The sequence below is a fragment of the Condylostylus longicornis genome, unplaced genomic scaffold, assembly GCF_029603195.1.
Source record: "Condylostylus longicornis isolate FDR11 unplaced genomic scaffold, ASM2960319v2 ptg000038l, whole genome shotgun sequence".
NCBI classification, from domain to species: domain Eukaryota; kingdom Metazoa; phylum Arthropoda; class Insecta; order Diptera; family Dolichopodidae; genus Condylostylus; species Condylostylus longicornis.
In genome coordinates, this window is record NW_026578007.1 from 1,532,444 (window position 1) to 1,604,532 (window position 72,089).

At 27.4% G+C, this 72,089-nt stretch overlaps 5 protein-coding genes across 7 annotated transcripts; 4 read left to right on the plus strand and 1 right to left on the minus strand.

Moving 5' to 3' along the window:
- Positions 1 to 5,578: 5,578 nt before the first annotated feature.
- On the plus strand, positions 5,579 to 6,510 carry LOC129609227 (uncharacterized). The gene is made up of 3 exons (XM_055521160.1): positions 5,579 to 5,840; positions 5,900 to 5,989; positions 6,071 to 6,510. Exons 1-3 carry the CDS (start codon positions 5,618 to 5,620, stop codon positions 6,508 to 6,510), a joined length of 753 nt encoding a protein of 250 aa, XP_055377135.1. The 5' UTR covers positions 5,579 to 5,617.
- A 337-nt stretch (positions 6,511 to 6,847) lies between these two features.
- On the minus strand, positions 6,848 to 8,031 carry LOC129609207 (putative nuclease HARBI1). Its single transcript, XM_055521132.1, has 3 exons — positions 7,342 to 8,031; positions 7,189 to 7,285; positions 6,848 to 7,133 (listed from the first exon to the last, which is right to left on the minus strand). The coding sequence occupies exons 1-3, from the start codon at positions 7,908 to 7,910 to the stop codon at positions 7,104 to 7,106; spliced, it is 696 nt and encodes a 231-aa protein (XP_055377107.1). The 5' UTR covers positions 7,911 to 8,031; the 3' UTR covers positions 6,848 to 7,103.
- A 380-nt stretch (positions 8,032 to 8,411) lies between these two features.
- LOC129608964 (uncharacterized) lies at positions 8,412 to 10,942 on the plus strand. The gene has a single exon (XM_055520770.1). The coding sequence runs from the start codon at positions 8,959 to 8,961 to the stop codon at positions 10,636 to 10,638; it is 1,680 nt and encodes a 559-aa protein (XP_055376745.1). The 5' UTR covers positions 8,412 to 8,958; the 3' UTR covers positions 10,639 to 10,942.
- A 3,745-nt stretch (positions 10,943 to 14,687) lies between these two features.
- Positions 14,688 to 16,143, plus strand: LOC129609193 (nucleic acid dioxygenase ALKBH1). 3 transcript variants are annotated; one of them, XM_055521113.1, is made up of 4 exons: positions 14,688 to 14,882; positions 14,964 to 15,502; positions 15,564 to 15,742; positions 15,807 to 16,143. In XM_055521113.1, exons 1-4 carry the CDS (start codon positions 14,793 to 14,795, stop codon positions 16,022 to 16,024), a joined length of 1,026 nt encoding a protein of 341 aa, XP_055377088.1. In that variant the 5' UTR covers positions 14,688 to 14,792; the 3' UTR covers positions 16,025 to 16,143. The 3 variants fall into 3 exon arrangements, with proteins under 3 accessions (XP_055377088.1, XP_055377090.1, XP_055377089.1); XM_055521115.1 differs by having other exon boundaries at positions 14,748 to 14,886; XM_055521114.1 differs by having other exon boundaries at positions 14,756 to 14,907.
- A 26,434-nt stretch (positions 16,144 to 42,577) lies between these two features.
- LOC129609175 (mannan-binding lectin serine protease 1-like) lies at positions 42,578 to 44,762 on the plus strand. Its single transcript, XM_055521093.1, has 3 exons — positions 42,578 to 43,339; positions 43,398 to 43,982; positions 44,114 to 44,762. Exons 1-3 carry the CDS (start codon positions 42,585 to 42,587, stop codon positions 44,688 to 44,690), a joined length of 1,917 nt encoding a protein of 638 aa, XP_055377068.1. The 5' UTR covers positions 42,578 to 42,584; the 3' UTR covers positions 44,691 to 44,762.
- Positions 44,763 to 72,089: the final 27,327 nt, after the last annotated feature.

Genomic DNA, 72,089 nt, shown 5'->3' on the forward strand with positions numbered 1-72,089 from the left:
ATGCTATACCGAATATATGTTTTCTCGAACAGTGCCCTAGTATAACTTTAGTTAATAAAATAGTTAAAATAAATATGTATTTCAAATTAAACTGCTATACATTTCCAATATTTTTAAAGATTTGATTAAATTATTTTTGAATTATTATTTTATTATCAGCATAATTAAAATGGTCTTACAAAATTAGTACAAAGCTTCAGTTCAACAAAAGTCTCATTAAATTTCAAAAATTAGTGTGTATCACCAGTATCAATAAAAGCACAAAAATTAACAGATTTAGAAATTAAACGTCTATTTAGTTGCTTTGTATTCGAAAATAAAATGTTCATGTATGTACACGTATGCAGATGCACACTAGACTAGAAAATAATCAATAAATTATAAGAAAAACATATTTCAATAAAGAGATTGGAAGGAAATCAGAAGAGATAGATTCAGAAAAATTTTTGTTATCTATTTTTGTCATAATTTTGGAATTTACGATCAAATTGGTTTAGAAAAATATTTTGAGAATAACTTGAGACAACAATCATTTTTGTCATCAGCAGTTGGATAAATATTAGAGACATCTAGTATTTAAAAGACTACAGTAATGTAAATTTGTATACATTTTGACGTATAGATGTCACTTTGAATAGGTACTGAAAATGACTTATAGATTTCGCTGCATGTAAATATTTTTCTTGATATATCTTTTTCCTAATAGATGACTCTGTTCCGTATTCCTTTGAAATTCAAGTATACAAATCTTGATTATAATTTCCTAACTCGAAAATTAAATAAATTAAATAAAATTAAATCAAAATTTGAATCACACAATTTTCACAAACTGATGTCAAAGTGCGTAAAGTATACGTTCTTTTGATTCAAAGGTTTTGATTCCATGTATATGTACATACTTATATTTTATTTTTTATTGAACCCATGAGGTTAATATGGAATAAAAGTCAAAAGGCACTCATAAAATCACTATTAAAAAATTAGTGGAAACTCAGAACAACTGAAAACAAGGTTGACTTAAAATGATGAATTACGGTTGATTACTGCTATTTTTAAAAACACATTACTACATGCACAGCTTAACCCCATTTGCCATCTATAATATTTTAAAGTTTTAATTTAAAATCTTTTTATCAATCTTTTTTCATTACTTTAAAATAACTATGGGGAGGTCCAGCCAACTTAAATGCTTTAATAAATTGCAGGGCTTAGTTAGCTATCGCTCCAGAGCTCCACTGAACGGTTCACAGCACTTTATTTTTGCTTTAAAAAAATACGAGTTTCTTTATTTTTAAGTTTTAAATAAGTAAAAGCGTTTCAGTCGAAGTATAACCTGCACCTCAGTAATCTGGGTTTAAAATTTTTAATTTTTGAAATATCTAGAGTTACCTTTCATTGATATATACCAAGTATTCGAACCTGACAGACCCCTATATAGAAACTACACGGATATGTCTGACCTATAATTGGACATACAACTGTCAAGTTTCAAAAACCTAACATTATTACTTTCCCAAATAATTATAATTAGCTTTCGGAGTTTTTATGGTAGCTACCCGAATCTGTCAAGTCATCTCAGTGGTATATGTAAAACTTCAGGGGCATATGTAACCTGTAATTGGACATACGACTGCCAAATTTTATGAATCTAACTTTATTATTTTTCCAAATATTTAAAATTAACTTGTAGAGTTGTATGACAGCTACCCGAACCAGTGCAGCCATTCCATTAAAATTCTCAGAATATATGTAAACTGTAATTAGACACAGTTTTGGAAATTTTGATATTAATATCTTTATTAGTTTTTGAAATATTTAAAAAATCTCTTTGAGTTGTATGACAGCTACCCGAACCCGTTGTCCGAATTGGCCTAATTACAATAGCAGCCGCCGTTGGCAGAAAAGAAACAACCTGTAAAGATTGGTGTCGATTGCATTATTCGTTTTTGAGTTATCGTGCGATCAGACGGACATGGCCAAATCAACGCAGAATTTTACGCTGAGCAAGAATTTATATACATGTCCATTTCGGAGATGACTCCTTCAAGTGTTTCAAACTCCGTACCAAAGTAAATATACCCATAATGAAGATGCAGGGTATAAAAAGTTATTTAATAATACAAACTACAATTTAAATAAACTGTATTACAAAATGTAAACTATGTTTTTAGAGTCTTACATAAACTTATATACATACATATATGATACCTAAATGTCAAAGTTCAACTAATGATACATACTTTTTTGTTTCAAAATTTTTAAATCAGTACTAAATTTTATATGTATTTGCAAAATGTATTTGCAAATACATATTATTGAAAATGAAATACATTATTTCATACATGGAAAAATTTGATCAATCAATTTAACATAGACTACCAAAATCTGCTGTTCAATTAAAAAATTGAAAAAAATTCTTTTGCAATTTTTAGTTTCAGAAAAATTTTAAATTGTACACAAAACTTAAATCAAGAAAACTTCCATTCAGGGAATGTAGATTTAAGACAGTATATGACATTTTTTTCATCAAATTGAAACAAATAACAGAGGCATCTAGCATATAAAAGACTGAAGTTCTTACAAAATTTGTATAAGTTGCATTTTAGCTCTAAATCTACTCATAGATGTCGCTTATATAGACACTTATGTTTGATAGATATTTCCTTTTGAAACCCAATGATATTCGGAAATCTAATAAAATTTGTCAATTTCAAATTTAATAATTAGAATAATAATAATAATTTATTGTTATTCTAAATTTAACTTAGGTATTTTAGGTAACTTAGATATTTCTTTTTGAAACCCAATGATATTCGGAAATCTGATAAAATTTTTCAATTTCAAATTTAATAATTAGAGTAATAATAATAATTTATTGTTATTCCAAATTTAACTTAGGTATTTTAGGTATATAACAAAGCTTTGTACCGTGAATGTGTTTTTTTTTTTTCACAAAAAAGTTTTTGACAAATCGTGAATTGTACAACTTTGACGTGAAAAAAAATAAAACCTTTTGACAAATTCCATTCATAAATTTCATTAGACAGTTTTTTTCCATTAAATTTTTTTACAATCAATTTCTTCTAATTAAATGCCGCGATGAGTTATGACCTTTGCAGATTTATGCCAAATTTTATAGCTAGTCGAACCGCAGGGTTATATATTGATTGCAAGATCATCGCCTCCCTGATTTAAATATGTCAAATTTAAAGAGTATATAAATGTGTGTTAAATCTAAAAAAATTCCTAAAAGAATATTTTGTTTCTTTTCTTTTTTCTAGTCAACTGTTGTTCGATAAAAATTTAAACGTACCCTGATAAGCAATATAAGAAAATAAAATATTTATTCTATAGATAACTTCATACATTATGGAAACAAAAATTCGCATGAGCACTCTTTAGGCACCCTTATGTCTTAGACAAAAAAATTGGATGTAAAAAATTGATTATTTATAATGTAACACTTTGCAAGAGATGCATCAGAAAATTAAGTTCGTTTTGATGTAGCATTTACACATCGATTTAATTTGATAGGATGGAAATTTGACGAACATCGATGTGTAAACGTCCAATCAAATTAAGTAAAATCGAACAAGAAAAATGGAGTCGTTCCAATTCTTATCAAACGTTTTTGACAGAAATAAAAAAATGAAAATGACGGAAATAAATTTTTCTCGTTATGTGCATTGTGACCAGGTGTTATTTTTTCATCAACTGTTTATTGTGGTCAACATCGTTTAAAAATTATTTTTTATAAAGTATTTGAAAAATTTAAAAATGTCTCAAAAAAAAAATATAGTTGGTGACAATTTAACTCGATTGAGGTATTAAATCTAAAGATTATAAAAATGTTTAAGAAAAGCAAAAACCATATAAGGAATTGGGGTAGGAATTTGGAATAACAAATGAAGAATAAAAGAAGAAAATTAATAGATTAAGGACCACAAACAAACGTGAGTACAAAAAGGTAAGAACTAAGTATAAACAATTATCCGTTTTTGCTTTTTTGAAATTTCGTTTATTTTTTCTTTGCAAATAAATTACTAATACTTTGACAAACGCATAGATATACCTCGATTAAATAAGAAAAAAATTAATTTGACAGCACATTTGATAAAAAAAAGTTCGATATGTAAACAGAATTTCTCATCCAATTTCATTGTTGTCAATTTTTGCTTGCTATTATATTTTATATGAAGTATTTTTTTATAAAAATCAAATATCGAGAAAAATTTACAATAAATTTCAATTTAAATTGATATTTTATTTTCAAAGGCGGGCGAAATTCTTTTAGAAAAAAAATATTTTGTAAGCGAAATAATAACGTGATCGTATTTTCCACAAATATTTCAATTTTTTCCCTTCACACTATAACGTATTCTTAAAAACCAAAATATCGCACAATGTGATCGTATCGAAAAAGCTCTAATTAATTGTATTCACACAACGACTTTGCAGCAGTGGTTGATAGTTTGATACACGTTTTATTCCCAACAAAATTTTTTGACATATGAAACAATGATGCAAAAGTTATCATATAAACATAGGTAATCAATTGCCATTTGCGGTTTTCAGTCTAATAGAATCTTGGCAGTTTGAAATGTAAGTAAATAAGAAAAAATTTATTATGATTGAAGTAATAAGTATCAATTCAACTTTTAAACCGCAATGAATTAAGTATGACTAAATTTTAGAATTTAAAATATTCCTTAAGGTATTTATAGTGCTAGAAGGTCGAGTTCAATTTCAAGCATAAAAGCTTCCGCAAATTCTTTAATGTCAAAATTTTGTTTTCAGTCTGCAAACTGTCTGATGTATAAAACTTTTACGGACAGAAATGTAGTAAGCTTTTTACCCATAATTGACTTTGAATTTTAATTATCCGTAAACGTCAAAAAAAAAAAAATTTTTTTTTAGATTTAAAATAATTTTATACTTACATATTAAAAATTAACAAAAAAAATATTTTTTATATTATTTTTAACGTAATGATAGTCACTCAATACATCAAATTTATTTACTGAATTACTACGTGAGCCTGTCTGCATGTAAAAAAAAAAATCTACAATTTTGACGCTTAATTGACTTTATTTAAAGGTTAAAGAATTTAAACTTTGACTGAAAGTAAAAACGCAGTAGAGTATTCGAAAACTCAGACAACTCAGATTTTGTAAAATTTGACGTTTAAGAATTTAACACTTCTTTCTTTTAACATATACCTCGTTTATATGGCAGCTTCAAGCTTACTTGAAGCCTATTTTATGTACATATAAACACTGCTTGACTTGAAATCGGCTTCACTCAAGTCAATCAAAAAATTTTGCCTACTTGACTTGAAATGTTGAAGTAAAAACACCGCTTGAAAGCTTGAGAGCTTGAAAATGACAGAATTTAATTTTTTGTCCTAAAATGACAGTAGAAATAGAGTGCTTTATGAATTTGAAACTATTAAGTGTCAATACAAATGAAAGGTAAGTTAATTTTTGAACATATGTACATGATATTTTGTATTTTTATTTTGATATTTATTATTATAAACTTATAATTTTTTGTAGAATATGTCGAAAAGAAATATTTGGAGCAATGAAAAAAATATCGCAACAGCGAAATCTACGGAATGGTAGAAAACTGTTTAAAAAATAAAAAAATTGAAAATAAAAGCGCCAAACAAATTGAAATTAGGTGGAAAAATTTAAAATATATGTACATAAACATTAAAAAAGAAAAAAACAAAAGTGGAAATAGTGCTAACGACTTTCTGTTTTTCGAGGAAATGGACGAGCTGATGGGTATGAGACCCTCAATAACAACATTGGAAACAGGAGTAGATACTTCTTGCGGTAGAATTTTGGAGATTACATACAGATATATTAAATACTTATACTATTTGCATTTTCAGATGTAGTAACTCCCTCAACAAATGACTCCTCTAACACAAATATAAACCAAGAAGATTCGGATGAGCTGCAGCCGTTACCAAGTCCAAGTGGTTTGTTTTATATAATACAAATACATATATTAGTGTAAAATATTATGAATATGAAAATTCATTAAATATAATACTTTTCAGGTTTACAAAATAATTCCAAACGTAAACGAAAATCAACATCTGATGGGTTGTTAGAAAAAATTAATAAAATGCAGAAAGATATCAATGAAGATTTTCTGAAGAAACAAAAAGAACTTATAGACTATGAATACAAATTATATTCACAGCAAGAAAAGGAAAGTCACATGCAAATGAAAAGTTTGCTAAAGGAAAGCAGTGATAATTTCTTGTGTGCAATCAAAGATATTTTCAATGATAATCGTAGCATAGATACTATAAATTTAGATAGCAATAAGGAAAATAATAAAAGTGATAATCATAGCGTAGAGACTATAAATTTAATTACAAAAAAGGAAAACATTGAAACGAGTAATTATAATACAGAGACTATAAATTTAAGTGAATATGAGGAAAATATTAAAAATAGTTTAAGTTCATATTTCCAAGGATGGATAGACTAATAAATAATAAGAAATATGTTTTTTTTTTTACAAAATGAATTGATCTTTATTTTTGGTTAGCATTATGTTTTTTTTTTTTTTGGTTTTCAAATTTTAGTGGAAATGTTAAAAAATGCCATGTTTTATTTCATTAAACGTTTTAAAAATATTAACAAAGATGTATTTTTTTATTATTTTATACTTTTCAAAATAGGTAAATTGTTTTTCACGTAATCCTTTATGTGTTCTCGTACAAGTGTACCTTCTAAAGTTGCTTGTCCAACGAAATTCTCCGGCTGCTCGTAAACTATTAGTGAATTACAAGAGCTAGTTTCCTGCCATGCTTGGTTAAAAGACACTTTTCTTTTTTTCTAAAATATTATGCAGCATACAACATGTGGCAACTACTTTAGGCACATAATCCACATTGACATCAATTCTTTTTTGGAGAATTCGCCATCTGCTTTTCAATCTTCCAAAGGCATTTTCTACCACTATTCTCGCCTTGTTTAGATAAACATTAAAAGATTCTTCTTCTTCATTACAGTGGCCTGGAAAATTTTTCAATATCCATGGCAAAAGTGGATACGCAGGATCTCCAATTAAAAACGGCCTTATAATGTTGTTGTCAAAATTTCAACCGGCTAAAATTTATTATAAATTAATTGATAACTAAAATTAATATTTATGAATACGCACTAGATCCAGATTTCCATATTTAGAGTACAGGAAGGAATCCTTCAAAACAGTTGCGTCGTGTGTACATCCTGGATGTTTACATGTTATATCTCGGAACCTACATAGAAAAAAAAATACCTTAATTCGGTTTTACATTGAATGTTACAAACTTACAAATATTTACTATCCACAACTGCTTGTAATATTAAAGATGGCCAACCTTTTCTATTTATGTAGTCTCTATATCCTTCCTGTTTCGGAGTTATTGGAATATGTGTTCCGTCAATTGCTCCTAGCACTTGAGGAATACCAGATTTTTCTTTAAAATTTTTTATTACTTCTTCGGCTTCCTCATTTTCTGGCATATAAATTTCTTCTTTGATATAGGTTAGCATAGCATCACAAAATTCATAAAGACACTTTTTGACAGTGCTTTTATGTACACCAAATTGATTGCCAACAACTCTGTATTCGGCAGAAGAAGCAAGTTTATAAATACTAATTGCAACCTTGCATTTAGTTGATAAGGATTCCCGTACATGAAGTGGATGAGGCTTTAATTTTTCGTCTAATTTTTCACATATAAAATTGAAGGTTTCTTTATCCATTCGGAAGTTTTCAAATATTTCCGAATAATTATCTGAAGCAAAAATGTTATTCCACCAATCTTTCGACCGTGTCTTCATCCATAATTTTCTGCTTCTTTTCTGAGAATTTTGTATAATTTCAATATTTTTCTTCATGTTATCACTATGTATGTCTTTTAAAATTGATATTTATTCTATTTTTTAATCTTCTTAAAAATTTCACTCTATTTCTATTATTTTTTTTTATAAAAACTTTGATTATATTTTCCTGATGGATTTTATAATTTTCCATGCACTTTATTACGAGTTTTTGTTTGTTTTTACAATCCATATTTTCTAATATTAATTACAACTTCTTTTTTTTTGAATTACTTTGTTTTCTATTACTTCAAAGACTGTCAAACTCAAGCTGATTTCAAGCTAAATGTCATTTTCAAGCTTTGAAGCTGACATATTAAAAACGCTGCTTGAGTTTCAAGCTGATTTCAAGTCAAGTACTCAAGCTGCCATATAAACGAGGTAATAGTTCGCCGTTCTTTAAAGTCGTAAAAACGTCAGCCCTGATACGGAATGAAGAAAAGTAAAACATTTTCGTTTTACCAAAAATAGGAATGAAGTGTAGCATTTAGGCAAAGGAAGATAATTTTGCTTAAGTTTCTTGACTTTCATTTCTAAAATATGTACAAAATAAAAGAATAAATCAATAATTTTATAAATTAATAAACAAAGTAATAAAGTAAAAATTAAATTTCAAGAAACAAAAATTGACAATATTAGATCACTCAAAATAAAAGTTACAAGAAAATCACAAAAGTATTTATGCAATTTACTATATGAATGTATATGATTCCCGATCGCAATAAATTTGTTTCAAACATTAACTAAAGTAGAAAAACTAACAGCCGAAGAAGATGGAAGTACTGGATGAGAACACATGCAATCTTTAAACTGATGCAATAGTAAGCTTTTTTTACTCACAATTCACATTTTTACATACTTTTTTTTTTTTTTTTCAAAAATTCCCTAAAAATACTCTTGCCGGAATAAATTTCACTTTAGTTTTTGTTTGACTGCCGGCTAGCTTGTTAGAATTTAAAATAATTTTTTAAGATAATAAATATTTATTTAGCACAAATACAATATTCGTTCAAGGATAATACATAACTTATAAATATAATAAATAAAATTTTATAGTATAAAAAATATGTGTGGCATATTTGCGATATTTTCAAAAACTGGTGGTCCAATAGGATCTAAAAGATATTTCAAAAATTTTCAATCATTACGTGAAATTGCTTACCAACAAAGTGGAAAGCAGCGGAAACATCGTGGTCCAGATGATACTGGATTGGAGTTAATTCAAGATCACGGAGTTTGTTTAGTTCATGAACGACGTGGTATTGTTGGTTTTCGTACTGGTCATCAACCTTTAGTCTCTGCAGATGGGACAGTATTAGTAGTAGCAAATGGTGAAATTTATAATTACTTAGAACAATCAGCAGAAATCGCTAAGAAACGTGGACGTTATGATCCAAAATCCGACTGCAGTGTAATTGTGGAGTTATATGAAGAATATGGTGAAGATTTGTTTGATTATTTAAGTGGTATGTACGCTTTTGCTTTATATGACAAAAAAACGAAAAATGTAATGTTAGCTCGTGATCCTATTGGAATTATTCCATTGTATTATGGATATGATAAAGATGGAAATTTATTTGCTGCAAGTGAAATGAAATGTTTAATTGGTGTATGTGAGAAAATAGAAAATTTTCCACCAGGTATGATGTATTATGGAAAAGCTGACAAAATGGAATTTAAATGTCATTTCAAAGAAAAGTGGATTACAGAAATTCCTAAAGAACCAGCAAATTTGGTAATGTTAAAACAAAAATTAGAATCAGCTGTTAGAACACATTTACATTGTGATGTTGAGTTGGGAGCATTACTATCTGGGGGTGTTGATTCTAGTTTAATAGCATCAATTGCAACGAAAATTATGCGTGAAAAGGATAAAAATTTTAAATTGCGTACTTTTTCAGTTGGACTAGAAGGTGCACCAGATTTCAAATATAGTAAAATGGTAGCAGAACACATACAAAGTGATCATACCGAATTAGTTTTTACTGTTGAAGAAGGCTTAGATTGTATTCGTGATATTATTTATCATTTAGAAACTTATGACATTACAACTGTGCGTTGTAGTATACCAATGTATTTACTAACACGAAGAATAAAATCTGAAAATATTCGTATGATACTATCTGGGGAAGGTGCCGATGAATTATTTGGAGGATATTTGTATTTTTTCAAGGCACCAACAACAGAAGATTTTCATAAAGAGTTAGTCAAACGTGTTTTAAATTTGTATCATTCCGATTGTTTGCGAGCCAATAAAGTGTCTATGGCATGGGCAGTTGAATTACGTGTACCATTTTTAGATAGAGATTTTCTTAATTATGTTATGTCAATACGCCCTGAAGACAAGATTCCTGGAGATTTAAATTGTTATACAGATAAAAAACAACATCGCATTGAAAAATATATTTTAAGAGAAGCATTTAGTGATGAAGATTATTTGCCAAATACAGTATTATGGAGGCAAAAAGAACAATTTTCTGATGGAGTTGGCTATAATTGGATTGATACAATTAAAGAATATGCCGCTAGTCATATAACAGATGAAGAATTTGATATGAGAACAAAATTATATCCAATTAACACACCAGAAACGAAAGAAGCATTCTATTATAGGCAAGTTTTTGAGGAAATGTTCCCAGGAGATTATCCAGCTAAAACAGTTATGAAATGGATACCCAGAACCGATTGGGGATGTTCGTCAGATCCATCTGGTAGGGCACAAGCAAGTCATCAAGCTCATAAGTAACTTAATTTTTATAAAATTCAATTTTAGGTTTAGAATTTTTTTTATATAAAATTTTATACATACGAATTTGTAGTTGAGAATCTTCAAATTAAAATATTAATTTGTATTTCAAATATTTAAAAACATTGCTTTAATACTTACATAGTAGGTAAATGTTATTTATTTTGCCTTTTAAATTCACATATAAAATATACATATAAATTCACATATAAATTTTAGTTAAATGGAAATTTTGGATTTCAAAATAAAATTTATGGAGACATTGATACACTCTCTGCCTACTTTAAAAGAAATTATAATTTAAAAATTTAACAGACTTTTAATTATATTATTAAAATATGGTTTGATTTTGTTATGAATTGAGATTTAAAGATTTTAGATTAAAATTAAATTTACGTTAATGGTTAAGTTAAATGTATATTATGTTTTTTGATAAAACTTTTGTAAGTCATCACATTTTATAACATTTGAATATTAAATTACGAATTATTGAAAGAAATTGTGTTTTGATTATATTATACATATGTATGTACATACATATGTATACATTTAATATAAATTTATTTCTAATTAGCTTATAATTTTAAAAGTTATGTACATATAAACTTATTGAGAAATTCATTCAATATTGTATTTTTTAATTGTTTGTATATGAGAATTTATAAATGATACTTAGTATCTTAAAATAGAATTTACATTTCGTTTTGTTACATAAATAGATAAATTTGAAGGAATTTACACATTTTTCCAAAAATTTAGTCTACTAATACTTCAGAATTCAACCTTCGTTAAATTTTTAAAAACTAGGTCATTTTTTGAAATACAAAATATGACAATATGAAATGCTTTCAATAATTTAAAACATAATTTTATGAGAACTATAATTACTTGTTTATTATTGCTATTTAATACATAAATATGTATATTAAAATTAGTATTTAACTTCTTTTATTATACACGCATACATTTGTATATTTAAATAAAATTATTTGAAGAAATTCTGTTCTAGAGGTACGTACTTCAAACATAGTATGTTTAACATTTTATAAAAAACATAACATAAAAAACCAAAAACAGCTTGACGTGTTTGTGTAAGGTCTTAATTAGTCTTAAAATTTCGCTTTAAGTTTTCTTTAAATGATTCTTAAAACCACAAGAGCATGTTTTTACTGCAGTACAATATTTTCATTCTTAAATTTTACGAATATGCATTATGCATTTAATTATTGTTAATTTAGATTAAATTTTTATATTTCAAGGGCAAGGCTTCAACATAACTTATTTTTCATCAATAGTTAATCGCAGAATTTAATTACAAAGTATGAATGAATAAGTTTTAATCGTAGACATTTTTTAAATGATTGACATAAAAAAATGCCAACAGTAGCAATATTTTTCTTAATATTTTTTTACAATATGAACAAATATGTATAATTAGCTTTTATTTTTTTCACCTTATCAAACAAACTGTAGTATTAAACCTGACAACAGTAAAAAAATGCTATAGTTTATTAACCGCAAACTGAACCAAAAAGAAAAAAATAAGGTTCAGAGTATCTGTATTTTTGTTTTGTTATTTTAATTTTTAAAAAATATTTTAACATTTTAATATGCTTCAAATTAATATGTAGGTGTGTAAGTAAAAATGTAAGTATGGATGGGAGCAGTTGTGGGATATTCATAGTGAAATAAAATTTAAAATTTATTTTAGGAATAAAAGTAAATTTCGAAATCACGTTTTTCGAAATTTCTTATTTCTAAAAATAAACAAAAAAATTTTAAAATTTAATGAGTAACTTTGAAATTTCTTTTATGATTAGTTGCTATAGGAGCTTTTCGATTTACGAGAAACTTATGAAGAAATATGTACGTATTTTCTCGTTAAAAAAAGAAATTCTAAATTTAAAATAAAAAATCTGATGTGGCCAGCACATAACCGACCGTAAAATGCATTTTCTCATTTTGTCAAATTGTGAAAATTTCTTACCGTGTTCTTGAACACTTGTTTCACAATTTTAAGGACACTACTAAACTTTTAGTTATATGTATGTATGTATGTGCGTATGTATCTACAAAGAAGGAATTCAGCTCTAAGAAGGGATTCACTTTATGCTATCCGAATTCTCTAAAAAGTTCCTCAGATAGTTCCGGTAGCAATGAGTAATCAAGTATTAATTTTCAAGAAAATCCCTCAATTACTTTCTAAAATGTAAGAAATGTAAAAACGGCCCCTAGTGAAAGCTCATTTTAGTACATACATACATATGTAGATATGTACATTTTTTAACACCCGCAGTTGAAATATTAAAATTAAAAGATAGTGGTTAATTATTTCTCTATATATAAATAATTATTTCTCCAACTCACCATTCGGTCAGCAACTGACATTTGATTATCTTGAAAAGTTGGTTTCCAGCATCAGACGAAGCTTATACATATATAAACTTTCAAATTAATTTGTTGAATATTTGCTTAAAAATGATCGGAAATATAAAACAAACCTGCAGTAATGATCCAGTTTCCAAGACCTGACAAATCCCTAAAATTGATCAAACTGTGTCATAACCAAAGTAAACTTGAAAAAAAATTTTCATTAAAATCGGTTCAACTGAAGTTGAGATATATGTAACTACATATTACGTAGATCTGCACATGCACACTGAAAGAGAACCCGATTTTGATCTCTCTGAAAATAGTTTATTTCCTTTTCTAATATAGGAGAAGTACATTTTCACCGAAAAATTAGACATGCGAAATTTGATGGCATCACGTTATCCCTCTTATTATGTATATGCAATGCGGTAAGTACAAAAGTAATCATAACATTTTGTTTTAAAATATTTTCATATAAATTTTATACGCGAACGAGACAAAATCAATAGTTAATATCAAGTGGTTATCTATACAAAAGAAAATCATTCTTATAGTAGTAGGTAGATCCATACATCATGCATTGAATTTTATCGGGAAAAATATAACACACATATATGTATGTGTATATACATAACGTTATGCTACTTCTCTTATCTGCGATAACCATTTGAAAATTTTTTTTAATTAACAAATTGAAAAGATAATTTTCGTTAAAGCAAAGCGACTTACGTTATCTGTATATTAATACTAAAAAGCAGATTCAGCTAAAGCGGTTTAAATTTTAAAACATATTTATGTAGTGCTGAAGAACTACCAGTTTGAAAACTTAATTTAAAAATCTTAGTTTTCATTTACTTATGTGCATATAAAAAAAAAATAAATTCTCAAAGTAAAGATGTTAAAAATGAATGACCCAAAGTATGTTGTACATACTTTGTACTAATATATATTAGGTAGCCATACATTGCCAACAAGGTTACACTTACACAATATGACTACAATTAGCTTTCAGACTCTTAATTAAAATCTAAGGTAAGAATTGAGAGCTGGTTGTTTTGGAAGTGGTATAAGTCCATTTTTTCATATATTAAGATATTTAAGGTTTTGCATTTGAATCAATTACAAAATATTGGCCATAATAACGTTTTTTGTTTGTTTTATGTTTAAGCAGAACTCTATTAAAATTGTGAATGTAACTGTGGATAAAGGGGTGTCTATAGTTCATCAAAATCACCATTAACTTAGTCTTTTTAAAAAGTGGACTTATACCACTTTCAAAAAAATCAGTTCAATTGTTAAAACGCAAGATTTGACAAGGTTATGTAATGTTGTTAATACTTTTATAAAGAAAGGTTTAGTAGGTGGTTAAAACTCTGGAAAAATAAGGTATTGACAGATTTTCAAAAAGTTAAAATTGTAATATAATTTAAGGTGATAAAGTCCTGCGAAACCTTGTTAAAAATGTAAGAAAAAACTCACTGTCACATTTCTGTTTCAGAAATATCCTTCATCCACTGTATGCAGAAAAACACATTTTATTATGCAAGACACAACCCAAAATATTCTAAATTTTCTAAAACAAAAATCACAAATGCTGGTAACAATACCTATTTGAAGTATCTACTTTTTTGACATTTGTTTGTTTATTTACAATTCAATTTTGCTAGTAAAAATAAATATGTAGTTCAGATTATTTTTAGAATTAAAAAATATGAAAAAACTAAGTTAATTCAAACGAAATTATTTTATTGCTTCATAATAATTATCTCCATAAACAAAAGATGTTTAAAGAAGTTTTTAAAGCGTATAAGATTAAGTCTTCAACACCAGATTTTTCTGAAGTTTTAGATTTCGATGAAATTTCTGCAGATGCAAGTATTTAAACCAAGAAAAAATGTATTTTACTCTTTTTTGTAACCCATTTTTATTTAAAAATTTTTAAACTATTTTAGGATGATCGTGTTAGGAGCAAAAAGTTGTCAGATTTAAGCGGATGTATGTTAGGAGTAAAACCATTTCGTGAATGGCAATGCTACGAACTCGTAAATCGAGTAGGACTTCTATACATTAAAAATCCATTTACAAATCAAGGACAAAGGTATTGGCTGGCAAGATGTATTCAAGACTATTCAAAAAGTCCAAATGTTGTTAATTTATCAATCAATAACTTTGACAAAATGGAGATTGAAGATTGGTGGAAATCTTTGCAAAATTGTAAAGATATTGATCGAAAGAAAAAATTAAAGAGTGCGATGAGGTGGTCTACTTTAGGATATCATCATGACTGGGACACAAAAGTTTATTCTGAAAAAAAGAAAAATAAATTTCCAACTGATTTAGCGGATCTTTCATCGTATTTTGCGAAAGCATTAGGATTTGGTTCATATTCTGCTGAAGCTGCAATTGTTAATTATTATCCTATTGGTACAACTTTAGCTGGTCATACCGATCATTCTGAGGCAGACCTAGAAGCACCATTATTTTCTTTTAGGTAATTCAATTACTTGGTAACTTATGAATTAATTTCTAAAATACATATTTAATTTTTTCAGCTTTGGCCAAAAGGCGATATTTTTAATTGGTGGCCCTTCAAAAGAAGAAAAGCCAACAGCGTTATTTTTGAAAAGTGGTGATGTAGTAATAATGTCCAAAGAAAGCAGATTATGTTATCATGCAGTTCCTAGAGTTATGAAATGTAATTATGAGCCTTGGAATAGTATAAATTCAAAAGGTAATTTTAAAAGAATATATGTGTTTTGAATTTACATAATATATATGAAATTTTACAATTCCAGAGTGTATTATAGATGATTTTAATTTTAATGGCTCTGAATTATCCAATAGTAAAAGAATCAAATTAGATAATGAAATAGAAAGTGGGTCGATTAATATGAATTTATGGAATCAGTGTTCTGACGAGGAGTTTTGGTCATCTTTTAATTTATACTTAAAAGATTCTAGAATTAATATAAATGTACGACAAGTTTTAAAAGAAGGACAAAGTTCATTATGATAATCGGATTTTTTTATTAAATTATGTTAATTTTGAAAACAAATTTGTTTTTTTTGTTTTTGGTTAAATTTAGATTTCGTCTACATTCAGTTTATAGTAATTGTGGTTGGATTTTTAAATATAAGAGCTTGTGAGATTTCAAATTTCAAGACCTATGATTTATTTATTTAATTAAGACTATAATTATGTTAAATGCGTTTTTATTTTTGTGGAAGTAAAAATAATGTCATACTAAATGAATTTGCAAAATAATATAGCACAATTTTAAATTATTAAAATCCTCTAAGATACAATAATATAATTTCTTTTCATCAGTTTTTAATTATTTAATTATTTAAATAATTAAAATAAATTAAATTTTTTAATTTATTACTTCTTATGTATTTTATTTCGGATTTATAAAATTCTAATTTTATTTACCGATTTTTAACTTATATTTAAAAAATTATTAATTTATATTAAAAAAATTTGTACAATACTATACGTAATTAAAATCTACGTTTATAATATGTATGTAGTGTTGGTGTTTTATGGAACTGTTTTTTTTTGTTAAATTTACTGATCAGTATTGCAATCGTAAGCTTATAGCTGAGAGTGAATGCTAAAAATGTAATAATTGTAAATGTAGGTAGTTTTTTCGACTTAATTCTATTTCGAAATATATTTCCTTCCATAAATTGGGAAATAGCAAAAAATAGAGCTATAAACTCATTATCTTAGTAGGATTTTTTGATTGTAGTTTGCAATTGCTCTCGTTTGTGTATAAAATTTGTTTTAGCATTTTTTGCTATGTTTTTATACCCTGCACTTCGTGAAGGGTATATTAACTTTGGTATGGAGTTTGTAACTACTTGAAGGAGTCATCTGCGGTATGGACATATATATATATTCTTGCTCAGCGTAAAATTCTGCGTCGATTTAGACATTTCCGTCTGTCCGTCCGTCCGTCCGTCCGTCCGTCCGTCCGTCCGATCGCACGATAACTCAAAAACGAATAATGCAATCAACACCAAACTTTCACCAGTTTTTTCTTTTGTGCCAAGGACGAGCCCTATTGTTATTGGACTAATTCAGACAACGGGTTCGGGTAGCTGCCATACAACTCAAAGAGTTTATTTTAAATATTTCAAAAACTAATAAAGCTATAAATATAAAATTTTGTATACATGTGTCCAATTGTATTCTACACATGCTCTAGAAATTATAATGGGATAGCTGCACCGGTTCGGGTGGCTGCCATACAACTCCAACAGCAAATTCTTTATATTCGGCAAAATAATAAAGTCAGATTCATGAAACTTGGCACTCATGTGTCCAATTATAGGTCAAATATACTTCTGAAGTTTTAGAGGAATTGCTTCACAGGTTCGGGTACCTGCCATACAACTCCAGAAACTAATTTTAAATATTTGGGAAAATAATAAAGTTAGATTCATGAAACTTGGCAGTTGGATGTCCGATTATAGATCAGATATATTTGTGAAGTTTTAGAGGAATTGCTTGACAGGTTCGGGTACCTGCCATACAACTCCAGAAGCTAATTTTAAATATTTGGAAAAATAATAAAGTCAGATTCATGAAACTTGGCAGTTTTGTGTCGAGTTATAGGTCAGATATATTTCTGAAGTTTTAGTGGAATTGCTTGACAAGTTCGAGTAGCTCCCATACAAGTCTAAAAGCTTATTTTAAAAATTTGGAAAAATAATAAAGTTAGATTCATGAAACTTGGCAGTTGGATGTCCGATTATAGATCAGATATATTTGAGAAGTTTTGATGGAATTGTTTGACAGGTTCAGGTACTTGCCATACAACTCCAAAAGCTAATTTTAAATATTTGGAAAAATTATAAAGTCAGATTCATGAAATTTGGCAGTCGGATGTCCAATTATAGGTCAGACATATCCGTGAAGTTTCTATAGAATGACTTCACAGGTTCGAGTAATTGCTACACAATAACGAAAGGTGCAGGGTATAATTCAATCGGTTTATACCGACTGAAACGTTTTTACTTGTTATATTGTAATTTTTGAATGAACTTCATGAATTAAACCACAGTCATGGAAAATTATCAACGGATTTCGTAATTTTTTTTAAATCATATTCTACATCATATTCTAAACCCTGCCTATGTCGGTCCCAAGCCCGAATGGAAAAAGGGGAGGGGGAGGAGTACCAACCTCGTTAAAAAACCTTGGTTTAGCTGGCCCGGCTAATAGTACCTTGTTAGGGCTCCTGGCGAGGGTTACACGTAAAATAGAAGATGCAATGGGAAAAACACATGGATTGAATACCCCAGGTGGTAAGCCAATCAGATTGGTAAATCCACCCTCTAATGAGGTCGGTCTCACGGATTCTGGGGGAGACCAACTATTGCTGAATCAACAATCAACGTTTACTTCAATTGCCAGTTTCTCCGGAAGTAATAAGACTCCAAGAACTCCACCAAAAGTCATAAGAACTCCACCAAATGTCGGTGAACAGAATCAAGAAACTGTGCTGCTGCGTAAAAAGCTCGAAGATTTAGAATCAATCATAAAGATGTTGCGTAACGAAAACAAAGAGTTAAAAATGGAAATCATGGCTTTAAAATCAGCCCAACTTGCAAAAAACAACACTCACCGTGCAAGGAATGACTCATCGGATTCAAGTAGTGATCTAACAGGGTTTGAAACAGATGGAAATCAATATACTATGAATACAAGGAAAGCTAAAAAAAGAAAAGCCAAAAACTCTCCAGAACTCAACAAAGATGTACCAACCATTGTTAAGGAAAGTCCTATAATTGTTTCAGGAAATGGTAGTACTAGTAGAAATGAAAATGATAAAAACCACGGGGGTAATACTAATAAAGTCCAAACTAATAATGGAGCTAGTATTACTAGCAGTGAAAGGGATGATCTCCAGCAAATTAGGGAAAGGAAGCCACCTCCTATAAACCTTGTTGGGATCGAAGATTATAATAAAGTTAAAATGTTGCTAGATTCGAATATAAAAAACTATAAAATTACTTCACTAAACCAAAACGTGTGGAAAGTTAACCCAGACACCCCTGAATCCTATAGGCTACTGGTCAAAAAACTTGAAAGTGAAAAGATCGAGTGGTTTACTTACGAGGATAAAAATGAGAGACCGTTTAGAGTTATGGCCAGGGGTCTCCATTGGAGTTGTGAAAGAAATGAAATCATTGAGGATATCACCAGTCAAGGTCTTAAGATTGTAGACGCTGTAAATATAATTAAAAACGAAAGAGTTGTCGACGAAAGGGGAGAACTTATTCTACAGAAAAAGAAATTGCCTCTTTTCATGCTGACTTTTGATAGAAGTGAAAATATAACAAAAATTTACGAAATAAGGTCAATACTAAATCTTATAGTTAAAATTGAACCTGTTAAGAAAACAAGTAAGGCTATAGTTCAGTGTAAGCGATGCCAGGGATTCAATCATTCGGGTAACTTCTGCAAAAAGGATCCAAAATGCGTCAAATGTGGTAACAGCCATCTCTCTAACAACTGCCCACGCAAAAGAGATGTTCCTGCGTCATGCGCCAACTGTGGAGGCAGCCATCCAGCAAACTATAGGGGCTGTAAAATAGCCAAAGACCTACAGAAAAGGAGAGACCTAGCTTCTAGATCAAGGAATCTTCCAAGTGCAAATAGTCTTCCACAAGCTCATACCAGTAATTCTAATAAAAACTCTAACATAAATAATAATGTTAACAAGATTAATCAAGTCATCAATTCTAATCTAAAAGATAAGCGAACTTATGCTCAGGCTGCGAGCACATATCAAAGATATGATACATCCAACATTGAAAACACTCTAATCCTGATCCTCAACAAAATAGACGAACAGAAAAAATCTGAAATAAATATTTATAATAGAATTAGCTCGATAGAAAATAAATTAAACTCTAGAATTAATAAGAAATGACGAAATCAATCAGAATTATGACATGGAATGCTAATGGCCTTTTACACCACATTCACGAACTTGAAATATTTTTACATGACGAAAAAATTGATGTAGGCTTAATATCTGAGACGCACTTTACAAAGGAAAGCTACTTAAATATAAGAGGATTTACGTGTTACCACACCCAGCATCCGGAAAATAAGGCCAAGGGAGGCACTGCAATAATTATTAAGAATAATATTAGTCACTACGAGGTACCTAAAATTGAAGAAAATCACATGCAAGTCTCATCGGTTGCAATAATGTTTAAAAATAAAGAATTCATAGTGTCAGCTATCTACTGTCCTCCTAAATTCAATCTGAAGGTTGAAGACTATAAATGGCTCTTCAGTAAGCTGGGAGCAAACTTTATAATGGGCGGAGATTTAAATGCCAAAAACACAGCATGGGGCTCGAGAGTTAATTCGCCTAAAGGCAAAGCTCTTTACGAAGCGGCGACTACAATGAACTGCGATTTTCACTCATCTGGTAAACCTACGTATTGGCCTGCAGATCAGAATAGAACCCCAGACCTAATAGATTTCTTTATCTCCAGAGGGATTTCTGGGAACTACATGCATGTTAAAGAAAATCTTGACTTAAGCTCAGATCATACTGCTGTGATACTTACCATAAGCGAATCCGTAATTACTAAACAAGAACCACCTAAGCTATGTAATAAATCAACTAATTGGAACAATGTCAGAAATGAGTTACAAGCCAACATCGAATTAAATACTCCTCTGAGAAATGCTCAACAATTAGAAATCGAAGCAAACAAGTTGGTTACTGACATTCAAAATTCTGTCTGGAATAACACTAATCCTCGCATGATAACCAATAGCAATAATAATTTTATATATCCACTAGAAGTAAGGAAACTAATAAAAGAAAAAAGAAAAGCTAGGAAAAGATGGCAGATTACCAGAGCTCCAGTTGATAAAACGAATTTCAATCGCATGTGCAATAAATTGAAAAAGCTTTTAAAACAAATTAAAAATGAAACAGTTGCAAATACATTAAGTAAACTATCTGTAGATAACAAGAACGATTACTCTCTCTGGAAAACAGTCAAGAGTACAAATAAACCAATAAGTCAAGCTCCACCGATAAGGAAATCTGATAACTCATGGGCTATAACTGAAATTCGTAACGAGATCAAGAAAACCAATAACAAGAAGGCTCCAGGGTATGACCTTATCACCGCAAAAATATTAAAAGAACTACCAACTATTGCTGTTAAGAAAATGCTATTCCTGTTCAATGCGGTAATTCGCTTAAAATATTTTCCGGAAATATGGAAAGTTGCAGAAATTATGATGATTCCTAAACCAGGGAAGCCACCTACCGATCTGAAGTCCTATAGACCGATTTCACTCCTGCCAATTATATCCAAGCTGTTGGAAAAAATGCTGTTGGCTCGCATTATGCCGATTATTCAAGAAAGAAACTTAATACCAGCCCACCAGTTTGGATTTAGAACGAGTCACTCTACAATTGATCAAGTTCACAGGATTACTAATGTCATAGAAAAAGCGTTGGAAAATAAGGAAATTTGCTCAGCAGTATTCCTAGATGTGGCGCAGGCCTTTGATAAGGTGTGGCATAAAGGTTTAATATGCAAATTGAATAAGGTACTGCCGAACGAAATGTGTGTGATTCTAGAATCCTATCTTACCGGTAGAACTTTTAGAGTTAAGCACAATAACGAATATTCAGATATTAGAAACATTGAGGCTGGGGTCCCACAAGGTAGTGTGCTGGGTCCTGTGCTATACCTCCTCTTCACAAGAGACATCCCAGAAATAAGTTCAACAATGACAGCCACTTTCGCAGATGACACGGCAATCTTAGCTACGGGAAAGACAATTGAGGAATGTTCAAACAAGCTACAAGTAAACTTAAATTTAGTCAACTCTTGGATGAAAAAATGGCGTATTAAAATTAACGAATCTAAATCCGTTAACGTAAATTTTACAAACAGAACCATTAACCCTGTTAGTATCATGCTTAATGATGAGGCAGTGCCATACGCTAATGAAGCAAAGTATTTAGGAATGACCCTAGATGCTAAATTACGCTGGAAAACCCACGTAAAGAAAAAGAAGGAGGAAATAAATTTGAAACTAAGAAAATTTAACTGGTTAATCGGAAAGAAATCTGAGCTCAACTTACATAATAAGCTCTTAATATATAATCAAATTATTAAACCAATTTGGACTTATGGTATCCAACTTTGGGGATGTACTAAGAAAAGCAATTACCAAATTATACAGACAATCCAGAACAAGGTGCTTCGATGTATTGTAGATGCTCCTTGGTATGTCAGAAACTCCACTATTCACAGAGACTTAAAAATCAACACAGTTGAACAAGAAATAAGGAAATATGCAATTAACCACAACGAAAGAATAACGGCAACACGAAAACATAGAAATGAGGAAAATAATTGAAGATGAAGATAGTAGTGCAACACGTCGCTTAAAAAGAAGAAGACCTTTAGATCTTGCAGCCATAATATAATTATAAAATCCGGGGTTACCGTCGTTGGACGCTCTCCCACTCTCTCTACACGTGAAAAATAAATTGCTAGATAGGTTTAATTAACTTAGTTGCGATATATTAAAAGAGAAATAAAAATATTCTACAATCTACAGGATGACTTCAAATGAAATGTTATAGAGTTTTCAAAGCCTTTTTTGGGATTGTGGTTAAAATAATAATAATTATAAATTATTGTCATATAACTGAAAATTATTTTCTGATTGTTGGGTTCAAGTCATTTTACGCAATGCGGATGCTTTTACAAAAGCAAATTAAACTCAATGCCGTAATAAAATATGTATATAACTGTCTCCTTATTATGATGAAACGCTGTATACTCTGATTGCATAGATACATCATTTATGTGTAGATTGCAGTTAATGTTCTGTTCCTTAGTGTAAACACATTATTTTCGGTACGACAATACGAGTATAATCTTAATATTATATTATAGAATATAATGTAGGAAAAAAAATTTTTACGTGATTTAAGTTTGTTAAACAATGTGCGTCACCTTTATAGATATACATATGTATGTATGCGAGTATCTACACATGTACAATATGGTGTTTTTCACAATATGTTGTTTTGATTTATCAGTAGGTCACACAATATATAAATTTGTACTTCGTCGGCAGAATTCTCAATTGATAAATTAAAAAAAAAATGAAAATGTTGATATAGTTCAGTTATATTTGAACATACATATATTGTAAAAAAATGTAAAAGAAATTCTCTCCTAATATTGTACAGTAGGGACTCCCAGAGAAAGAGCTATGGGATAGTTTAGGGAGCAAGTACAAATTTTGATATATCAATTATTTTTTCTTTATAATTCCAGAAAGTTTAAGATTAAGCTAGATCGCAAATAATATCACAAAGCATTACAAGCTGTACTCGTTATATGAATTGAGAACTGTGAAATGAATTTAAACCGTAATAACTTTGGTTTCTGCCTTGTTAAAAATGTAGCTTCAGCATTTTCTCAGATATGAGTAATTACTATTAGAATAATCTATATTTTATTTAAGTAATTACTATTAGAATATATTTTTGAGAATGGTGTCCCTATAAGTAAACCTGTTTGCGCATAATCCTGCACAAATGTAGTCTGAATGCTTTCTAAAGTTCCTTGAGTTTCATGCTGTAAAAATTTTTTTATAACCGCAATTAAATTGTATTCCAAAGCTTAATGCACCATTTTTACAAAACATACACTATATCAAAAAATTGTACATACACAAAAAAATTGCACATACATTGCAAATATTATGAAAATAAAATAAAATTAATAAAAAGTATGGTTTCCTTTATTTTTATAACTGCTGATAATCGATTTTTCATTGATAACGCCAACTTTTTTATATCTTCAGATGAAATTTTGTTCCATTCTTCGGTTATTTTGCACTTTAGGCTTGCAATACCAGTAATTGGGTGTTGCCGTAATCGTTTATCCAACATATCCCAAATATGCTCAATTGGATTTTGGTCGGGGGATTGCAGAGGATGTGACAAGACCCGTTTCACGTTGTAAAGAAGCCAGTTTCTAACAATATATGACGAATGCTTTGGATCATTATCATGAACCAGTATAAAATCACCAGCAATTCCACTTTTCCTAGCGCTTTTGACCAATTTTTTTTCAAAATATTCAAATATCCCATCTTGTCCATAGTTGATTCCACGAATACCAGTTCTCCCACACGATTTACTCCAAATGCCCCCCAAACCATAACGTTTCCTTGTCCATGTTTGATGGCGGGGGTTAAATTTTTGTTTTCTAAAAGAGTATTGACTTTACACCAAACGAATCATCGGCCATCAGACCCGAAAATGTTAAATTTGGACTCGTCAACAAATATTACTGACTCCCAAAAAGAATCAGGCTGCGAAAATAATTGTTTGGCATACTCTAAACGTTTTTCAACATTCGTTTTAGATAATAAAAGTTTCTTGAGTGGAACACAGCCTTTAAAATCTTTGTCGTGAAGGAAATTACGTATACATTTTGAGGATTTACAGACATGCTTAGGTGACTTTTTAGACAAGCTGCTTTGCGACCTCTACCAGGAGATACTTCAAAAGAAATGTTTGTCTTATAGTTTTTTATAACGCTTTGCATGGTAGCTCTTGGTCTTTCGACGATTTCTGCAATTTCAGCATAACTTTTACCTTGCTCTTTCAGGTTTACCATTAGTTTTCCTACATCTATAAGAACTTTGGATCGGTTACTATTCATTTTAAAGCAAATTATTTTAATATTCTAATATGATGTGTTAGTATATACTATACCGTGCCGCGGTTCAAAATTTATAAAAAAATTCAGTACATTTTTGAATCTAAGAAGACATATAAATTATTAAGTCGCTCATTTGGCGCCTGAAACCTCGCTTAAGTTTAAAAATCTATAAAATTTAACTAAATGGGAAGCAGTGAAAAATAAAATTTTATACTACATATCGCTCTTGCAAAACTAAACTGCCGCTATTTATAATGTATTAAAAAGTTAAGTATTTTTTCAGTTGCTTTAGTTGGATTATTTGAAGCAAATGCATTACACCGTTAAAATCCATATAAATGTCAGTTAATTCTTAAGAACGCTAATTTACTTAATTGACAATTGATCCATTAAGTAAATAATAGTTTAAAACGGATTCAGGCAATATTGCTACCTGGGTGTGATTGCATGTAATAATGCGTGTAATGAATCTGTTAGTATGTACCGGATTTCGGTGTGTCCAGCAAAATATGAATTTTATTGAATCAAACATTGTTATACAATTTATAAATTTCGAAAAATCTTTTGTATGTTCAAATTACGATAATGACGTTTAGGAATATAATGTGTGTAAATATGGTACGTGTTATATAATTACAAATATAGACGAATTATGTAAGTATGTACACAAATAAATTTTAAATACATAATAAAAATAATTATGAATTCAATTTTAAAGCATTAAAAATTATTATATATTATTATGTATGATTTCTGAAATTAAAATAAAATAGTCATTATAGTCTATAAAAGTTATAGTGCTTCATTCAATGCAGACATTTTCAATTATTTATGTTTCATACATATGTACATGCATACATAAATACATTACATTTATACGTACATAAATAATAATTCAGTGCCATTTAATTTTATAATCAAGTATATAGGACTTATAGAGTCAATATTATATATTACTATTATAATAATAAAATACATATAATTTTAAATTTTAAAAATTATAGTATAATAAGCTATATTTACTAAACTAGCATGAAAATTGTCATAATTAAAATATAAACCAAGATAGATAATGTTCTTACACACATAGGATTGCGTCAGTGCACGACAATCATCTACATACATACATATACAGATTATGTGGATAACAAAATATTCGGTATTTGGCATTACAATAAATGTTGTAGTGAAAATGGAGATAACAAGAGAAGACCACTTTTTTAAAACTTAGTTTAATTACAAAAGTTAAACTTATTATACCTAATACCTGATTAACCTTTTGTGGAATGGAATTAAACGTAAATTTTTTAAAGTAGGTGTAGATAAACAGGGTTTTTCGTATAAGGTGGTAAATAATTTTAGGGATGATTCCTTAATCAATTTCCAACAAAAAATTGTATAGGTGGGGGGCTTGCACAAAAAATTGTATAGGTGGGGGGCTTGCAGATTTACTCGTTCTCGCGCTACAGCCTGTTGAAAAAAAAGTATCACATTTTTCCTGCATACAAATAAATTCTTATAACTTCGGAATCATGCGACAGAGCAAAACTATCACTTGCTATGAGAGATAGAGGAAAATGTTAATGGGATAAATTTATTAAAACTATGAGAGATAGAGGAAAATGTTATATGGGATAAATTTTAGATCCCATTGTAGCGTATCGAAAAACAAAATAACAAAAATTTTCGTGAAACTTCGAGAGTTTCTTGAAAAAAAATTCAAAAAAAGAAATAAAAGTTCTGACGAGCTGTATCTCGAAAATTATGGAACGAAAACAAGTATATCTAAACCCCCCACCATATAATTTTGTTGCTGGATATTAATCTAACAATCAACACTGAAATTACTTGCCACTTTATGCGACACACACTGTGAATTTATAGGGTGATTCACCGACAAGTTAGTGTTAAATCGGAACCGTTTCCGAGCTACTGGGATTTTAAGAAAATTTGGCGAAATTTTAACATACTTAAGTTTTTTTGCTTACAACTTCCGTTCTAAGAAAGATGGAAATTTCAAACAAATAGTTTTTGTAAGAGCTTTAACGGGCTTTAAACAAAGATCAGTAGGTTATTTAGTGTTACATTATATTTTGGAAATACAAGTGTTCGAACTTTAAGAATAATCCAATTTTTCTCGTTTTTATTTTTTTACTTTTTTTGTTCTGATAATTTCTCATGAATTTTTTTGAAACTTCGAAAATTCTCATCACAGAATTTTGTCTATGTGCTTAAGCGTTAATTTAGGTCATTAGCCGTTAAAATATCTTTTATGATACAGGAAATATAGCAAATTTAAAAATAATAGCGGTAAACTCGGAAATTTTACTCATTTTCGACCCTCTTCCTGGTGGTATATAGCTCCTAACTTGTTGGTGAATTATCCTTTATATTATATTAATATGTATATTGAAGTGGATATCCCCATTCTCCAAAATAAGCATGTGCATTATAGCAAATTGCTTAGACCCGATTCTCCTCTTTTTAGGGCATCGTTACAGTTCCATAGGGTACAAGTCAACAAAAAAAAAAAAAAATAAAACTCTCAAATATAAAATCAAATAACATGATTTGTATTATTACAGACACATAATAAAGTAACAACACATATGAAATGACCTACTGAATAATAAGTTGAGTTTATCTTGAAAACCTTACTTAAATCTGAAAATGTAGCGATTTTTTGAAAGATCTACTCTCATATCTTCAGCATGAAAATTAATGCCACCAATAATCAGAAACTGCTATAACCTAAAAATACAATTGAAGAACTATAATTAAAAGCCAAGATGGACGAATCAATGTTAGTTAATATTTTATTTAGTTTCAAAAATTTATTGTCATTTATGAAGTGCTGCCAACAGTTTTAAACGTAGAGCTGATTTCTCCAGTTTTTAAATTTTCTGCTTTAGAATAGCGCTGACAGAAGTCGAAATAAGTTTAAGATCTGTCCACATGAACTCAACCATAGTGTTGGTAAATACATAGAATAAAATAACCACAAAGTAATTTTATTTCTCAAAAAGGTTTTTTTTATTATGAAAAATATTAAATTTTCTTTTAAAATAAATTTAACATTAAACTTTTCTTCTAAACGTAATGATTAGTACCAATTAAAATCGAACCTATTTCAGTAATAATTGTTTAAGGATATCTTGAAAAAAAAAATCCTAATCAGTTTGTTTTCCCAAAAAAAAAGCAATTATTATGTATTTATTAATAATAGGACTAAAAATCTATTTAAAAAATGGAAAAATGGTTTTCCGAAAACAAAAAACATAAAAAAAGGAAGGAAGGAATTGAAAAATAATTAATGAAGAATTTCCGCTTCAAAGGCGGGCTGGAAAAATAAATAAAAAGTGAACATTTATTTTTCGTTTCCTAAATTTTTATTTTTTCATTAAAATTTCAAATTGTTTTCTTTTGTTTTAGTTTATTATTTCTTTACTGTTTCTAAGGTGTTGAGGTTGGTTTTTGTTTTTCATTATTTTGTGAAATTGGGACTTTTCTTTTAAGAAAATTTTTTTTCTAATTTTTCTTTTTTATTTTTAATTGGTGCTACTTTTCTTGTTGATTGTCATTTTTCACAAATTTGATTGATTTAATTTAGGTAATATATTTTTTTTTTTAGTTTTTTTTTTATAATTAAATATTTAATTTTCTAACAATATGGCGTAATTTTTCGTAATTGAACAAAAATTTTATGTTAGTTGCTAAATTTGTTTTCCTTATTTTTTTCAAGTTGATTTTTATTTTTCTATTAAAAGAAATGGACCGGAAATTGATTTTAAATTGGGTAAGGATAAGAAAAGGAAATAAGGTTAAAAGTGTAGATATGTGTTTGTAGGAAAGTTAAATGACTATGACATGTATACATATACAATAAAAATTGTATAGATTTTGTTACTTTATAATCGTAGATCGATTGTATTTTAAGGTACATAATATGTTTTAGCAAAAACAATTATGTATTTTATAATTTTTCTAAAATTAATTACTATATAAAAAAATCGAATGTGGCCAGCATATATAACCGACCGCGGACTATCTACTTTAGCGAAGGTGTTCGAAGGTATTGAAAACGTCCTTTAAAAACTTCTTTCAAGTTTAAGGGGTATAACTAAGTTCTGGTATTGTAAATTGTTTTAGGTTAACTTACTTAAAAAAATGTAAATTAGGCTTTTAGTAGAGATTCGCTTTATGATATTTGAATTCTTACTGTGTAGAATGCAATCGGTAATAATGATCAAATCAGAAATATAACATATGAATAATGTAATTATACATTTGATAATACATAATAGAAATAATTTTATCTTGTTTTGTTACTTTACTAAAGTGTTTAAATGTAATATTGTAACTAAATCTTCCTTATTGATGACGAATTCCTTATTGATGATGAATAGTGAATAGTGATTACACGTTAATCAATAGCATTGACTTTCATTTCCAGCAACACTTATAACGGAAACAATAATTAAAAGGCTTTGTTTAAGTAGACACCAAACTGGTATGAACTAATTTCTATATGTACTTAAATCGGTTCCGATACATTAGATCTTTATTTATTTGTGAAAATCAATTGTTTTTAGAGGTATTTTAACTAATAAATCTTCTTATTGTATATGACTAAAACTATGTATAGATATTTTAACTCACAACTCACTACTTGTTTAAAATACATATATACATAAGCAAAGTTTTTGAATTTTTTAATAATATCATTTTCGATAAGCAATGCAGCTAGTTATGTGTAAATATTATGGTTTTTTAATTATTATAGTGTTTTATGTCCTATAATTGTCTTTTAAAAGCCAGTAAAATTAATTTTTTCGGATAAAATTCAAAACTAAATTCTCAGATTAAAAAATTTTTCAAGGTTATTAAAGTGCATTTAAAAATGCAAATAGAGAATTATTTTTCATCTTATTTTAAGAAACCACTGTAAATATTTTCACAAAACACAAGAAGAAGGACGAAAATAGCTTTATTATCTTTAACAATGCGTTTAATAGAAATAATTTTATCTTTTTAAATATTGTACTTTTCCAAAGCTTAAAAATACTTGCAATTATATATTTTTTCAAAAAAGGACTTTAAAAAGGACTTAAAAAAGGAGCAGCACAAATCTTCTCTATTCTTCTATGTAATTGGTAAAAAAAGAGAGGGGAAAAAGGGCTTTTAATTCAATTTCAGAGTGCACTAAGTAACGGCAATGCTTATTTGCTGTTATTTTATTATATTTTAATGTTTTTATAGAAGAAGTTCAGTTAAATGATAGTAAAGACATAAAAAGACAGAAAATTTCCTTCTAAATTCTATTGTTAAATGTTGAATAAATGAAAAGAAAGAAAAGTAAGTTATTTGTTGTCAAAAAGAACGTACAAGGAATTTTTTAATTATAAAAATCCTTTTTTTCTTTACTAAAAAAAAAAATTAAAAAAAAAAATTTGTTCTCTTCTATGATTTTATGGTGAACAAAAGAAAAATTAATGTTTTTGTAAAAGTTTTTTGTTTGTTTTTTATATTTTGTCGAATAATTACAGGATTTTGTTTTTTAAAAAAAAAGAAAAAACAAGGATAATACAGAAAGGAAAATCTTTTAATGACATTTTTCATTTGTATTTTTTTAAGCTAAATGACATGTACATATATATAGTTTTTTTCTCGTTTCTAAGTTTTTGACTTTTTAATTTAACACTTTTGCACTGTTAATTGTACAAACTTAAACTTATCATAGTTAAAACCTGTTAATCGTGATTAAATTTTAATCGCTTTTAGATTTATTGTAAAATATTTGTTTTATTATTTTTTTTTATAAAATAAGGGAATAAGGCAATAAAAAACTTCTTTTTGGATACATAAAATTTGCTGTCGATAAAACGAGGAAGTTTTTTAAGTATAGGAATAAAATAAAAAATAAGCTTTAGATTTCTTTAAAATAAAACCTTTAAAAGAATTGAATCTATGATTTTAAAGCGTATGCAAAAGCCCTTGGCCCTTGGCAGTGTATGCAATCGAAAAAAATGTAGTGGATTAAACTCAATGTTTGTAAAATAGCACATTCTCTTTTGCAAGTTAAATCTATATAACCGTGTATAAGTCGGTTGTTAAGGGCTATGTACTGCAAACGAGTTCTTTGTTTTTAATATTTCTATTGGAGTATGATGTTGTGAGCATGAATCTTAAAGTAATCATTTTTAAAGGTAGTTAAATTTGCATAGAGACTGGATTTGAATGTATGAATCAAAGCATAAGTGTATACATTTCCATATAAGAAGAGGATAACAGTTATATTTTTGTAACTTTCATAGAAGCTCAATCGAACAGGCAGCGCTAATAGAATAGGAAATCGAGACTTTTTTTAAATGCATTAGGGCGAAGCAATTTCAGGCTAGTCCAGAAATTGGAAATTTGAATCCAAAAAAACTGATAGGTATACTGATAAATTTTGGCAAAAAAAGTCAATCAGTTTTAAAAGTATTGATCCGCTAATTCGTATGGAAAAATAATGGAAAAAAGTAAGTTAATATATACAAAAATAAGTTATTGTATAGATAAAGTATTTTTATTTATAGAATTTGAATTTAAGATTTGGACAGATTGTAAAAATACGAAGCAAAAATTTGATTTTAATAAAACTGTAATTTAATTAACTCCTGAAGCAAAAAATTATTTATCATATATGAAACAATAAATGATTTGAAAATTAAGAAAGGCCAAAAATAAGCAAACCAGTAAATACAAAAAAAGTTCGAGTAAAATGTTTGAAAAAGTAAACTAAAACTGAAAAAGGTTTACCAGATAATAACAAAAATATTGAGACTTTTTTTTATATTATATTAAAAATAATTTAAAAAGAATGGTAATTTAAAAAGAAAATTTTTTCTTGGTTGGTGTCCAAGAAAAAATACTCAAGGCAAAAACCAAAAAGTACAAATAGCTCTTGAAGATTTGCAAATTAAAAAAAAAATTCGAAATTAAGAAATTGATATCACGAGATCAAAGACCTCCGTACTATAGTTTAATCCAACTTTTTCCAGAGAGAGAAAAAAAAGCTGTGCAGAAAATATAGAAAACGGGAGAAATTAAAATTTTTATATAAAATATGTGGTGTGCGCATATAAAAAAATCTGATAAAGTGTATTGTCTAGTTAAGTGAAAGTCTTCTTTCCACTTTTTAGGACATTAGTAAGCTTATAGTTAACATACCTAGAAAAATGTAAATTTGGCTCTTAGTAGAGTTTCGCTTTGTGCTACCCGAATTCCCTGAAATGGTCGCCAGTTAGTTTCGGTAACAACCAGAACTCAAATACCAAATTTCAAGAAATTCCATCAATTCGTTACGTAGATATGGTGAAAAATGTAAAATCGGCCCGCAAATCAGTTTTCAAGCAATGATCTTTCCAAGAAATTTATATGTTCATTGTTTTAATACGAGGAATTTAAATATTAAATTTCAATGAAATCGGTTGATTATTTCTCTTTATGTACACAGAAATGTATATTTGGCCCGTAGTAAACGTCCACTGCTTGATTTCTTCCAAAAGTTAGGAATTTTTGCGGACGGTCGAGCAAAGCTTATATATGAAATTTCAAGAAAATCGGTTGAATATTTCCTTCAAAATGTTCAAAAATGTAAAACAGGCCCGCTAAAAAGTGCAGTTCCCGAGGCTTGATATATCCCAAAAGTTGATCAATCCGTGGCATGGTGGAAATAAACTTACATATAAAATTTCATCAAAATCGGTTAAGCAGAACTTGAGATATACGCGTGCACACATAGACCGACAGACCGACAGGTTGCTAAAAATAGTTTATTTACACTTCCCTACTATGGAGAAGTGCATTCCCACCTAAAACTCGATGTGCAAAATTTTTTGCCATCACATAACCTACCTATTGTATACACAATACGGTCGGTAAAAATATTTTGAACTGAAATTTAAAAAAAAAAACTTTGATTTTGTATTGAATTTAGTAGTATAAAAATTAGAAAATAAAGAGAAAAAACAAAAACATTAGTTTTGAATTGAATTTAATAATCAATTTATTGCAAACACATACATCATACCTAATTTTAATTTAGTGGAAGTGGCGCTAGAGCCAAACATATCGCCTTAGTTATTGAAAAAACTTTTCTTCAAAGTTTTCTCAAATCAAATATGTACTTACATATGATTTTTTATATATGTGGAATTTTTATACCCGTACGAACGTATATTCGAGGGATTTTATAAATTTGCCTTATCCTTTGTAAAGCTAAAAAAAGATGAAATATAGACCTAAATGTATGTGTTGGATCAGCGTCAAATTCTGAATCGATTTAATCATTCTTCGTCCGTCTATTTTAACGATAATCAAAAGCAATTAACTAAGTTCACCAAATTTTCACAAATTTTTTATAATCAACATGAGCTGTACATCTAACGGAATTTACTAAAAAGTGTTGCTTCCAAGGAAAACTTAAATTATGTGATTGTGCATTATTTTCCTCATCATCTATTATGTTATTGTTGTTTTCTTCTTCGTCATCAAAATCATCTAATTCGTCACTCACTGTGTTCAAATTTAAAAAAAAACTTGCTTTTAGAATGTTCCTTCCATTGTCTGTTGTAAATGAATACATTTGATCGATAGTTAGTTCATACATTTTCATATGATATATCACATAAATCATCGCGTTGGAGTTGTCGTAACTTTAAGTTTTACTTTAATATATAACTTTGATATTACCATAGTTCTAAATGTATGGTAGTATCATAATTATAAATGTAAAGTGTGTAGTGTTAGGTCATAACTGTTTTCAGTTTGTTCATTTGAAACAAGTACAACTTACAATTTATTTGTGTTGAAACTCGGTTGGTGTGGCTCAATATTTTTCTCATGATGAAATACGATGAAATTTTTCTCATGATGAAAAATATGTTTTAATTTAAAGAATTCAAATCATTTTAAAATTCATTGCGTTATTTCAAATCACTGCGTTATGGCGAATACACGTTTAAGACATTGACTGACATTTCACTTTTCATCAATGGACATCACTTTCAAATTAATGGACCTATTTTTGTTGGGGGTTGTGACGGGAAGTGGCAACGCTATAGATCTAAGTCTGGGCGCTCTCTACATAGTCTAACTCAAGGACATAAAGTTGTTTTTCGAGATAACTCTGGTTAATTTTGGTTCTTTTAACTTTTTTCAGAGACGTGACATATTTAAATTTACAACATATAAATATATTTTATAAAAACGTTTTCATCATTTTTGAATGTTTATCACCGAAAGTTCTAAAACAAAGTTTTATATTTCCGTCAAACAATTTAACAGTTAGAACAATTAATACTTAATAAAGAAATTTAGATCTATATAACATCCTTAAATATTTAATTTAAAGATGCACTGGAACCCAATTATTTAGTCTAAATACAGATTTAATAAAATTTAATTCAACTTCAGGTAAACTCAATAATTTACAAATGATTTACATTGATTTTAAAGCCGAATTTTTATTATTGTTGTAATTTCCATTTCCTTAAAAAGACAAATTGAATCAACGTAAATTAATTATCAAATTATCTTACGATTAATTCAAATCAATTAAATTTTGTTATTAAAACATACATACATGTAGGAACGTAAGTTTACTATATTCTTTTATTTGTGTATGTGTGGAATAGAAAGAGCAAAAAAAAATTGAAAAACAAATATATTTAAGTCAAAACAGTTATATTTTGCATTAAATTTAACAAATTTAATAAAAAAAAAATTTATAGGATATGATGGAAAAGGAGCATAAAATAAAAGTTCTGACTACACTAGAGTAAATTGAGGAAAGCATTGAGGTATTTTGTCACGCATATATTTTATGTGTATAATATGTAGAGGACAAGGACGAAAGAATGAGCGGACTGAGTGTGGGTGAATTTGTTGATGAATAATCAAATTTCCGGAACTCATCTATCTAACCACATATCTTCTTAAATCCGTTACAACCATGAAAGATTATTTTATTTAACAGGTTTTAATCTCATTTCATTAATCTTCATTTTATTACCCGATTTCCGTTTTAGATTTTGATAAAACGTAAATAACAAAAAAAAAAACGAGAAAAAGAATGTTGAAGGAACATTTTCTTTCCATTTTTTCTATGTAATTGTACATTTTCATATGCACATACATTTATATATTTAGTTTGTTTTATTATGTTATAAATGTGTATACAAGTTTTTATCACAAAAATAGGAGAAATATTGAAATGGGGAGGATGGGTAGTAGATAGAAAATTTATTATCTAATCGAGATATTGAAGTATTTAGGTAGGCACGTATTTTATGTTCGCTATATATGTATGTATATAGATAAACTGATATAAAAGGTTAAGTTCAATAAATTGAACATGTCTTATGTTATGACTTTATCTATGGTTTCGATCACGTATTGTAAAAGAAGATTTTGTGAATTCCGCAAGTTTGTTTTGTTTGTTTAATGTTATACAATATATAGCAATAGTTTTAGTTGTATATAGTTTTAAGTCACTCTTCAACAGCAAGTTGTTTTAATCATAATTCATATTATAGTTTTGTTTGGCATACAAAACGTTTGCTCAATTATTGTGAATTTCAATTAATTAAATATTTCTAATAAATAATACACAAACTTCTGTTTGTATTGTATATTAATATAGTAAATTAGTGAAAACGTTATTATTTTCAACATTTTCAAAAGCTTAAAGCTGGTTTATTAGATAAAATGGTTTTTTAGATAAATTAAACGATTACATAAGCTATGCCTAAGTACACACTTGTGGGCAGGATTTACACGTTTACAAACATTAGGGCTATATTCTTCTTTTGTAGCACTAAATTGTCATCAAGTAATGGAAAAAAATTAAATTCCTTTTTTTAATTGAAAGACTTAAACAAGTGAGACTATAAGCTTTATTGCATTAAACAAATTTTTTCCCTTATTACGCCAATTTTTTAGAAATATTGGAGGGCATCTTAATTTTGGTTGTAATTTTGCATTTCTTTCCTTTTTTTGTTTCAAAATTTATCCAATAAATCAAATTTATTTATTGTCATTTTATTATCTTTTTTTTTATATTTAAAAAAAATATCGTTTTTGGGCAAATTTCCTTTTATTCCTAAAAAGGATATTTTATTTCTTAATCTCAATTAATAAGCAAAATATATGTATATAATTATGCGTAAATATATAATAACAGTTAAAATTTACGGTCAATATCTGCAATTACAGACTCTAAACAGGTTGCTGGTTAATTTACTTTTATTTACTTTCATGCTTATGAAATTGTTTATTTTTGCCTTCTAAGAAAACACTTGTAATTTCGTAAATAACAAAAAAAAAATTCAAATTTTTATAATTTATTGCTATTGAGGTGAAAATTTTAAAAATATAAAAATAAGTGGTTTAGGTGTCTGTTTTTATCTATGATTAGATAAAAAATGTAATAATAATCGCCATGAAATTAAAACTGATAGAGAATAAACGTAATATTACCCTCACCATTATTAAGATAATTTAAATTTATGACTTTGTTAATTTGAGACTTATTTTCTGCTGTATTCAAAATGAAAGAAATTTGTTGAGTTTTTAAAATTTTAAAAATAAAATTACTATGCTCATTATTACCATTTTAATATAATGGAGTTAAATTAGGCAGGATATTTTATTAATTTCAAAATTTCTTTTTTAAAATTTAGTTATATTTTTTTAATATTAGGCATTTTGTTTGACATTCAAATGTGTATTCTATATTGAGGAAAAGAATTTGGTGTTATGTTTGTAGCAATAGTTTATTTTGAAAAATAATTTATAGAGTATAACATACTCATATAAGTATTTTGTTAATTGCTAAGAAAGTTAAAATTTAGTTTTTTACTACAATTATGTATTACGAATAATATTAGTTAGATCTATAAATATATGTGGTTGAATCTTAAGGCTACAGAAATTCCCTTATTTTCATTTTTCATATGATTAAAATAAAAAATTATAAAAGCAATATTTTTCAATTATTGTAATGATTTTGTAACTAAACACCAATTTTAATTAATTATTGAATAAAACGCTGCAAATATATTGGTTGGCGATTTATATATGTATATACCCATAAACTTGTACATAAATTTGGGTAAGGTAAGAAATTCGAATTGAAACAGTTTTTGTTGTAATTTTTACTAATATTAATTGGTGTACGGGTAACTTTTTTTACATTTTAATAGAATATTGTTAATTTGACAGTAGAGTAAATTCAAGAATTAATTCAACTCGCCACGCAAATAACGAAAAAAGTTGGGTCAAAATATGGTTTGTATGTAATGTAGCAATTTTTCCCTTCAACAAGTGAAAATACTGCTTTTAAAAAAATCTACATAATGAACTACATGAAGGGGATAGAAAAACAATTTATTTTAATGAAAGGAATTATTTATTAGTGTCTAAAAAACTTCTAAAATTTCAAACTCTTTCAACCTGAAGTCTAAAAGAAAAACGATATCAAAAATTTGGAAAAAACTGATTTTAGACAATGGTAAATTTTAACAATAATTAAATTTACCATGAATAGTTAAAAAATGGCATTTTCAGTGATTTGAGCGGTTATAACTTTTAGAAGGGGCGAGATAGAAATTTTTATTTTCGAAAATATGTTTTTAGTAAAGGTCTATGTACATATAAAATTTTAGCGTTCTATTTCCAAGTGTGTAGAAGTTTTGTAAGCATGTCCACGGCCGGACAGAGTGAAACTGATAAGCACTTTTTTAAACAATTTTTTAAAAAAAGTATTAAAAATTAAATAAAAGTTGAAAACTGTTGAATAAAAAAAATATTAAAAACTGCTTTGAAGCATACAGTATATAAGCGAGAAATATTTCTTAAGAATTTTCTTTTAATTGTCAAACATGAAGTCAAGTAAAAATTCCTTCTCAATTCCTAAAAAATTTATAAATTTAATAATTTTTGTCTTCAATGACCACAAAATCCGCATAAATTATTTTTTTATTATAAAATAATTTGCGAATTGCTATATTATATTTTATGAATCGCACCCCCGCGACGAAAATCTTTTTTGAGGAAATTAAATTGTAAAGGGCAAATCAATCTTCGTAGTTAAGTCAGATTTAGCCTATTGTATAACCTATTCTTAAACCTATTTCAACAGGTCTTATACAGCTTATAGGTAAATAGGGTCGTGAAACATACAAAAATACTTGAATTTTAAAATAAATTTTTCAAAGTCTTATTTATAAAATCAGTAAATTTTGAATGAAAGAAAATTTTAAATATCTATTTAAGGTTATCAATTTCAAAAACATCACTGCAGATAGTAAGATGTTGGAAATCATTTTACAAATTTATGATAATGTATAAATTTAATTAATTAATATTATTTTTTCTAATTCAGTTATATCTGAAAAATTAAATTTAAAAAAAAAATATTTTTGAGTTGTTCATTTTGTTCTTTGCACATTAATTTATTATATCTTATAGTTTTGTGGCAATTACATAAATCATTTGTGTAAGAGTAGTAATTTCCTATATATGGGTTTTTTTGTTTTTAATATTTCCTGTTCTCACATATAGTGTTTTACAAACATATGTATATAAATATACATACATACATAATATAAATGTAATATACATAATACTATTCTCCTCATGTATTAAAGTAACTGCCATTGGAATGCGAAATACATACGATTAATTAGTTAAATGTAAACTATGTACATATGCATATAATTTTGTACAACATGGGTCGAAAACCTTTTTCAGACGATGGGATATGTTCAAAACGTTTTTTATGCGGTAGAATGAAACTGAACAAGTACTTCTATTGAAAAAATATAAAAAAAAAATTTTTTTTAAGCAAAATTTTACAGTTCTTATGTATGTATTTAAGATGTAAACATAAAATATAAAAATTTAAAATACATATAAAGTATATTAAATGTTAATAGTTGCATTAATTTTTGCATTTTGTCAGATAATTTTTTAAATACTGTTTTATAATTTAATGTTACAGTAGCAAATCGGCGAATTGAAATCGTCACACGGGTTGCACTTTGCCAACTCCTGTTGCATAATATTCACAAATTTATAAACTAATGTTTTACAAGTACATTATGTATAATAAATGTTTATTATATGTACATATATAAGTATATAATAAGAGTATTGTATTAATTGGTAAAAAAAGAAAAAATAAATAATGATTTTATGTAATCGCCGAGCAGTTTTTTTTTACTATCCACATTTGTGTTAAAATCTATTATATACGAGAATACATTTACATATATGTGTATAAGTGTATACGTTTTAATAAATAGAAAAATAATCGTGGAAAATCGAGGCTATATAAAAGTGATTTATGTGGTATCCTTTTTTTTATTACTTTTTATATTCAACTTGCTAATTATATTAAAATACATTTAAGATGGAATCCTCTTTTTTAATAGCTTTTTTATTTATTTGTTTTTTCCCTTAATTTTACATTGTTTTAATGATTGTTTGAATAGTTAGAATAGAATAGAATATACTGTGTATATATGCATTTGTTATGAGGTTACTCATTATAGATATAATAATATTAGTATGTACGGTAGTATCTACGGTAGGCTAGTCACCTACCTAGTTAACTCTCTATGACTATAGAAACTAGGGCATGATAGATATCATGCACTAGCCCTATACTCCTTATAGGAGTGAAGAAGGATAAAAAAAAAAAAAATATTAGTATAATATCAGTAATAGAATATTGATAAAACGAAAATATCCGAACGTTTTAAATAGCACTTTTATTGGTCACGATTTTTATTGTACAAATCTAATCAAAAATAAATTTGGATCAAACAAGTTATTTGTAAAACAGAGCAACTTCTTACAACAAGGGAAAACGCTATGTTTCTTCGTGAGTTATTTTCATTAATACATGTACCATAATTATACACAGGTTTGTTCTGATATTAAAGCTCTAATAGAGTAATTCCTTCCAGTTTATTAATAAAACATTCGTATGAAAATGAGATTTAGTATATTCTCTGACTCAAAATTTTGTGTTTGAGCAGCTATTATTCGAAAAATCACCCTCCAGAGAGTTTTGGACTAGAACCTTACCCCTCTTTTATAACGCAATCTTTCTTACATTTAGTATTAGAAGAGTACTTAAAAATTAAAATTTTGGCTAATTTAAATTAAGCGCAATTGTCTAATTAGGTGAGTTAAGATAAATAACAATATTTTTTGATATTATATTGTAAAATATAATATAGCCAAAACGTTTAACGTTAGTTTTTTTCTTTTATAGAAATTTCAAAAGGCTTGTACAGTTAGGATGCTAAGTAAATCGGTATAACCAAATATTTCACATTTGGATATACTCGAAGAAGGGCCCTTAACTTTTGTAAATATTAAAGAAACTTATTCGGTATGTTGAGCATTTGTTAAATAGCAGAAAGTTACCATTTTAAACGGTTCTAGCAAATGTTTTTAAGTAATTTATATATAATAAACCGCTGTAAGAAAACATGTGCAGTACTTTAATTTTCTAATTGAGTAAGTTGCAGATGGTTGATATATCAAACAACGTACATGGCTGATGGCAAATTAAAGGAAGTAAAAAATTTTAAATTTTTCGAAATTCAAAGTCATGTTACGTAAATTGGAAAAAGTATGTATGTTCATTTATTTATTTATTCATGAATCTGTCGAGTTCATCTGATACAGAAACAAAGTTATATTTGAAATTTAAAAATTTGAAAAGAAAAGCAGAGTGGTTACTAAGTTTTCATATATCAGAATCTGCCAAGTTGTGAAATTTGTCTCTAGAAGAGAATTTTACTTACTTAAGAGGTTCTGAAATGGTATATAAATGTACATACTTAACGCATATATGTGCCGAATTAACATGTCTTTTTATGTAGATATTAAAAAGACCCTTTTACTTAGCAGTGTTCATCTTTTGGGTCCTATATAACATAAACCCAGTCTATTTAATTGCTTCCAATTTAGTATAGGTTCACAAACCCAAATCTATATTATATAAAAAGATTTTTACTTAAAAAAATTTTGTACGCTAATTTTACTTTTCTTTTTATCAAATTCTTTTTATTTCTGAACTTTAGAAAAACCAAATGGCCGTTAAAATTTACCGTTACCTAGAACCCGTGTTTTTTCAAATTTTTGATGCCGTTTTTCTTTTACACTTTAAGTTACAGGAGTCTGCAATTTTAAAAACTCTTAGATATTCGTAAATAATTTATTTCGTTAGAAAATTTTTTCCCATCTCCACCCCCTCTCAAATTATCACCTCTCGAAATTTGTAAAATTTGAATATTTGGCACCTTATATTTGCGAAACCATAAGTTTTTTCATATTTCTATAAACCCAAAAAGCTAACGGTAAATTCCGTGTTATTAAAATATATAATTATTTTTCTTAACTCATGCAACTAAACCTTAAAATCGAGCATTATGCGAACCCTTCTTAAAGTTTATTATTTCTTTATTTCAAAGACTGCATAAATCGTTCATCCTAGATGTATGCAATCCAAGAAATAGCTTCGTATATGAATGAAAATAATTTTAGTAGTGTGGTAGGTATACATAGACTATATTTAAAAGCAGTTTTTTCATTTGTTGAAGGGAAAAGTGCTACAATGCAAACCATTGGTTTGACTCAACTGTTGGACAAAAGGGATGGTAAACTTTTAAATAAAACTTTCCATTTCAATTTCTCCTTATACATTATTAATCTCAATTGAATAACCCATTAAGTTAATATTGTATAAGAATTGTAGAGCTATTCTGCTCGTAGATAGAAATAATGTTACTCGTAATATAGAAAGGGAAAAAAAGGTGCAAGTTCTAATAAACCATTTTTTGTTCAAATGTGTACTAAACACTGCTATCGTTACGGGCGACCGTAACTGATTATTATATACTATGTGTAATGTAAGTTAAAGAAAACCCAAAACTATTATTTAATCGGATCTTATTCTATTTTCGTGAAAGGATTAGTTTTCATGAGAAATTTTATTTCTTGCGTTTTTATTTTGGCATTATAAGGATTTTTTTTATTTCGTATTGTTTTAACTGTCAATTTGAGTGTCAGATATCTTTTCTGAATCTTTTGATTTATGCAGAATATATATATTTATAAAAAGTATATGCACAAAATTATATTTGAATTATAAAATTTAGTTATAAAAATATTTTCCATATTTTAGTTTGATTAGTGGTAAAATTGTGATTAGTAGAGCTCTTACTCTAAAATACTTTATCCCTACTCTAAAATACTTTACTGAGTATTTTAGTCTGATGTTATATTTTTTGCAAAACGTGAAAAAATATAACATAAAAAAAAAATGTGTGCTTAATAATTTTACTTAGCTGATTTTACGCGTGTCTCTTTTCTAAGAGAAACAAAAAGCTATAAGAGAGAGAGCCACTTTATCTCTTTCTTGCTCTTTTATTAGCAATTAATTTTTTCTCCTTTGCAATATTATTGATAACGCTAAAAAATTAGCTTTGAAAATTATATTTTCTAAAAATGGAAAAACCTGTAATAGTAATATTTTCATACTTATTGAAAGATTATCTAAAAAGGTCAGATTTCTGTTACACATAGAATAAAAACAAAATTTTTGCTTCAATAGTGTTTTCACACTATTCTTAGTGCTTCTTATGTTAAAACATTTAGTTTCAACTTGGCTCTCTACAATTTAAAAAAATTTAAATAAATTAAGACTATCTACATTATATGTATTGAGTTATTTGTGCAGTTAAAGATCATAATTCAATAAAATGAAACAAGAATATATTTTTAGTTATTTTATATTAACAATATTCATCCCCCATTGTCGTGTCGATGCTAAGAGATGTAAAAGTTTTGAATATCGGTTCATTAATCATAAAGTATTTTGTGAAGCGGATTATGGTGTGACAACTTCATGTTTGGGACAGCCGTTTCCTGTAAAAAGGGCGCATGTTATGTGTGAAAATAAATATCATAATGATCAAAACATTTCTATGTTAACCATTGAGTGCTTAACTAATGGTACGTGGAGTGAAGAAATTTTTAAATGTCGAGCAGAATGTGACGACACTAACATTGAATTTAATGTGATTAGCAATCCCAAAGTCGAATACCCTCCATGGTATGTCGAAATAGTTAAATTAACTTCAAATGGAGTAGTAGAGGAAATATACCCTGGAATAATTTTATCAGAACGAAGAATTTTAGCACAAAAAAAGTATTTTAAAGACTTGGAGCGGAAGTATATTAAAGAAAATTTTCAGATACGAATACCAAGATTGAAATATAATAAACCTAAAGAGTATGCTATAAATTTTGCGGAGGATAAATTCAACGAATTAATTTATGTGTCTGTTGGGAATGAAAAGGACATAGTTGAAAAAACCACTGTTATTTATATACATTTCAAAGATTATATAAGATATGATGATGTTGTATTGCCTGCTTGTGACGAAACTTACTCAGATAAAGACAAGGAAACATTAAAACTTTTACATTTTGAAAAGCGTCTCAAAGATATCTGGTAAGATAATTAAAAATCTTAGTTTTATTTTGTAATTGAACGAAAATTGTCAATTTAGGTGGTATGAATATGTATTACCTAAATACAATTATTATGAAAATAACTGTTTAGTGCCACATATTAACAGAACTGGAACAGAACTTGCATGTTTTCAAAATAACGGTAATCCAACTGAATGTTTAAGTAGGGCAAATATTGTGTTACTTAGATGTCACATAGGTTACGAGCAAAAAATTTTTCCCGAAGACGATTACATAGACAAATGTCGATTTGCAAACGATTGGGCTAATGATCTTGAAGAAGGTAATGACTGTAATTTGATTTGTGGAGAGATCAGTGAAAGCTTTCACCGAAAACAAGTGCCTTTAATATATAGAGGTGATGAAACTCACAATGGATTTGCTCCGTGGCACGTCGCTGTTTATTATAAAGAAGAAAAGACAATTAACCAAATATGTGGTGGGAGTATTATTCATTCCAATATAATTCTGTCAGCTGCCCATTGCTTTTATAATGAGGTTTTTGAAAAAGTAGGCGACCCACTAAGCTATCTTATAGGAGCTGGAAAGTTTTATCGGCAATATGAAAGACGTGAAGAGTCAGAGTTTTATTCAAATGTAAAAAGCATACACATTCCTGAAACGTAAGGTTCAAATTTTTTATAGAAAAATCCTTTCTAAACAATACCCTATATAATTTAGGTTTAACTTAATGCTGTAGTAATTTTTTAATATTTTGTAATTAATTATATCTAATACTTACGATCTTTAATAGTTACGAACCATATCCATTACGGGATGATATAGCAGTTTTAATACTTGATCACCATATGAAATATACGCCGAATATCAAACCAGTGTGTACTGACTTTAGCTCGAAAACAATTCCTGGGAATTTAGATGGTCAAATCGTTGGATGGGGGGCAAAATCTGCAGAAAATAACATGAGTAATAAATTATTAGCTGCAAATTTAAGAACTTTGACGAGTAGTGAATGTAAAATTGTGGTTGGTCCCAAATATAAATCTGAAGTAACAAATGATAAATTTTGTGCTATAAATGAACATAGTTCGACCGCATGTGCAGGAGATAGTGGAGGTGGATACGTTGTAAAGAAATTCATTAACAATAAAGAGCGATATTATTTACTTGGTGTCATCAGTAGCGGTATTAACAGTGAAAAATATTGTACCGCCGGTTTTACAACGGTGCTTACTAATATTTCACTTTACAAGGATTTTATTCAAAATATCACCAACGTCGGTAGAAATTCAATATTTTTTGAGAAGCATATACGTGAGATTTTTTTGAATAATACGTTGGTTGTTAAGATACTAAATAATAGAAATTAACTGAGATATTTAGATATTTAACTTTAAATTTAATCTTATTTGAATATTTTGCAAATCAAATGAAAAAAATCATATAAACAAAACAGTTGTTCAAACGTTTTATTTTTAAAGTGTTTTTAGTAAAAATTTTACTAAAAGTTATCTTCGTATTCCAGATCATTCTGTGTTGGCAGGCTAAAGAGCTTCTGGGAGATGATGGAAGAAATTATAGCTTTGGAAAAGAATCAGGTGAGAATCCTCACCGCGGTCTTGTCGGGTGCCTGCAGACTTATGAGGCTCCTCAGTAGGCTGGGCCTGGAAAGTAGAGACACTTGTAGATTCTGTGGGAAGAAAGGGGAGACCTCAAACAAAAAAAGAATATGAAATAATTTTTTTAAAGAAATTACGCAACGTTTTTCTATTATTAAATCTTCGAAATTTGATTGAATTTAATTCGCGGTTGTAATTTTTATTATTCTTAGTAATAATTGAACATGTAAATCTGTTAAACTTGATCTTTCAGCCGTTGTATAGAAAACTATTGTTCACACAAATATGTGCTTCAGAACATGGTTAAAACACGCTTAAATGATTTATAGGTAAATAATTATAAAATTTAGAAATTTTCATTTCTCTGAGTTTTTGTTTTAATACAAAATCGCACAGCATTTCGATTTAAATTGTAAATTTGCATCAAGTGTTTCAATGTCAACAGAAAATGGAAAAGTATATATGTAGGTTAAATTCATTTTGACATCTATTAAAATCTAAAATCTTCTTTCAATTTCGGTTTTTAATAATTTATTCTTATTAGAGTATTCGGCAAATTTCGAATTTACTTAATGAGAAAATTCGGTTCCGGCTACATTTTACATACAATTGTGTATTTTTCGCATATATACATAAGTTTGAATTTTGGATGTGTGACAAACCTTCACATTGGTTTCAACACTTCCTTACTGATCTAAAACAATATTTGTAACAAAATTATAATTAAAGGATTAAAAGGATTAAGAGATAAAGGATTAAATTCTAACAATTTATCAAAAAAAATAGTTAATCTTGTGTCATTATTTCCTAATTTTGTTGAAGAATCGGCGATATTGTGACACATTACGACATTCAGATTTGAGAGTTTTATGGTAGATATCCGGGCGTGCATTTGGACACGTGACTGCAATTCTTCATTTTAAGCAATTTCACAAGACTTCATGGAATATCTGAGCTATAATTGCAAAAGTAGTCAACAAGTCATTTAATATTTTAGCGCAATTTTCAATGCGAAAGAACATTTACTAAATTGCGACCACAACAGGCCTTGGAAACTGGACTTATTTGCGGGCTAATTTTATATTTTTGGCCATATAAAAAGAAATAATCAATCAATTTCCTTGAAATTTAATATTTAAATTTGAAGTGTTAAAACAAGGGTTTGGATGGTTACAGTTACTTACAGTAGCCACTGTAAAGTTGTAAATTTTTTACAGTAACCAGTCATTGTAATCTGTAACTTTGTCTTAGTTTTTTTCCCTTGAAGATTTGTAAAAAGAATTTTGAAAATTGTAATAAAGAAAAATTCAAATCAAAAACAAGTACTGCACAAGTAAATAAATTAAAACATTTAAATTTAAGTCTTTTTTAAGTTCTTCGTTAAATTCATAAATGTAATCAATGTTATCAGCTTCATCTAAAATGGCATTATTAATATACGAGTATAATGAGAAAAGTTTTTCCATTTTATCGTTTGAAAGACGGTTTCTTTTTTTGTTATGAACAAATCGATTAATTGACCATGCTCTCACTGAAGAAGCTGAAGAACATCTCACTTCGCTCAAAATTAAATTTGTTTAAATTTCATTGTTTTAACTTAAAAGAACGAACACATAAACTTTTTGGCACGATAAGAGCTTGGAAACCCAACTAGGGGCCGAATTTACTTTTTTATTATTATATAATAAAATATAATATATATAATTATATAAACTAATTAATGGAATTTCTTGAAATTTAATATTTAAGTTCTGCTTTTTACCAAAACTAACTGGTAAATTTTTCAGATAATTCGGGTGCCACAAAGAGAAATTCTACTAGCCACATTTAAATTTCTCAAGGTAAGCTAACTAAAAGCTTACTAACGTCCTAAAAATTGGAAAGAAGTATTTAAAAGGCATTTTTATAATATTCTGTAACACTTTCACTAAACCAGGCAATGCACATTACGGTCGGTTATGTGATGGCCATATCACTTTTTTTTTATTTTGTTAACAAATCTGAATCGTATAGGCTAAACATAATAACACGAAGAATTATAACAATACGAGTATAACAATAACTTTTATAAATATCTTCAAACAATATTAATTTATAAACTGCCAACATAGTTTTAGTTCTTTAAATTTTAGCAGATACAAAGTTAAACACTTACAAATCTTGAAGTTATTGTTTTCCTATATGCCAATTCTATTCTTGCCATTGATTCAATTTTATTCTAACAATAAATACTCATATTATAAGTGATAGTTAAGGACATAATAACTTACTTAAAATAATAATTCACTTAATTATTACTGGTTGTGGTCAATACTTTGGTTTGATTGAGAAAAACAAAAAAATTTTTAAACGTATTTTTATATCTTCGGATTGGACTGAAATAAAAAAAATTTCCAACAGGAAATGATAAATCTACGTTGAAGGAACTACAAAAGAAAAAATTGTTTTTATCTAGAGGCAACACGGATTCTACATTAATTAGACTAAAAAATGAAAATAAAAATACTGTAAATTGGCTTAAAATTCATTTAAAATATGAATTAATTCCTCAGAAAATATTGATTTTTTGTTTTTCTGTTTCTCAACAAATAGAAACCTATCTACAGATAATTAAATACGCATATGATTTATTAGATAAGACAGAGAACACTTCAGAAATATTTTGTATTTTCAAGAAAAATGTAGCCCGTTTCCCAGTATGGCAAAGATTCTGCGATAATTCCGTGATTAACGGCATTCGCTTAATTTTGCAAATAAAAATAGTCTGCAATTAAGCAATTTTCGTAAATGACATTTTAAAAATTATTTCTCACTTATGCATCAACCTTTAAAGAAATACAAAAAAAAACAAACTAAAATAATTATCAATAGGGTTTGCAAGTCTTAAGAAAAATTCGAAATATTATATAACTAAGACAAGATTTTAATTTTCCTTTTTAATTGTGTATACAATAGGTAGGTGATGTCATGGCAACAAATTTTCATATCGGAGTTTTCGGTGGGAATGCACTTCTCTAATATAAATGAAATTTAATATTTAAATTCTTCGTACTAAAACAATTAACATATAAATTTTTTGTAAAGATCAGGGCTCGAAAACTGATCTGTGGACCGATTTTACATTTTTCACCATAGCTACGGAACGAATTGATGGAATTTCTTGAAATTTGATATTTGAGTTCTGGTTGTTACCGAAACTAACTGGCGAGCATTTCAGGGAATTCGGATAGCACAAAGAGAAATTCTACTAAGAGCCAAATTTACATTTTTCTAGGTGTGTTAACTATAAGTTTACTAATGTCCTAAAAATTGGAAAAAAGTATTTAACAGACATTTTTATAATATTCTGTAACATTTTCACTTAACTAGACAATACACATTGCGGTCGGTTATGTGCTGACTACATCAGATTTTTTTTTCTTTAAATATTTACGAATACCGTTAATAACCATTTTCGGTTTTAAGTTAATTTTGCTATAATACATCTAACGCAGGCTTTTTAAATTTTCTTTAGCAATTGAATTTTCTGTAAAGTAATATGAATGTGGAATAAGACACTCTGCTTCTGAGAACCTCATTTTATAGTACTCATACTGTACAAATATACATAGTTAAATACATAGTTTAATGTACTACATGAATATAATTAAATTTAAGGTTTTTCAAACAAAATTTAGTATTCGATAATATGAACAAGTTTTTATTTTGTATTCGAATCAACAAAATTAACCAATTACTATCATTTCAGGTTTCAAAATTAAAATAAATTAAAATTATTTTTACCCCAAAAATTAATTCCATTTTAATTTATTTCTTATTAATATTTGTACCTTTTAAAGTAATTATTTTTGAAAATAGAATGAATGTATGTGTATTCGATAAAAAAATATTGGTTTTTGTCCTTTATTTCGGCAACCTTTGTTATAAAGGTTGGTTTAATAAAGGGAACTTTTTCTTATACTGTTTGTAGGTGATATTTATTTAAGAAATTTAAAAGAATTGTGGAAGAAAAAGGTCAAAAAATTTAAAAAACGAAAAAAACTAAGAACAACAAGATTCTAAAAATAAAATTATGTAATCGCCACCTAATTTGCAAAAAGACTTTAGAGGACAAGAAAACTGAAGCTTAATTTTTATAAGGTTGGGATAAACCAATAGTTTGTAATGTAGCATTTTTCCTCTCAACAAAGGAAATTACTGCTTTTAAAAACAATTTCTGTATACTATGTAAATTTGTTTCATTTATACACGAACATATTTCAAAGATTGCATACATTTGGGATGAGCAAATTATTATCTTTGAAATAAAATGAAAAACAAATTTAAACAATTGTTAACAAAATGCTAGAATTTAAGGGTTTATTGCGTAAGCTAAGAAAAAAATAATTTTTTTTGATGGCATGACATTTACCGTTGCCTTCCTGCATTTATAGAAATTTGAAAAAACTTGCAATTTCGGAAATACAAGGTGCCACAAATTCGAATGTTACAAATTTCAAGACGGAATAACTTGAGAGGGGGTGGATGTGGAAAATTTTTTTTTTAAACAAAATCTATGAGTATTTATTAGTGTCTAAAAGCTATTAAAATTTCAGACTTCTAGAGCCTGAGATCTAGAAGAAAAACGATATCAAAAATTTGGAAACAACGGACTTTAGACAACGATAAATTTTAACGGCCATTTTGCTGCTTTAAAGCTTTTGGAGAGGGAAGGGATAGGTAAAAATTTTCTTCTACGGCAATAAGTTTCCTAAATCTATGTACATATGAAATTTTAGCTTTCTATTTTCAAGGGTGTAGTTTTGTAAACATGTCCACGGACTGACGGACAGAGTGAAACTAATAAGCTCTTCTTTTTTCATATTCTCTTTTTTGGAAAAGTGCTAAAAGAGATAGCAATTTTTTTTTTGTATATTTTTTTTGTACATTTTGGTGTGTTTTCTCATTGGACTTTATATGCACTAACTAATCGCTAAACTTGCGTTTATATAAAATGTACTTAAATAGCTTTTCTTACGTATTAAATAAAATGTGAGAAAGTTAAGAGTCCCCTTTTAAAATTTCCTTTTTCTTTATTTGTAAAATCATTATTTTTAGAGAAATTTTTTGTTTTTATTTAAAAAAAAAATCGTGAATAAAATGGAAATTAAAGTTAATTTACTTACCTACGCAAATATAAAACAAAACAGAAAGATAAAAAATTCGAAGAAAAAATTAAAGGAAGCCTTTGTTTATTTTAGGAAAGGAAAATAGAAATAAACGGGGAGTGAAAAATTCAAATCGATTAAAAATTTTTTTTTTATAAAGAAAGTTCGTAATTAATTTTCAAACCTAAGAGTATAAAAGTAAATTATTTTATCATTTTAAGTTGAAAAGAACTAATTACTTGTATAAAAACAAGCTACAGAAATGATGAAATGAATTAAGAATTCAAAATATAATTAAAGTAGTTTAGTAGAGCCGCTCTAAACCATACAGAAAACTTAAAAAAACTCTAAAAATAAATGATAAACCTCAAATTTCAAAGTATTTATCAAACATAAACAAATATATTTCTTGGTTATACCAAAAAACCGGAAATTTTAATTTTGGATTATAAAAGCGGGAAACTTAAAAAAAAACTTTTGTGAACCCATATTAGTTTTTTAAATTAATTTTTAATAGAAATATTTTGAAAAATAAATTATTGTTGATGAATTTTTTTTTTCAAAAATAAAACCTTCGGACATAAACAAGGAAAACATATGCTTCGGCAGCTGTAAGATTTGAAAAATTTTTAAAATACTAAATTTTACTTTATAAACTTAAAAAAACTTTAAACATTGAAAAAATAAGAATGTCATCATTTACTCTCATTTTTGTTCAAAAAGTATTATCCCAGACAGTTTGCATGCAAAAAACTTAACTTAGTTTTTAAAACTTTCTTACCTTAGTTGTTTGACAGTTCGAATCAGTCAAAACATTCAAATATTTATACAATATTTCTTGTAAATATCTCTTTTAGTTTAATAATAAAAAAAAATCTCTTTGAGTTTTATGTTAGCTACACGAACCCGTTGGCCGAACTGGTTGAATTACAACAGGGTCTGTCCTTGGCAGAAAATAAACCGTTTGAGAAATTTTGGTGGTGGTAGCATTATTCGTTTTTGAGTTATAATAAGATTGGACGGACGACGAGACATACCTACTAAAATAGAATTTGACTTTAAGCAAAAATATAGATACATGTTAATACCCCGGCCGACTCCTTTGATCGGCTTCAAACTCCGTACCAAAGTTGATATACCTTTCACGAAGGTGCGGAGTATAGGGAAATAAACAAATTTGAAGAAAAGATAAGTTAAAATGTGCAATAATGATGAATTTATAAAACTCTTCAACCAAATAAAGTATTCAAAATGAAGCGAAACAAAAATTTCATTGTGATATCGCAACGCAGTTGAAGATCAAAGCAAGTGCAAAATGGAAGCTGAGATATAAATATATGGATATGATATCAATCGGTATTGAATCGTGAATAGATTTATTTACGTATGTCTAAAGGCTTCAGCGATAACTTAAGAACTAATTAAATTTACATCACCATAAATGGTTTATTATACTAAATACTAGAGCCCTCTTTAAATTGGATGTGATCGAGGCATTGGTTCAAGTATCTTTATGCAACCTCAAAAGTTGTTTGTTCATACATCAAACACTGGCACATTTTTTCTAGAAATGGCGGTTTCGTAGAAAAAGTTTCTATTGAGGCTATCATGCTTAATAAAAGCCATTCAGATTACATGACTTCTAATGCTAGCTGCGATATAATTATAATATTGATAATTGACTTTGATTTGAAATATTGATAAAGGACTTTTTTAATTATAAAAGCCTTTCACTCTAATTTGATGTTATAACTAAACGTTATCAAGGATCAACTTTTGTTTGCTATATGAGATAAAAAATATTTTTAAAATTAACTAATCATTTTAAGTCGTAAGCAGTGTTCCTGTTGGAAAATTTCAAAAGGTGCAAAAAAATGTGCTATTTCCAAAAAAAAGTGAAAAATTTTACTTTTGCAATAACTTTTTGAAACTAAGCCGATCTAAATAATGTTAACATTTTTCTTATTTTAATTGTTTGCAAGAAAAAATTAAGCAATTATTTTCAGAAAATTATTCAAAGATTATTTGACGAGACGTGGTAGGATATTCTTCAAAAGTTTTGTTATTCTCAGTATAGAATACCAAATTTTCTTTATTTTTTTTAAAAACTTACTTTATTTATTTCAAAAACCAAAAAAAAGTGCACAAAACCTTAAAAAGTGCAAATTTTTGCACAAAGGTGTCAAAATGAGAACACTCGTCTTAAGTATCATAACGTTGAAAAGATACTCGTATTGGATAATTCCTCAACTTTTATTTGAAGAAATTTTTGGAAATCGGTGTCGCCTATGGCAAGAGCAGGTTTGTAAGGACCTTGAGAAAAGCCATGATATTCAAACAGTATATTGTAGAAAAGTTCTAAAAACTTGAACTTGTTTTTTGAAATGTATTTTTAAAATAAGATCGTAGACCCCCAAAAAGATTGTAGCAAATATCTGAAATAAGGATTAACAGTAATATCAAATATGTTATTAAAACATATTTTAAAATTTAAACTAATGGCTATCGATTTCTGCTTTCAACAAAGGTTAATTTTTCGTCAACTTCCTTGTAGCTTGAAAAAATTGTTTTACATTTACTATAATGTTTTAAATATAATGTCACAATACTTTTTAAAGAAATATAGGTGCCACAAACTAAAAAATTTTCATTTTTTTTAACAAAAACAAAAAAAAGAGTCATACTGCTTTTGCAGAATGAAACCTTTTACTTTTTAATACTTCATATTTTTGTTTTTATAATAGAAGGAGATATAATTTTACATATTGCATTATATAGTTCTATATATTTATATTATTATAATACATTTGTATTACATTTTCGCCTACATAGTAAGTGTAGTGTACATACATATACAGGGGGATTCAGAAAGTTATACAACCACATATACTATTCGCTAGAAGATTGAAAATGGTTAAAACTTTTGTTTCAGACTGGGTGCCAAATATCAAGGATTTCCGAGTTCCAGGGATTTTAACGAATTTTATTCAAGGTTTTTGGATTAAAACTTCCATTCTGAAAAAGATCGGAACTTCAAACAAACAGTTTCTGAAAGACCTAGTTAAGGGCTTAAAATAGACATGCGGCTTGATTATGTATATCATGTACCTTGAAATACTCGGCATTTAGGGAAAATCAAATTTTTCCCTTATTTTATTTTTTCAGTTGTTTGAAACTAGATAATTTCGTGAGAAATTTTTTTTGAAAAACTTTATCAAAAAAGTTTGTGTTTTTCTTCTTTCAAAACTTATTTTTTGCTTCAACCGTAAACCAATTTTAGTTTTTGTAGAAATTTATTTAAAATTTTTGAATTCCATTAAATGATTTGTTATTTATTAATAAATAATGTTAATATCTATTATTAATAATTATAATTAAATTTTCCTATCGAAAAAAAGAAATTCCTATTAGAATAATAATGTCAAAATTTGTATGGCATGCCTTTAAAAATTTGCTCCAGCTGGTTAATTTTAATAACTTCAGATGGTAAATGGTGTTTAGATTTCGAAAATTTTTTTTTCAAATTTTTAAATTGCACCCAATCTGAGAAAAATGCATTTAAAAATTTCAAACCATATAGGTACCATTTCTTATAAAAATTGGCAAAAATAAAAAACCTATCAATTTTCTTTACCAAGAAAAGTTTCGAAAAAAAATTTTTGATTACTAGATTTTTTTTTTGTTTTTTGTAATACAAAATTCTAGTTTTTCTTTTCAAAAATTTCAAATTTTTTAAATTCAATTTTTGTTTTTCAATTAAAAAATTTGTATAAAATTTGGTTTCAATTTTGTTATTGTGTATTTGTTACATTTCAGTAAAAACATTAAAATTAAGATTTTTTATAAAAATAACGGCTCTTAAAAGTGTAAACTGTTTTTTCGAGTGAATATTGTCATCAAAAATTACTGATAGCTGATAATTAAATCGCTTAAAATCTTTGTCTTTAAGGGTCTTTAAAATAAAAAGACATAGAAATGGTTTTTGTGCTACATCTTCTGTAACATAAAAACTTTTTTAATATTTAAGGGCTTAAATTAAAGCTTAAGCAGCTAGGTAAAATTCTATAAAAAAAATTTCAAGGTTTTAAAAAATTTCTTTCGAAATTTTCTATTTAGAAAAAACTGAAAAAATCAAGGGAAAAATTTTATTTTCTTTAAAGTTCGAATGCTTAGTATTTCGAAGGTACATGAAATACAGAATCAAGGAGCATTTTAAGTCCTTTACTAAAACTTCTTGTTTGAAGCTCCTATCTTTTTTAGCACCGAAATTAAAATCAAAAAATCCTCGATAAGTAAAAATTTCGTGAAAATTCGTTAAAATCCCTAGAGATTTGGCACCCAGTCCGGAACAAAAGTGTCACCCATTTTCGATTCTAACAAATGGTATGTGTTGATGTATAACTGTCAGAATCACCCTGCATACATATTTTGTGAGTATTTTAAAAAAGCCGTGTAAACTAATGTAATATTAAATGATCATTTTACTAAAACTATATAATGTACTACACATAAGCACATAAGAAATTCTGTTTGAATAATAATGATTGTGTGTGCTACACATAAATGTATATTAACACTTTCAGTTATATAGAAATAAGGATAATAGGAGGCATATAAAAAGACATTTGATGCTTCGAAACCGTGGTTTGAAAATGTAAAAAAAAATTTCATTCATTTTGTACAACAAATTACCACTTTTCAACCTAGAAGAACGTTTCTAAAATGCGTAAACGTATACAAATCTTATGTATTTTTTATGATAAAGCGAAAAAAAAGTAACATTTTTTATATGCAAAAGAAGTGTGTCTAATATGATGTAAAGAACGATGTAGAGATTACACAGTACATAATATGTACATATTGACTCGAAACTTAGACCATGATAAATCGTTAACATTAAAAAGAAATAGTTGTGCGCATTTAGAATTTCAAATATGTATGATAAAAAATTTATATATATATATATGTATACATATAGTATATAGATAAATCTGTGTACGTGTAATCGGGTATATCGAAAGGATTCAAGGATATTATTAAGAAACTTGAAAGGAAAAGCGGAAAATAGAAAAAAAATGTACATTTTTATAAAATATATACATATGAATATGAGCATATATATTTATATGTATATGCTCATATATTACCACAATCTAAAGTATATAACATTAATTGCGCTTTAGGATGTACATATAGGATGTGTTAAAAAAAGTTTTGGTTTAATCTTATTTTACAATTTTAATCATAATAAAAGGGTGTACATCGGATTAATCAAAAAATTTATGCTAATTGTTTTTAAAATAAAACGGTGATTTTTATGTACATATATGTTTTCATTTTTCTATTTAACCACTTTTGAATTGCATTGTTATAGGATTATGTTGAAATGCAATTACGTTTTGGGTGTTTTGGCCCGTAAATTGTAATTGAATTTGAATATTAATTGAATTTTATTAATGTGTAATTTTGCAGTACACGAAATTAAATTTAAAATTCCCGCAGGTATATTCAGGCATAAATAAAGATCTTATTAGATTAGATCTTTACTTTCTAGTTTTTAAAATATAAAATAAATTGGTTTTGTGAATGATATAAAAACCTGGTGGTACAAAAATCTAATTTTTGTCAAAAATGTAGCTCTTTCATTTATTTAGCTGCTTAAAATTTTTACCTCTTTGATTTTATTAATTTTTTATAAAAATTAATTTTTAAGTTCATCTTTTTGTCTTTAACATATGAAAAGGTACTCAATCGCTTAATTCTCATTTGAATTATAGGCTGAAATATATTAAACTGTATTAATGATGAGTTTGCTTGCTCAATACAATGCACAAAATTATACCAAATTGTATTCAATATGAAATTGGAAAGTGATTAGGGCGATACAGAAATAACTATTATTCACATTGAATTATGTGTATATTAAAATTATTTATGAAAGAGAAGAAAAGTAATGTCGAAAAGGAAATTTCTTTATAAATATTATACTACGGTCAATACGCTATTTTTTATGGTGAACTCGGTTTAATAAAATGAGTCTAGAACATAAGCCCATTTTCACGGTAAATTGTATTATATAAAAAAATTTAACCGGGAAAAGGAGAGAATCGAAATTCCAATTGCCTTGAGTTCTTAAAAGAATTTGTCTACTTTTAATTAGATGAAAAATTTAAGAAACAGAAGAAAAAGCGTTGTTGCCATCTTATTGAAACGGATAGCAATTTGAAATGACATCACTACTTCAAAAAAAACCTTGTTAACAAAAAACCCTTGTTTTCAATAATAGTGAAAATGAATAATTTTGATGTTTCATTTTGTGCCTGCCGAAAAGTTCGTCAGACAAACTTTTGGTAACAACTAGAATTCAAATATTAAATTTCAAGAAATTCCATCAGTTCGTTCCGTAGATATGGTATAAAAGGTAAAATCGGCCCTCAGATCAGTTTTCCACTGATCTTTCTAAAAAATTTATGGATTCATTGTTTTATCACCTTGAATTTAAATATTAAATTTCAATGAAATCGGTTGAAAACTTCTCTTTATATACGCAAAAATGTATATTTGGCTCATAGTAAACGTCCTGTTGCTGACATTTGATTTCCTTTAAAAGTTAGAAGGTTTCGCGGACGGTCGAATGAAGCTTATATATGAAATTTCATGTAGTTCTGTGGAATATTTTCTTCAAAATGATCAAAAATGTAAAACAGGCCCGCTAAAAAGTTCAGTTCCCGAGGCCTTATATATCCCAAAAGTTAATCAACCCGTGCCATAGTCAAAATAAACTTACATATAAAATTTCATTAAAATCGTTTCAGCCGAACTTGAGATACACGTACAGACACAGGTCACAGACCGACAAACCGACAGGTTGCTAAAAATAATTTATTTACATTTCCCTACCATGGAGAAGTGTGTTCCCACCGAAAACTCGATATGCGAAATTTGTTGCCATCACATAACCTACCTGTTGTATATACAATGCGGTCGGTATTTATTCAGAATGATTGATTTCGAAACTTGAACAGGAATTTTGCTATTATTTTATGAGAAAATTTCTTGTTAGTTTCTTGTATACTTTTATATCAGCCAAAAAATTAAAGTTTTACTTAAAATAGTCCTGTACATTGGAATCAATTTTAAAGACAATTTTTTTCTTAAGTATATATGTATGTATATGTAGGTGTCTTTCTTTTTCAAAAAATTATGAAATAATTTTTCGGATGATATTGGACTCCTGAGATGATTTGAAGAATTACTTTTTAAATAACGAAGTCATCTTTGCCTTAAAAATTAAAATATATTCTTTAGAAAAAATTGCTTACTTCAAGACTGTTGAGTTGAGCTCGGAGATGCTGAGCTGAAGTTTCGAGAGGTATTTGCGGAGACATCAAGTCAGGGTTCGAATAAAATTTAAAAGGTAAAGAACTTGGAATAGCATTTGCAAAATTTTTGGATCGGCTCCGGAAACCTATGAAAACCTATGAAAAATATTGCAGTAATTTTTAAAATTTAGAAGACAATTTCAACTTAATTTGCAATATAAATTTAAATTTTAAAAGGTCATTTGAGAACATTTTTTATTTTGAGAAATGTATTTGATTCATCTACGGCCTGTATATATATATGTATACATATATATGTATACATATGTGTATATGAGTAAGAAGTCCATTCAAAATTTAGTCCTTAACATTTCAATTTTATTTAATATAGAAGAGAATTTAATTATTAGTAATTGAATATCTTGTGTAAATGATGAAATTTGAAATTTTTGTTGTATTTTAATGTTTATAAAGTAAATAAAATTTCTAAAATTAATGATTACTACTAAGAAATTATTGTGCTTTGAAACTTTCAATGTGTATTATTAACTATGTCATATTAAATAATTACTTTACATTATATTTGTTTGAATGTAAGTATGTATGATTATAAGGAATTCTTTTTACAGTCAGAGTTTTCTCATTAGGGATTTTATTCTTTTGCCTTTTTGATACACATTTTTTTCTATTTTCCTGAATCTTTCGACTTTTTTTCATAATATATTCGTATACATTAATATAAAATTATAAAAGTTTCTTGTCGGCAATTAATAAAGGAGTACCTACATACATCCTCCCCTCCTCCTTCTTTTTTTTTTGTTATTTGCTTATAATGTCACTGAAGAATTTTACTTATATGTACAGTTAAGACGAAAAATATTATAAAAGAAAAATTGTGTAACATTATATTTATTTTTTATATCCTGTAAATTTACGTACTTTAAAAAAGGAGTTATTTAATATTTATTTTTGAATACATGTATAAAATTATGTATATATATGTGTCTGTATTTAATATTTGTGGATCCTTGTTAATGATCAATTTCAAAGGGCAAATTCCCTGTAGGAACAAAAGATTCATTTTTGTCTTTTAAAAATTTATATTTGTAACAAATATCTCTAAACCTGTTTAAATTAAGATTTGTTTAAAAGAAGATACTGTTAAAAGTTTTAAAATTTACAAGTGGTCACGAAGATGGAATGTGAAGGATGGTGTTAAATTTTTAATTCACATAATCATATCTGTTATTTTTTTAGTTTACATGCTTTACCCAATCATATTTAAGAGTATTGTGAAGATGCAAAGAAAGAAGTTCTTGTCATCACCAATGTGGTTTACTTTATTTACCAATTGAACGTGCACCACTGCTTCGCCTAGTCATTTTATTTGCCTCGACTACTCATTTCTTAAGATCCACCAAAGCTATTCAATACATCCTTAAGTGTGGCTTTTTTTGTTTTAAGACAGTTTCCAGTTAAAGTAATTTAAATAGGAGCAGGAATTCAAATTTTTAAGCAATGAAATTTGTTATTGGGTTCGAAGTTTTAATATTGAAAACTTTCTAATTTTATTATTTGTTATTTTTTAAAACATTTCCAATTTATTCTTTTGAAACTATACTTTCTAATAGAAGTTCGATTGGTGAACAGAACACGTGAACTTGTTGATTTATAACTTCGTTTGCTAGGCATGTATAAGCCAAAGCACTACAGTTCAATCTCTCGATGTTTGAATCTCGGCTCATAGGCGCCGTATATAAATTACATTATATGAATTACGAAATTTTTTTGATGTTAAAGTTTTTCAGCATTTCGTAGAATGTAAGTGCTTAGGACATTGTTATTTTGGTATATGAAATAATTTTGAAAAATATGTACGTTTGACAAGAATATATATCCCAGAGTTCTCAATTTCAATTTTAGTTATACTTATATCATTGTGCAAAATATTTAGGGGGTGTGATTATGAATATATAATATTTATTTTATAACGTACATACATATGTGACACAAATGTACATATATTATCAAGTATATAAATAATAACATGTGCTTTCAATTAATTCATCAAATATTCCTTTGAGGGTTTTCTTCGACGTTTTATTAAAAAGTTTTTCTCATTTCTTTCTTATTTTGATGACTACACATTTGTATACTCTCATGTATAACGTATGTGTGTCAAATAGATGCTGTTATAATGTGTATATATGTATATATTATTTTAGTTAAATACAAAGAGAATGAATGTCATTTTGTACATACATTATACCTATTTTATGTCTTATTTACTTATAATGAGGAAACTTGTTAAGAAATTATCTATTAAAATAATAAATTATTTAAATAATACATTTCTATTAATATTAAAATGAAAAAGAGCAATTGTATACCCTTTTTTTATTTTATTAAGGATAATCAGATATTTAGGAAGGATATGATATGAAGGAAAATTATTTGTTGGCAAGTTAATTTTTTCTTTGAAAGTTTTTTTAATTTTTTAGAGAGGGTCGGAAATATTTACGTAGAGAAGATAGGGTTCACTTAATTTCTTTGTTTATGATGTTTCGTGAAACTAGATTATTTTTTTTGGTAGCTTAGTACGCAATAGCTCTTCTTGTAAACTATAAAAGTAAAACAAGTTTTAGAATTAATTTTCTATTTTTTGAATGTGATACCCGTACGAATTTGTTATCCTATGTGTGAATAAATATGCCATAGCTGACTATGGAATAAACTATACCGTATTAATTTATACAAAATTTCAGTGCTATGTTTTCAATATTTTCTAAGATATCGTCCTACTACTACTGAAGTTGTATGACAGCTACCAGAATGAGCCAAGAAATTTTAACGATTTTTATTAAACTCTTTTCATTGGCTCTACTAATATATTCGCTTCTGTGAAATTTCAATATCACAGTTTCTGAGATATAGCCAAATAACTTTTGAAGTAGTATGGCGGCTACCAGAAGGAGCCAAGCAGTTGCAACGACTTTTATCAAACACATTAGTCCTTGTAATGTATTCGCTTGTGCCAAAATTTCAATACCACAGCTTTTACAGTTTCTGTAAAAGTGAGAGTTTCTGTAAAAGTTTCTGAGATATAGTCAAATAACTTTTGAAGTTGTATGGCAGCTACCCGAACAAGTATCCCATCATATCTAATTTGAACAGGGTTTTTATTTACTATAATAAATCATTTGTGAAAATTTGGTGAACTTAGCTCAATTAGTTTTTGAGTTATCGTTGGCACGGACGGACGGGCGAATAGACGGACGGACAGACAAAGCTAAATCAACTTAGAATTCGACGCTGATCAAAAACATACACTCGTGTCTACATCTCAGAGCATTATTTCTTAACATTACAAACAGTAAGGAACATACGTTCGTACAGGTATAAAAACCGATTTTTAAGTTATCATGAACTTGACAATTTGAACAGTAATTTGGGCATTGTACAATATTTCATACAACACAAAACTCCGTATTTTTTGGCTTGTGGTATTAAAAATTGGCTGTCAATTCGTGGGACGGATAGAAAGAAACCAGAGTGAAAAAATAAGCCCATTTTTTGTAATTTTTTTTGGATATATGCTAATAAACTCTTGAAAATTTTTTAGTAATTCTTGGCACTTTTTCCAAAGAAATTGCAAAAGAGATTGCCTGTGTGTTTGAAGAAAGCTGTACAAATTGATCTTTAATAACAGTTTATTTTTTTAGAATGAAATTTTATACCTATCTTCCCTCACTGTAAAAGTTATGGCTGCACACTATACTATATTGTATCAAAACCACAAAAAAGTGATTGAACTTCATGGCCGCAAAAAGATAGTTGCATGCTTTTATGTTATGTCATTAAAAAATGTAATTACTTTTCTTAACTCACTCATTTCACCGTCAAATTCGGCTCCAACAATTTTTGTTTTACTCATCATAAATGTATGCAATCTTTGATATATTTTGTTATTTCGCATAAGGTGGCAAATAATTTTATGGACGATTCTTTGATCAATTTCCAGCAAAAAATTGTATGGGTGGGGGAAGGGGGTGCAAATATAATCGCTTCCGAGCTACGTGCTGTTGAAAAAAACAGTACCTAATTTTTGCTGAATATAAATAAATGCTTATTATTTCGTAACCATACGACATAGAGCAACCATTGGAGGCTGGTTTTACAGGCGAAAAACCATGTATAAATGAACGGGTAATTTAAAAAATTTCTTTTAAAACAATGTTTTCACTTGTAAAAGGGAAAAGTCCAAACACCTATGGTTTTATCTATTTTTATTTTACTCATTGTGCAGTACAACATTTTTGTTTAAGAGCCTTCGCTATTGCACTGCAAGTTTATTTAATAATCCTTTGTTTATTACCACTTCCTTTGAAAAAAATGTGTTAAGTTGATAATTTTTTTACTTTACTAATTTAAAGAGCCTTTATTTCTTAAGAAAATATGCTTCGATAAACTCATTGATTTAAAAAAAAATTCTTTTTTAAAGAGAAAAATTTATTCTCTTATAGAATTTCTTAAATGAACTGTTAACGATGTTAACAGTTGTGACTAAGTTTTTCTTTTGATTATATTGCATATTTGTTTTTTTTTTAATTTTAAAGAAAATTGACAAGCAGGTGTAATGTAATCAAATCTTGTTGCTATCCGTAATTTATGTTTGTATTCACGTACCAAGATATTGCTGCATATAGGAGTAGATCTTAGAGTTCACACACATATTTCGAATATAAAAGAGGAAAATTTAAAGCAATAAAAAAATCTTGTTTACAACTTTATTAAAAATTGAAATTTATGAAAAAATGAAAAATAATAATAGAAAAGAAAGGAAAAAGAAAAAGAAAACAATAGGTAGAGAAATAAGATGTCATACACACCTGGAAAATACCTAACATTTTATATATTTGTTTTTGTTGTTTTTTTATAGCGATCGCAAAGGTAAGTATTGCTCTCATATAAAATTTTGTATGAGTATTTAAATATTGTCGTTCACGCTAGTGAAATGCTTAACCGACCCTAAAAAAATGTGAGAATACTACTTTTAAAGGTGTGCCTGTTAGGCAATTTATCATTGTATTCATACTTACTCCTTCGGTCTGCTATTTTGTTATGGTATATACGTATTTGTATCATAGATTTTACTCAACCGGTATCGTAAAAATTTATACAGGGTGTTTAATTTAACTATATGAATTGCTATATAGACCCTGATTTGTATAAATAAATCTTTGTATATAAAGGCATCGGTGAGATTTCGGCCATGATTTTCTACGTCTTAAAATTTTACGAATAAGTACGTTTCTATCTCAGATATAGATGCATAAATTAATATGATTTCAAAAGCTCGAAACAATAGTTTTTTCACGGGTACACATATTTTTTTAATTTTTGAAATCGAAACCAAGGATTTTTGCAATGATTTGCTGGTCTTCTGTTGTGTTTATTAGAGTTTGTAAATATTATTCTGAAAAAAGGTATTCTTGTGTCGGCCATGTTCTGACCACATTAGATTCTTTTCATCTGAATTTTCATTTCTAGTGTGAATGGATATGGTGGAACATTATTAGAAACCATCAACATTTTCTGTTCTGCTTTTTTTGTTTTATTTTTCACATATTTTATGTTAAAAATTCAGTTCAAGTACAAATATGATATGAATAAATACAGTTGAGAACCTTGACGTTTATCTTCTTGTTGTTTTTCTTTTTCTTATAATATAAAGGATATGTGGATATGACTGAATAAAAGGTAGATATGTGGGTGATGAGAGCTTATATAGAAAACTTTCATATTCATTGAATAAAATAATTGTATATATTTTTATTTATTTTTTGAGGTATGTGTATGTGTATGTGCATTATCGTGTGTGTATTGAATATGTTGATGAAAATTTTCTTTTTATTCATAAATTTTTTTTCAAATTTTTTTTCCATTCAATTCAGAAGTATTAATTTTTTTTCTGTATAGTTAAAAGATCTTATCTTTAATATGTGGTTGAAGTGAAGGGGAAAAAAAGTAATAGACTTATATATACACATATATGTAAGTAGAAAATAACAGAACTATATTATAGTAATCAACTGTGAGATACTAGATAAATTTATATTGGGACTTTTCATAAAAAATATGTAATCTAGTTTTAAACATGTTTTAAATGCATGTATTTTGTATTTTTCTATAATAATTGACTTGTAAGATATTACAACATGTTGTTAACAATTATACAATGTGGCAAATGAGGATAACATTTTATGTTTAAAATACATTTAAATCGTTACAATAAACAATATCAGTTCTTAAACTAAGATTAAATCTTATAACTGAAAAATTTTACATACACACGTATATAAAAATTAGTATATAAAAATATGCATTTCTGTAAGTGTATATGGGGCTTATACCTATATTTCTATAAAATGATTGAAACTAATTAGATGATATGCTAAGTCTGCAATGCTAGTGAAAGTAACATTTACTTTTTTAAAATGATTGTAGCAAAATAAATGGTTTAATAAATATAATATTATTAAAATATTTATAATTATGAAATATTTGTTCGCGTAAAATGAGTCGAAGTTATAAAAAATTTTATGTGATTAGCAGAAGTCCAGCAATTGTACAAGATTGTTAAAATCGCCTTGAAATATAACACTTTATAAAAATTTTAAGAAAATTATAAATTTTTTAATTATTTTACATAATTTCAAAAGTATAAATATTGTTTTAGCTACATAGTCACAGCTTGTAACTTTTGAAGTTAAGCCCTAAGATATAATTTAAAACTTAAAATTTTTTAATAAAAGTTCGCAGAGCCGAAGTTTGTAAAATATTTTATAAAATCATTTATTTAAAAGCTTAGATACACAAAAACAAGTAGTTTGAACAAATGATTTAAGATATTGCAGAAAATTTTGATATTAATTTTTAGTAATGTTAGTAATTTGTAGTAATGTAGGGGACTGTTACTATTTAACGTTCCTGCAATTAAAGAAATTTGCGAAGATATCCTGTCAATAAATAATAGGGAACTGAAAAATTATATTTTGAAAAATTTGAAAGGTAATGAATTTGAAAAAAGAAAAAATGAAAAAAAATTTATTCTAGTAAATCTAGTAAACTGTTAAAATTTGAGATTAATCTCACTTGATCTAAAAATAGTAAAAAACACCGGTGTGAAATAACGGTTAATTTGAAAGATCAGTTTGCCAACTCTGCTTAAAGAAATAATTCTTGTTTTAACAGTGTTTTAACATAATGAAGTATTTTTAATTCATTTTTGGCTTTTTTTTCAATTAACTTTACATTACTTTATGAGCCGGTTAGGTTTTCTGCAAAATTTAATTAAATATAAGAGTTAAAAACGAAATGGAAATTGTGTTATACCATTTGAAATTTTAAAAGAGGAAACAAACAAAATCACATGCCATAAAATAAATAATTGTTTAGAAAATCACTAGGTATATTGTCATGTATTATTGATGTAGGTGGTAATATAATGTTCATAAAATGCAATTTCCTAAAATTTTATTCGTATAGAAAATTTATGATTTTACTTCCCGTTTTTTTTTTCTATATATAAATTCTGTGACACTTCAATTTTACTTCAGTTTTGCTTTTTCCAAAAATTTTTTAAAATAAAGTGCTTATTAGTTTCACTCTGTCCGTCCATCCGTCTGCCTGTCCTCGTGTCTGTTTACAAAACTTCTACATTTAATATGTACATAAGTCTTTACTAAAAACTTATTTCCGTAGAAGAAAATTTTCACATATCTTCCCCTATCTAGAAGTTATACCCACCCCCCGCCAAAAACACTAAAAATGCTATTTTAAAACTATTTATTGCAGTGAAATCATAAGCATTTTTCAAATTTTGCAAACGCAGAAAGACGGTGACTTGCTTCTTCTATCGGGGCATACTATAGTTAAATTTTAGAAAAATAAAATGGCCGTTCAAATTTACTGTTATCTAAAATCTATTATTTTTACCAGCTTTTAGACAAATAGTTCATTTCGTTAAAAGAGAATTTTTTTCCATCTCCACCCACTCTTAAGTTATCGCCTCTTGAAATTTGTAAAATTTGAATTTTGGACGACTTGTATATCCGGAACCACAAGCTTTTCCAAATTTCTAAATTACATGACATTAAAAAATATAACCATTTTTCTTAACTCACGCAATTAATCCTTAAAATTGAGCATTATATTAACCCCGCTTTATATTAATTTTTGCTTTATTTTAAATGCTGCATAAATCGTTCATCCTAAATATATGTAATCCTAAAAATAGTTTCGTATTTGAATGAAAATAATTTTAACAGTGTGGTAGGTATACATAGATTGTATTTAAAAGCAGCATTTTCACTTGATGAAGGGAAAAGTGCTACAATACAAACCATTGGTTTGACCCGACTTTATTATTCTTCTTTTCATAATTTTTTTTTTAGAAACGAAAGGAGATAAACTACATCTGCAAATGTTGTTTTATTTTCACGAATGAAAATTCTAATTATTTTTCTCATCGAAAAGATATGAGATGCATTGATGTAAAAATTTTATCAATCGAGAATTAAATGACATTTGCATAGTCTCAGTAAATTGACTATTAAAATTAAATAAAATTTAGAAAAAGTAAAGTACAATTTATTATATAGAGAATATCAAATTGAACTTAAATTTGAACTTAAATCAGAACTTATGTTACTTTAAGTAAAGTGGAAAAATAACGAATTTAAAACTTTTAATTTGGATGTTAGAGTTAACGCAAAGAATCCTAAATTTCGGAAAAGTAATTTTTATTAAGTTATTTAACTGAAGCAAATTTTTTTTTTGAAATTTTTAATAAATTTTAATAAAATGCAACACCATATTTCACAAAAATAAAAAAAAGAGGTAAAATAATTTTCATTTTGCTCTAAGTACATTTAGTGATTTCATTAAAATAGATTGTTTTGATTTTATACAGAAATAAATATTTTTATTAGAAATTTATTTTTCTATCAGAAAGTTCTTAACACTAGCTGTTCAGAAATTATAATTCAGATTCGTCGTCAAGAGATATTTTTTTAGCAACTTAAATTTTTCAAAACCACAATCACTGTTTAAATGCATTTGATATAGTCAGTGGTTCGGTTACTTTCCATACAACTTCGAAAGTTATTCATTCATATCTTAGAAACTACTCGTATTTCACTTACATGATTGAAATTTCGACGAAGTTTTTAGTTCAATTATTTTCGTTGTAGAATTCGTTGAAATTGTGTGACATTTATTTTCCAGAATTATGTTAACATATTAAGGAAATATTCGAATTGTAATTAATATTGTAATATTGAATGGCAAATGTATGGCCGTAACATCTATATCATAATATTTGTTCGGAGTTGAACGCAAAGATTTTCGCAAAAATAATTAAAATAAGCATTTAGATTTTTGAAAATAAAACAATATTATTGAACAATTTTACGTCAGTATCGACTGCAATACGATTCTTTAATGATTTAGTAAATTTGTGCTTCTCAAAAATATATTCAGTTGTAAATTAGTTCAAATTTACCATTTTCTCTATTATATTTCAAATGTTTATTACACATAAACTTAGGTAGGAGTATGTTTTTAAATATTAAAAGAATTTTATCTTTAATTTTAAATAAAAATATGAATGAATTTCCTTACGATAATATCCTCAATTTTTAATAACGTTTTTGAATAATATTTTGGTGCATTCAAATGTTTTACATGCATCATATAGCATGGATTTTGTATTACATGCTCTGTATGTGCGACTATTATATACGTTAGACATACTTATGTATACATATTGTATTTTAAACAATAAAATGATAAATGACTTGTATTTAACTTTTAGGAAAATGTAATTTAAATTTATGAAAAATTTATGTGAGGGGATAATAATAGATTTAATCACCTTCAATGTATAAATATCTTTTGTATTTACAATGAGATGATTATATCATAATTTTCATATTGATATACATATGTATATACTATTAGTGTATTATATAGTATGTGTATACGTACATATAGTAATTTGTTGTTGTTCACAATTTAAAGTGTATTTCTTTACAAACGTGTAATTACAAATATTCTTCGGCTTAGAAATTAATTGAAATAATTAATTAAATACTGCAGTATATTTGCATTTATATTTTTATACGTCAATATAGAAAATATATGCATACTTGTAATACTTGAATTTTTGGTTTATTTATTGAGATATGTGTTCGGACGACTAGAGGTCATAAGTTGGTATAATATTAGATTTATTAATTATATTAAACATGTATTTTTGATGTATTTAAATTGTATACATTCTTACATTCAATATATGTAAAAGAATAAACTGTTATACATATACTTAATAAAAATATTGAAAGGTTTCAGAGTGATAAAAGTGATATTTTTTTATATGGTCGCAATATTTGTACATACAATTTTTATTATTTGAGAACCATTTGGTTAAATTACAGCTTATTCAATGTCTCTAAAAATATTATATAAAATCCAAAAATAATTCTGAAAATCAATGCTAAAGAAAAAGGAAAATAATGAAATGAAAAATAATTAACAATTCACAAAATGCTTCCTGGTTTTAATTCGCATAATACTTTTTCCTTTTCTGTTAAGTGCAGTGTATTGGTATAAAGCTTTACCACGAAATTAGGATTAAATTGATAAAATTTGAATTTTAATTGTTTTAAATAATGGACATAATAAATTTAACCTAAAGCAACTAATATATATGCAAACGGATTTTATGCAACATTAAATTAATTTTTATAAAAGAATAATTTTGTAAAGTGATTATAATAGTAAAGCTATATATGCATAAATATAGAAAAAGACTGAGATATAAAAAAATCTAATATTCAACTTTAAATAGATGGATTTTGATGAATATATTAAAGAAAAAATTAATGATTTATAAATTAAAAATTAGCTGATCATGTGGCTTCTACAAAAATCTGTTTTGGTTAGTTTATGATGACCGATCGAATTATGTATTTTCTGAATATTTTCAAATCATAACAAATATGCTTAGTAGTCTAGGGTGAAAATATTTTATATTTTTTAGTTTTCAATTCCAATTTCACAAATTTGGTAGTATTCAAAATCTGCATATTGGACTTCAGAGTAATCTTTACGCAATTTACTATTAATACGGATAAATAGAAACCAGATATTAGAGAAAGTTACTACATAGAAAACGTAAAATCTAGTTACTAGTGCTACCGTAAAATCTAGTAGTTTGATCGGAATTTTTTATAAATCAACGTACATAATATACATACATATGTACATCATTATTCATTATATACTTGTGCATAATATGTGATTAGATTCCTATAAATTATATAATGACCTTTTCATATTTCTTTACAAGTTTTTATTCTAAATTTTTGTTCTTTTAATTTCTGTATTTTTAAATAAAGAAAATATTTAGATATTATTGAATTTTCAATTCTATTGAAAATTTTCAAAATGATTTATAATTTTCAACGAGATTTCTCTATTTTTAATAAGGTTGAAATTCTAGATTTCTTGTTTAAAATTTATATGCAAAAGAATAGAAGAATTCAAAAATGCAAAAACGTAAAAAGAAAAATTGTGTGCTTATTCGTAATGTACAAATAAGTATATACATATACCATTTTAATGATGACCATAATTTTCACTCTAGACCAAAAGGAAAACAAAAAACAAAGAAAAGAGCCAACAAAATTTTAATACAAAACAAGTAACTGCGTTGTTAAATACATCCAGGGAATTCAGGATAGGATATCCTTTTGTAAATGAGGCTTGTTCGGTTGTTAAGAGAATTCCTTAAATTTTTTATATAGAATAGAAAAAAACCATGCAATTAAGTGGTTTTTATAAATATATGCAATACAATTGAAATATGAATGCATCAGATTTTGTATGGGTAAAAAAAAGGATTCGATTTGGTCATAACATAAAATAAGAGTGTAGAATATAAAGAGAGAGCCCTATTATAATATTTTTTTAATTATAAAATTTATGGTGTTGGGAATTTTCTTTTGTTTTTTTTTTTAATGTAAGAACAGCATTATATTTTGTTGTGCAGTAAATGTAATAAAATCTTCTATTCTTTGAAATTTGAATTAATTTTTTTGTTTTGGTTTTTACTCGATCTTTACAAAAGATGTACAAATTTTGTATATCCTTAAACCATGTTTGTGTATTACAATCTCCATGATGATCTTTATATAGTGTCTGACATTATACAGATGGTCATATTTATTTTACAGTTATAATACATTTGGTAATATGTATTATGCCATTAATGAATTATTTGATTACTGCATAAAATATTAAAAAAAAAGCAAAAAATCTGATGTGGTCAGCACATAACCGACCGCATTGTGTATTGTCTAGTTAAATGAGAGTGTTACAGAATATTATAAAAATGTCTGTTAAATACTTCTTTCAAATTTTTAGGACATTAGTAAGCTTATAGTTAACATACTTAGAAAAATGTAAATTTGGCTCTTAGTAGAGTTTCGCTTTGTGCTACCCGAATTCCCTGAAATGCTCGCCAGTTAGTTTCGGTAACAACCAGAACTCAAATATCAAATTTCAAGAAATTTCATCAATTTGTTCTGTGGATATCGTGAAAAATGTAAAATCGGCCCGCAAATCAGTTCTCGAGCCCTGATCTTTCCAAAAAAGTAATATGTTCATTGCTTTAATATGAGGAATTCATATATTAAATTTCAATGAAATCGGTTGATTATTTCTCTTTATATACACAAAAGTGTATGTTTGGCCCGTAGTAAACGTCTAGTTGCCGATGCCTGATCTTTCCAAAAAATTTACATGTTCATTGTTTTAATACGGGGAATTCATACATTAAATTTCAATGAAATCGGTTGATTATTTCTCTTTATATACATAAAAATGTATATTTGGCCCGTAGTAAACGCCCAGTTGCTGATGCCTGATTTCTTCCAAAAGTTAGGAATTTTTGCGTATGTTCGAGTAAAGCTTATATATGAAATTTCAAGTAAATCGGTTGAATACTTTCTTCAAAATGGTGAAAAATGTAAAATCGGCTCGCAAATCTGTTTTCGAGCCCTGATCTTTCCAAAAAATTTATATGTTCATTGTTTTAATACGAGGAGTTCATATATTAAATTTCAATGAAATCGGTTGATTATTTCTCTTTATATACACAAAAATGTATATTTGGCCCGTAGTAAACGTCTAGTTGCCGATGCCTGACTTCCTCCAAAACATACAAATTTTTGCGGACGGTCGAGCTGAGCTTATATATAAAATTTCAAGTAAATCGGTTGAATACTTTCTTTAAAATGGTCAAAAATGTAAAACAGGCCCGCTAAAAAGTGCAGTTCCCGAGGCCTGATATATCCCAAAAGTTGATCGATCCGTACCATGGTGGAAACAAACTTACATATAAAATTTCATCAAAATCGGTTCAGCCGATCTTGAGATACACGCGTGCACACACAGACCGACAGACCTACAGACCGACAGACCGACAGGTTGCTAAAAATAGTTTATTTACACTTCCCTACTATGGAGAAGTACGTTCCCACCGAAAACTGGATATGCAAAATTTGTTGCCATCACATAACCTACCTATTGTTTACACAATACGGTCGGTAACAAGACTAGAAAATGAATAAAATGGCTAAAATTTTAAATCAATGAACTTTTACTGATTTATGAGAACAAATTACCATTAATATAAGAATATTTGGAATACGTATGCATAGAAATCGGATGTGTTGGCATTATCTTATTGTTATAATGTTGGCATTATCTTATTGTTATTATAAAAGGTTTGCATACCTTTTGCAAAAACCTTTAATTTAAAATTTTAAATATTTCTGAAAACTATGGCAATATTAAAAATTCAAGGTAGCACTTAAGTTGGAATATGTACAAGAAGGAGAGAGTAAAGAGCGGAAAGCACGTTCTATTTAGATTAAATAAAATTTAGGTTCGTTTTACCCTGAACTAAAATAACTCAAAATTAAATGGCGAATAGTTAACACAAAAAAGTATTTACATTCGTTCTAGCTGGTTTAGTTGTTCCTTTCGGGAGATCACATTTATCAATTCGAAGAGTATAGCAAGCTATTTTTATCAGACCATATTCTAGATATTTTCGTGTTAAGAATAAGTTATTTTTCAATTTCGTTAATTGGTAAAAAGGATTAACATTTTCGTTTTCAGCTTTAAGCTTTGAACCAATGTGAGGATAAAAGGATAATAAAAAATTAATTGTGTAAGCTTATATTATGTTGTCAATTTTGATAATTATAATAATGGAATTAATTTTCGAAAAAAAAGGGTTTAGAGTGATTTTAAACTATGTATATCGCAAATGAATATAGGAAAGAGATGATGAACATGATTTTGAGGTTTTGCGGATGTATGCAAAAAAATTAGAGTTTTTGTTGCGTTTATTGTGGGATTGTTTGATGAAATATTCGAGCAAAAAAACAATTAGCCCAGATAGTCGGATCGTTACTCGTATTTTAAAATTGAAATTACAACTGTAAACAAAATAGTCCACGAAACAGTAAATACTAATGCCAAATCTCAAAGGTTTTCGAGTTCCAGGGATTTTAATGAATTTTCACGAAATTTTTATTTATCCAAGT

Excerpts from the sequence above, each read along its gene's own strand:
- LOC129609227 (XM_055521160.1), top strand. The coding sequence starts at position 5,618 with ATGGTAGAAAACTGTTTAAAAAATAAAAAAATTGAAAATAAAAGCGCC. Across the intron at positions 5,841-5,899 it reads AGGAGTAGATACTTCTTGCG|ATGTAGTAACTCCCTCAACA; the intron begins GTAGAATTTTGG and ends TTGCATTTTCAG. Across the intron at positions 5,990-6,070 it reads GCCGTTACCAAGTCCAAGTG|GTTTACAAAATAATTCCAAA; the intron begins GTTTGTTTTATA and ends AATACTTTTCAG.
- LOC129609207 (XM_055521132.1), bottom strand. The coding sequence starts at position 7,910 with ATGAAGAAAAATATTGAAATTATACAAAATTCTCAGAAAAGAAGCAGA. Across the intron at positions 7,286-7,341 it reads GTTGTGGATAGTAAATATTT|GTTCCGAGATATAACATGTA; the intron begins GTAAGTTTGTAA and ends TTTTCTATGTAG. Across the intron at positions 7,134-7,188 it reads AATATGGAAATCTGGATCTA|CCGGTTGAAATTTTGACAAC; the intron begins GTGCGTATTCAT and ends AATAAATTTTAG.
- LOC129608964 (XM_055520770.1), top strand. The coding sequence starts at position 8,959 with ATGTGTGGCATATTTGCGATATTTTCAAAAACTGGTGGTCCAATAGGA.
- LOC129609193 (XM_055521113.1), top strand. The coding sequence starts at position 14,793 with ATGTTTAAAGAAGTTTTTAAAGCGTATAAGATTAAGTCTTCAACACCA. Across the intron at positions 14,883-14,963 it reads TCGATGAAATTTCTGCAGAT|GATGATCGTGTTAGGAGCAA; the intron begins GCAAGTATTTAA and ends AAACTATTTTAG. Across the intron at positions 15,743-15,806 it reads GAATAGTATAAATTCAAAAG|AGTGTATTATAGATGATTTT; the intron begins GTAATTTTAAAA and ends TTACAATTCCAG.
- LOC129609175 (XM_055521093.1), top strand. The coding sequence starts at position 42,585 with ATGAAACAAGAATATATTTTTAGTTATTTTATATTAACAATATTCATC. Across the intron at positions 43,340-43,397 it reads AAGCGTCTCAAAGATATCTG|GTGGTATGAATATGTATTAC; the intron begins GTAAGATAATTA and ends TTGTCAATTTAG. Across the intron at positions 43,983-44,113 it reads AGCATACACATTCCTGAAAC|TTACGAACCATATCCATTAC; the intron begins GTAAGGTTCAAA and ends GATCTTTAATAG.